Here is a 72089-nt window from a genome sequence, read left to right as displayed (position 1 = left end):
CATTACTGTAGCCATGGTAGATGCAAAAAGCACGGTCACTGACATGCGCAGGTCATCAGTCCAGCAGCCCGATGACCACGACTACACACATCGCATTGACTGGCCCGAAAGTCTTTCTGCTTTTGTCGGTGCCGTGGTGCCATATATAGCAGGCTTCATTGTGCGAAAAGTTAGTGCAACGACAACATGCGACAGTCCTGCACTCTGATGCGCTTGCGCCTTTAATTAAGCAGAAGAGCCGGGGTGGACTTGTTTCGCCGTCGCAAGACGTCATTGGCCTGTGTGAAGCAGTTGAGAAGGGGCTGCGACGGCTGCAGGCTGAATGTGATGCCATTACAACGATGCTGTCAAGGGCAAAACACCTTATCCTGGAAGTCCTGGGTGTGTCCTCAGAGAAAAAGTGGTTCCAGAAACTGGAGGAGCACATCCTCGACTTCGATCCGCTCGACAATCATATCTACAATTTTTGTGCAAAAAAATCGCTGAAGAGTACGTGAAAGTGAGGATACACCACATGACAAAGGAACGAAATCGGGAATTGATCAAGAATAAAGTCAGACCAGTTCTGTCAAGGGTGATTATCTTCAATCACCAGTAGGTTGCCTCTCACCATTATTTTTACTGTGCGTCTGATTATTAAGCTTTTTTTCCCTTAATATTTGTTCAGGTTAACTGCTTTCTACATGCCAGTTGGCTGCTGATGGATGAAAAATAAACGTTTACAACCCCAACCGCTTGCTTTCATTGTTTTGTAAACGCGAGCAACTTCATAGGCAGCGCGAAGAAGCACGAGCGCGGTTGCGCACTGCTGCTTTTTGCCACTGGCAAGATGGCCGCCAAGGCTTCACTCTCCCGCATAGGCGCGTATAGGCGGCTTCCACTCCAGCAAGTTTTATATATCCTCCTTGATTGCGCCGCCGCGTTGGCTGGGTGGTTATGACGCTCGGCTGCTCACCCGAAAGACTCGGTTTCGATCATAGTCGCGGAGGTCGCATTTCGGTGGAGGCGAAATTCTAGAGGCCCGTGTGCTGTGCGATGTCAGTGCACGTTAAAGAACCCCAGGTGTTCGAAATTTCCGGAGCCCTTCACTACGGCGTCCCTCATAGCCTGAGTCGCTTTGGGAGGTTAAAGCCTAACATACCAAACATATGTCATTGCTGCGAAGGCTCGTTGTTTTTGCTTAGTCAAGAGTTCGACGAAACATCGTCTGGTCAGGTGGAGGCATAATTAAAAAATATTGGGTCACTGACCAAGTCAAAGTTTAATTGAACATACAGACGTTTCGGAAACCCTACGACTTCCTTATTCACAATGGGGAAACCGTGCAAAAAGCATGCGTTCATATATTCTTCAAAATGGGTCGTAAGATTTTGCGTGATCAGATCGCAGATTCCATTATATCCGATTTAGTGTGCCGGGAGGGGTCTGAATCATCAAAGACTTTAGATACAAGCGTCTAGAAGTGATCCCTTCTCTGGCAAGCACATGTGTCCCGTCCCAATTGATGACGTGTCCAGTTTCTTGCACGTGTTCGGCCAAAGCGTTAGCAGTACTGCGTCCTCTTGCCACTTCATTTTTATGCTGCTCTATCCTTTTCCACCAGTTTCCGGATTCCCCGATATAATTGCGGTCGCAATCTGCACAAGGAATCTTGTTCACGACCCCAGAATATCTGTCAGGGGGAAGCGGGTCTTGCACATTGACAAGCTCGTGTCTAAGCTTGCTTGTTGCAACGTGGGCAACTTGCACGCCGTACTTTCCAGATACCCGACCAAGCGCTTCACTGATCTGTGGGATGTAAGGGATAGAGGCGCGTATTGCCTTAGAAGCATTGGAAACGTCAGAAGGTGGCGGTGTCTCCAAATTTCTTTATTGTGTTTGCCACAAAGCTTCTTGATTAGCCATTTCTCGTAAAATCCCTTTCGACAGTCCATAGCTCTTCCTTCAGGGATTGCTCGTTAGAGCTCGTGTTTATTGCTCTTTCAACTAAAGAGAAGACGACAGAGCGCTTGTGTGCCGTCGGGTGTACAGAATTGAAATCAAGATAACGGCCTGTGTGCGTACGCATTCTTTACACGCTGAAATCTATGCACGTGGGTTTTCGCGTCTCACGAGTGTCGAGAAAAAAGATGCAGCCATTCGCCTCCTCTTCTACAGTGAAATTGATGGAGGCCGAACCTAATAGTTCGGCCAGACTGTCAAAAAGGCTGTGCCTATGCTCTGCCTCTGCCCAATGCTGTGCCTTTCGCCTCTCTAATTAACCTTCTGATTACATTGGCTACTGTATAGATTTGTGAACAACTACTCGGCTACATTAACTGTTTTATCCATATTGCTAATGACATTGCCCTCTTTGTCTCTTAGAGCATACATCTCGTTTTTACCTATGCCTAGATTTCTCTGGACTGCTTTGAAGCTACCTCCGCTCTTTAGAGCATGCTCAATTTTCTCCATGTTAAACTTCCTTATGTCGGCTACCTTGCGCTTACCTATGAACTTCGATAGCTCTGCTAGTTCTGTTAGGTCTGTAGGGTTAGGCGCCCTCATGCTTAGAGTACACTGGCACCAAAAGGAGATTCTTTGAGTGGAGATATATCGTTTCGTTTCGTTTATTGGAGTTTAACGTCCCGAAGCAATTCAGACTATGAGGGACGCCGTAGTGAAGGGCTCCGGAAATTTCCACCACCTGGTGTTCTTTAACGTGCACTGACATCGCACAGCACACGGGCCTCTGGAGTTTCGCCTCCATCGATATTCGGCCGCCGCGGCCGGGATCGAACCCGCGTCTTGCGGGTCAGCAGCCGAGCGCCGTAACCACTGAGCCACCGTGGCGGGGCTGGAGATATATCAGCTCGTGAAAACTTTTCGTTCTGTGAACGTATGCTCAATATGCTGGTGCTTAATTGATAGAAAGAAATGGACAGCTCTAACAGATGGAACAGAAGAAAAATTTAAAGGTGCTTTAGCTTTGGTTAAACCGAGTGAAAAGCGGTAGCCTCGCGATGGTTTAGCCTGGAAAATACCAAACAAACGCTCTCTTGAACCTCGATCATGAATTATCTCTCGGCCAGAGTATATCTGCCTCTGGCTGCCGCCCCCCGGGATGTTGGATTCGGTCTGGTTTGGGGTTTAGCGTCCCAAAGTGACTTAGGCTGTGAGGGAACGCCGTAGAGGCGGGCTACGGGCCATCCGGGGTCTTTAAGGAAACGACTCGTTTAGGCTCCTCGGCGAGCACGAAGTCGATAGCGTGACCAAATTTTGGTTGACCATGATGTCCCCGGTTTCACATTGAATTTACCTTGAAATGAACTTGACCTTGATCCTTGACCTGTACAACTGCTTGACCACTACCTCACCACTGACTATCCACCGGTTCTCCAAAATTATAAGCTGAAAATTTCACCTTGGCTGAGCCTTGAAGGTCATCGGCAACGCACGGCGATCTAAGCCAGAGACCTCTAGTAGTGACGCTACCGCTTCTAAATGCACACACATGCGTCCTGTTTGCTGGCGCTGTTCAGTCGTTTCCATCAAAATGCACCAACCAGCCCGGCTAAGCCCTGTTCTTGGTGGTTCTGACTACTTGTTTGCAGAGTTTTCTATTGTGATCTGTGTTTCGTATACATTCACTTTGATATAGTGCCATGATATACAGATTTTGCCGGTTTAAAACTGCAGGACGCTTAAGTTTTGCTGTAAGGACGGGGACGCGACAGCGTGTTGCAGCGTTGCCAGTGAGTCCACCGAACGCCATTGCCCTTTCGGTGCGACACTTTGCCCGTTGGAAACACCATTGAACGCAACGCATTTCTGAAGAAAGGAAATGGCGCAGTAATTGTGTCACATCTCTGCGGGCATCCAAACCGCACCGTATAGCAAAGGAAGATGATGGGAATGAAAGAAGATAGAGAACGAGCTGGCGTAATGAAGTCAATGGAAATTGGATTTCAGGAAAGTTAGTGACGCAGTAACTATCTCACATATTTCGGTATAAGCACCATATTTCGGTATAAGCACCCGCAGACCCCCGATTATAGTTCACTGGCTCGAATTCGTGCTACAAGCTAGACTCTAACATAACGAGTGCGTTTATGCCGCACGAAAATCTTAATCGTATGACACCATCCGGAACACTCTGCGCAAAAGGTTGGCATGATACGATTTTTTGTATTAGGATAATATTTCGTATTTTTGTATTAAGATAATGTTAGCGTTCTTTCAAGCTCCTGATACACTGGTATACAGGGTGGCTATAGTTTTTCTAGGGAAATCACTCCCCCGTTCTTCAACAGATGTGTAGTTACATGATCCTTACCAGCTGCTTTCCCCTTTTGCATTGCTCCTAAGGCTTTCTTTACCTCCTCCTTCGGTACTGGCGAGACGTCCCATTATTGTGCGCTAGTGTCTGTGTCATTAACATTCTGATTGTATTGGTTACTGTATAGATTACTGCAGAACTCTTAGGCTAGTTTACTATCTGATCCATACAGCTAATGACATTTTTCTCTTTGTTTCTTAACGCATACATCTGAATTTTTTTCCTTTGGCTAGTTTCCCTTTCACTGTTTCTTCACTGCTTACGCTGATTTGCCTAGTTTCTGCTTGAATGCTTGATATTCTCCATAATAAACTTACAGATATCGGCTATCTTGCCCTTATTTACTAACGTTTATAGCCGTGCCAGTTCAATTCTGTGTATAGGATTAGGCGATTTGATGCTTTGGCGTTTCTGAACAAGATCTTTTATCTCCTGAAATAGCTTGCTGGTATCCTGTCTAACCGCATTGCCACCTACCTCTACGGCGCACTCCGTAAGGTTAGCTGTGGGGTTATCGTTCGTTGTTCCAACATTAAGGTCGCCTTCCGCAGTTAAAGCGGAATATCTGTTCTGCAGCAAAATCCTGAATAAGTCTTTTCATTTCCTTCTTGCCGCTAACTAGTTAATTGGTTCCCGCTTGACTAGCTTCGTTCGCTCCTTCTTCAAATTTCAGCTAATTTGAGAATCAGCGCTCTGTGCTCGCCAGAACACGTTTTTCCTAGGACGTCCCCATCCTACACGATGCCAGGGTGAACGCACTGTATGAAGTGTATTTTATTTTAGTCTTACCATTGGCGCTCTTCCACGTCCACTTCGTGTTCTTTCGTTTTCCGAAGAAGGTATTCATAATCCGTAAATTATTAAGGCGAAAGCCTTTAATGTCTCATCGTTGTAAGCAGCAGTTGTCGACAGAGAATGTCACGCTTTTCAGTTGGTCGAAACGGTCGTGACGTCACAGTGCGCCAATTTCAAACGGGGCCAATTGTACTTTGGCTAGTAACCATGCAACCAATTGAAGGGACCATATAGTGATGCTCCAAGTGGGACTGAGCTTAGTTAATTGCTTAATTACCCAATTAGCCTAATTAACTTCTCTATTCACGCCATATAAATAAATAAAACCTAGTAAGAAATTGGTCGAGCTCGGGAATCGAAGCCCGGTCTTTGGAGTGCGAGACGAGCATGCTATCCACTCCGCCATGCCAGCTTTTTTTTTTTATTTATTGCCTGACTTCGGCAAGAACCACAGTACACAAATACACTTACAGAGCGCAATGAGGAATAATTAACAACACTATCCGCCCGGGGGTGCGTGGCTTCATCATATTAAAACTCTTTAAGCGTCACCAAAGGCTCGACTCTTTCGAGCCACTCGGGAGCTTCAGGAGCAAGTTTCTGAACTTCAATATACTTATGCATGCACTCCCGAAAATAGATCCGTGCTGGCCGTGCATCAGGATCGCAATGATATCCTGCCATTCTGGAGCGCCAAATACAATGGAGGCCCATTAGCATAATGAGGTCGAATTGTGTCCCATCCTCACTCTCTACAGGCAAGTACCGAATACCATGAGCGTCGAGCGGAAATTCCTTTTTTAAAGTCCGTTGCAAGATGTCCCAAAAGTGTACCCCCTCCCAACAGTGCAAAAAAACGTGGTCTATTGTTTCTGGTTGTTTACAAATTAAACAATGTGATCCCCAAGGTAGAAATAACTGCTTCCTTTCCAAGAATTCCTTTACTGGTAGTGTTCCGGTATGTAATTTAAAGAAAAAAGTTTTTGCACTTGGCGGCACCTGCATCGCCTTCACACGCTTAAGTACGTCGCGTCCCTGGCCTCCATTGTATAAGGCCCTGTACATAGGTTGTGGAAGAACTACATCGCACAAATCTTTATACAACTTCTTCCTGCAAACAGAAGATAAATATTCATACGAAAATCGAACAGACAGGAATCGAACACTCGCGACAACCTCTCTAAAGCAACCAAAAATACGTCCCGAGAAACTTTCGGTTGTGACAACAAAGTCCGGCAGTGCATTTCCGAGCCTTAATTGGCACACAGTGCGCAAAAACGGATCGCTTACATCGCGCACAAAACAAAATCTGCTTACAATCTGCCGCAGAAATAAGTGTCCCAGACTCAGGCCGCCATCCTTCACCCGCCTAAACAAATTGGTCCGGCTGCAGCGTTCCCAGTCCGCAGCCCACACAAAAACGGCAAAGATCCGGTGCAGTCTCTGTACGTTCATCCTTGCACAATGCAACACTTGCATCACGTACCACAGCCTAGACATAAAAAACAGATTGCACACTGTGGCCCTTGCGAAAATTGAAAGGTGTCGCCCTTTCCACCTTTCCACCTTTTCACGCGTGGCTTGCGTCTGTGCTTTCCAGTACGAATCGCTATCACGATAACCGTCCAGTGGGACATGGCGCTTCTTTCGCAGTCTCATCGACCCCACTCAAACGAGAGGGGAGACGCAAAGACAGCTCCGGCGGGCTTTGCACGGGTACCAAGGTACGACGGCTCAACTCGCGGACACCCTGTGCGACAGATATCTCTGCCGCATAGAGGACCCAGTTGGGCCCGAGTACGAGTACGCGGGAAAGCCGAATCCCGACATTGATGCCCCTTTTGAGTTACACGACCTTAAGGCGGCTTTAGCTAAAATGCGGCGAGGTACGGCTCCGGGTCGGGATCGCATAACAGTCAATCTGTTGGCCAACCTCCCAGATTCGGCCTACCTCCACCTGCTAGGGTACATTAACCAGATTTGGGACGGGCGTCCACTCCCTCCCGAATGGAAGACCTCCTTGGTCACTTTCATCCCTAAGCCAGGCAAGCCAGTGAATACCGACAACCTGAGGCCCATCTCACTAACCTCTTGTGTGGGCAAGCTTATGGAGACGATGGTTAGGGATCGCCTCTCTCCACACATAGAGACCAAGGGCCTCTTTGCAGACACTATGTTCGGGTTCCGACCGCATATGTCTGCGCAGGACGTCCTCCTCCAGTTACACCGCTACATAATACGACCCACTGCCATGCGCCACAACGACAAGGCCATCCTTGCCCTTGATCTTAAGGGGGCCTTTGACAACGTTCGTCATAGCAGCATCTTGGCTAACTTGAGTACCACTGATTGTGGGCGCAAGGCATTCATATATGTAAGAGACTTTCTCTCCAAGCGTCAGGCCTTCCTCAAGATTGAGGATGACGAATACGGACCATACACGATGGGTACACGGGGTACACCCCAAGGGGCGGTCTTGTCGCCACTTCTTTTCAACATTGCCATGATGCAGCTTCCCCACCAATTGGCCCGGGTGGAAGGCATTCATCACGCACTATACGCGGACGACATAACAATTTGGACTACCGAAGGGAGCCTTGGGGAAATGGAGGACCGCCTTCAGCGGGCCGCCACCATAACCGATAGCTACGCTATCGGCTGTGGTCTCCAATGTGCTCCCGCAAAATCGGAACTTCTGCACATCAGATCCGATCCTAAGGACAACACGAGTTTGCAAATCTCTCTGACGGGAGGCCCCATCAAAGAGGTCGGGGAGCTCCGCATACTAGGTCTGTTCATCCATAACAGGCTCAGCCCGGAATCCACTATTGCCAAACTCAAGCGCGTAGGCGAACAGGTCGGACGCATGATCCATCGCGTTTCTAACAAGCGCGGCGGGTTGCGAGGCAGGGACGCGCTTCGGCTCGCCCATGCCTTCGTGACCAGCAGGATCCTCTACTCCGCTCCCTACCTTCGCACTACGAAACAACAAGAAATAAGAATCGACACCATCGTTAGAAAGGCTACAAAGCGAGCACTGGGCCTCCCAGTGGCCACCTCCAATGCTAAGTTGTCGGCGTTGGGGGTGATCAACTCCTACCAGGAGTTACGAGAGGCCCACCTCGTGAACCAATATACGCGACTCTCGCAGACGGCATCCGGGCGCCGCCTGCTAGACCGCTTGCACATCCAACACGAGTGCACTCCAGAGGAGACGTGTCGGATTCCGGAGCTATGGCGTCACAAGCTCTGGGTCCCTCCACTCCCGCGCAACATGGACACACATACACACGAAGGCAGACGAGAGGCGCGCGCTCGGGCCCTCGAACACCAACACGGATCCAAACAGGGTGTATACTACGTTGACGTGGCAGGGCCGTCGCCCAATGGATTCTACACGGCCGCAGTAGTTCACCAGGATCAATGCGTTAACGGGCTCTCCTTTCGAGCTCGAAATTCAGCACAGGCTGAGGAAGTAGCCATTGCGCTTGCCGCCTCGGACTTGAATTCGAAGGTAATCGTGACAGATTCGCGTCGAGCCTGTCAACACTACCTGGCTGGCGAGATTTCACCTTTAGCCTGGAGTATATTAAAGCGCGCAGTGAGGGAATCGGACCCTTCGCCCAAACGCATAGTTTGGACTCCAGGCCATCAGGGCGTTAGAGGTAATGAGGCTGCGGACGCGGCTGCCCGAGCGCTTACCTACCGGGCACCTCACCCAGGCTCTTCCGGCTCGGAGATTGTGCAACCGCTTCTGCGGTTCAGAGAAATTCTGGACGACTATTGCGAACGCCATCGTCTTTTCCCGGTCCCTGCTAAGGGCCTGAGTAAAGCTGATGAGCAAACTCTGAGGCGCTTGCAGACCAACACTCTGTTGTGTCCTGCAATAGTGAAACATTTCGACCCCAAAATTGATGGGCGCTGCCCTCACTGTGGGGAAGTTTCCGATACCTTCCACATGGTTTGGGCCTGTCAAAAGAATCCTTCCCTTCCCCCCAATCCTTCCCCTTCCCGAGAGGCATGGGAGGCAGCCCTGCTCAACTGCTCGGGGCTGGAGTCTCAAAGGGCTCTAGTCCAACGGGCGCGAGTAGCGGCCTCGTCCAGCGGGGTCCCGGACTAAGGACTCCACCTATGTAAAGGGCCATTTTTGGCCTGCAAACTCTCCTGTTGTTTATTAAAAAGTTTTCACCACCACCTAAGTACTTTACTGGGGTCGTCACCCAGGACACGTTTGCAAAATTGCCGGGCTTCGTTGGCCATTCTCCGTGCCAAAGCCCCAGGGACTTTGACCAATTCACTTTACTACCGGTGATCTTGGTGAATTCTTTGACGCATGCCACGGCCTCGGTTATACCTTCCCGGTTCACTGTGAACACCGCGACATCATCCGCATAAGCCATCAGCTTAACTTCTGCTGCCTGTAGCTGGAATCCTCGAATTTTTTCACTTTCCATGATATTCAAACACAACGCTTCAATGTAAATGCAGAATAGAAGAGGGCTAAGGGGACAACCCTGGCGCACCGAACGCTGCCAGCTCGATGGTTTGGAATGAACAAAGGCACGTCTAGTGAATACGATGTCTCCGCTCACTGCCATCCTCCTCCCTTCCCTTCCGGCGAGGTTTAGGTGTCCACCGAGATATGAGAGAGAAAAATACATTTCCTTTCCTCAAAAACCAATTTACCGACGAGCGAGGTGTAGAACCGAATGGGCGATGGCGTTCTATGTACTCCCTGGCAGCGTTGCAAGACGCTCTCGCGTTCCACTCTTAGAGGCGAAGCTTAACATCTTAACCACACATCAGTGACCACACTTTAGGTCAAAAAAGTGCACCCCCCCCCCCTGAATTTTGACGGGTGTCCACCGAGATATGTGAGACAGTTACTGCGTAATTTTCTTTCCTCAAATACAATTTTCATTTTCTTCATTACGGGCCATCTTCGTCTTTCTTCTTTCACTCCCACTTCCTCCGTTCCTCTACGGTGCGGTTCAGGCGTCCATCGAGATGACAGAGATTTACTGCGCCATTTCCTTTCCTCAAAAACCGTTGCGTTGAAACGGCAAGGCATCGCGCCCAACGGGTGGTGGCGTTCCGTGGACTCCCTGGCAGCGCTACAACACGCTGTCGCCTTCCACTCCTAAAGGCGAAGCTTAAGCTTCAGCTTAATTAGCAGTTAATAAGTATTCCGGCATTAATCAGTAATTTACCATTAATTAGTGATTTGTCATCACTTAGTAATTAGTACTCAATTACATGTGACGCCACCAGTGCCACAGAAGCACTGAAAGTGGTGCGGAAAACGCTTTCGCCTCTACGCACTTTAGACCGTTAAAGTGCCCCCTGAATTTTCATCTCTGTGAAATCTACTAATAACTCTTCCCTGCTAACTGTGGATCATAGGTCATAGTCCCCTACTGCCTGGTCTCCGGCCTGCTTCTTGCCTGTCTTCACGTTGAAGTCGTCCATTTGTACAGTGTACTGTGTTCTTACTTTATTCATTGCCGATTGCCCATCTTCACAGCAGCTTTTAGCAATCGGAGTGTCTAGCGTTCCGTCCAGACGGAACATTTGCTGCTGCTGCAGTTCCGTCCAGACGGAATATTTACTGCAGCTAGAGTTCCGTCCATACGATACACAGTTTTAGTTTCACGTACACAGAAGCTTCACGTAAGTAGAGCGCTTATGGGTCACCAGTGCACATGCGCAGAACGTGAAGTGTCTGCGTGGCTCGCACGGACGTACGTGAGATTCGAATCTCTGCGTTGCGGTCTTCACGTTGCTTGCGTACGTGGCGTTGGCAAGATGGCGGCGCCCTGCCCGCCCGCTTCACAACGATAACAGCTTCGTCGCTAATCCCTCGACGTGGTATCGTGCTGTAAGCTGCTGTATTTGCCGCCAGTTGGTCAATTCTTGCTCTCGCATGAAGTTTTAGGTGAGAACTAGCTCTTGTTTTCCAGATAGAAATCCGTTTCAGCAGCTCCTAAGCCTGACGGAGAAGCGTTTGTGGTAGTCATAGCAACTAGTGTGCCGACGGTCTCGCGAGACCACGCGAAGCTCAAAACCTCGCGGGATATCGCAATACTCTCGGCACAGTCAGCGGGAAAAGCAAAAGGGTGCACGTTGTGGCTCCACACGCAGACGTCGCCAACATGAGTGGGACACCAGTACGCCTTCGCTTCTCGAAAAGCTATGATTTAAATATGATGCGGGGCGTGAAGGAATGCAATCCCTTTGAAGATAACATGCAACATACAGTTCGGTGGAATGAAATCGCTCAACGTTTGTCAAAAGAAAGGGGGAAAGTGTTTACCGCCCGCACTGTGGCTCAATTGGCCTGGCTCCGCACCAAGCAGCTCGACTAAGCAAAATTAGTTTTCTTTATCTGTACTGGATGGCGCGGCACAACTTGCTAGCGCATTTTTAAGGTTCTATGGCAGATCTAGAGAGTTTGCGTCCCGTACGTGTAGCTAAAACTGTACGAAGCGACACGAGCGTACGCTACGTAGACTGCTCCCGCTTACGTGCGTGAAGGTTCTACGTACGTAAAACTAAAACTGTCTTATGTCCGTACTGTTCATACTATACAAAATGGGTTATTTCTACACACATAAAGCATTTCTTTGCCTCTGGAATAACCAGTTGACAAAGCTGTATCCAGATATTCTCCCTACGCGTGTATACGGCACGAAAATATCTGTCCGCGTACTGCGTTTAGTTACATAGTAAATTTCCACAGGTTCTTCTTCCTTCCTTGCACCAGAGGTGCCCCGCCAGAGACGGTTTTTTCCAACTCGAAGACTGAAGCTTGATCTTCGCACCGGAGGTGCCCCGTCAGAGACGGTCTTGTGATCAGTTGAGACGCAGGGGTAAAAAAGGCAATAACTGAAGTTTTATGTACAACAATTTACAATAGATACAAGTTCAGGCACTCGAGACAAATTAACGGGCAAAAAGACAAACAACAAAAAGGCGGAACTGGCTAATACTTGGGGAGGCCCCTACTCGGCGTAGCCGAAGATGCGTAGCATCTCACCTTAGCGCAGAACACCGCTTCCGGCTCCGGGGCCCGGTTTTAAAGCCTTAAAGGCCCGGCCCACATTTGGTAGCTCCCAATCATGTTGCACTGCTCACATGATTGGCTTACCGAGAACATGGCCAGCCCTCCAGCTTCCTTAGGGCAAAACGCCCTTTCCACAAACACAAACGCACGGTCGTGCCAGCACGTGCGGAGTCGAACATTCTCTCCGCTACAAAATAAAATAAAAACAAACACAAATATACATTCGTGCCAGCACGTGCGTGAATCGGTACCGCGGGGCAGGGGGGACACCCGTACTTCACGGCGCGTTCGCGAGTGGCCGCGTTCCAAGAAAGGAGACGCTTCGCTTTGAGCGCCCACAGCCGCGTTCCGATAACCCCGCGTACACTACCGATCACTTACATACATCCTCGAAGGTATGCAGGATCGAAGGATGCAGGATCGAAGGTATGCAGGATCGAAGGTATGCAGGATGCACTTCCGTGCATGCATGCAGGATCGGGAAAATGACACTGTTAGAAGCAGAGTGCAGAAACTCTTCACGAAGCGATTTGAAGCCCTGTCGCTATATGTGCTGCAAAATGACGTAGCGCGAAAAAGACTAACACCTACACAAACGGTCAACAAGCATTATGCAAACGCGCCAACAAACCCAAGCCAAAACTCGATCTATTGTCATTTCTTCCTGACTGCTTGGAAAATAAAATGATGCAGCAGAGTATCCTGTCACGCATTAGGCGGAACAGGATTGCTATTTTTTTAAATGGACATGCAAAAGTCTGCAAGCGAACTGGTTTCCAAATCCCTAACGCCAGCTTTAATTCCGTCTTGATATAACTTTTGTGGTTCCGTCTGGACGGAACCCCATCGCTACATGCAGTTCCGTCTGGACGGAACTTGAGCGCAAGTTGTAGTTCCGTCTAGACGAAACTCTAGCGCAAATTGTAGTTCCGTCTGGACGGAACTCTAGCCACAGCCTTTAGCAATATGGTCATCACGGCTGGATTTAGGCATGTAGGCGCGTTCCGCCTTCAGTTTGTACCTTTTATTAAGGTGAATTACGATAGCTACCACTCCCTCGTTAATAATATAATATTCCTATATTGTTGCCAGCTATATCCTGATCGATGAGGAATCCCGCACCTAGTTCTCGTCTGTCTGCTGATCCACGATAGCACAGTACGTGCCCACCCTTTAGTACTGTATACGCCTTATCTTTCCTCCTAACCTAACTAAGGATTATGACATCCCATTTAATACCCGCTACTTCCTCAAACAGGAATGCTAGGCTAGCCTCACTGGACAAATTTCTAGCGTAAAACGCTGCCAGGTTCTAGAGATTCTTAGCACCCTCCGCTCCGTCACAGGTCTAACCGCCGCCTTGATCAGTTCCTCCGCAGCTGCTGGCGACTGAGTGCCGATGGTTAATTGGTTTGTTCACAGAAGGTTGTGTCCAAGTACTATATCAGGGTAGCCGAATACAGTTTTGGTCTTCGGTTGTGGTATAGCAATTTCGGTCTTCGCAATGATATTAGACTGAGGTTAAGCTCTTATCGAGGTTAAACTGATCTGATCTCTTCGCGCCGTAGATGGAAGTTGATGATGACGACTATGGGCAATGCACAGCGCTAGATTGTGTTGCTGTTTAACGCGAGGTGTGATCGGCTACGGTGATAGCATAGTGCTGTCGAGCACCGGCCAGCGAAGGTGATCTGTTCGCGTCGCCGCGGGTTCGAATCCCAGTCGAGGTAATGTGCATTTTAAGGCCATAGTGTTAGAGGCCCCGTTACCCAGAAAATCCGGTGTCGGCGTTGTTGGCGTTGTGAGGGAAATATCACAAGAATGACTCTGGCATGCGGTGCCATGAGAGGAACCAAGCAGGCAGTGGGCCACCTAGGTCGCGTGACCTTGCGGTGTCATCACAGCTTGCCCACCGTGGCAGGTAAATGAATGATTGGCTGGTCGGGAAGAGCAACCTGAGTCGCTCAAGGCCTACGGCTAAGAGCACCTGCAATCACAAGGTAGTGGCGCATCGCGTAACCGTTGCAGCACTGCGTCAAGAGGAGTGTGAAGACTGACTCCCAGTGACCTATAGATGCAAAGTAGAGCACTGCGACGGAGCGGAGGGTGCTAACAACATCTGGCTCCCGAAGGTCGCCATGGGAAAAGAAACCTGGCAGCGTTTAACGCTAGAACCTTGTCCAGTGAGGCCAGCCTAATGTGTTCGCTAATTCACGATAGCACAGTACGTGCCCGCCGTTTTGTACTGTATACGCCTCATCTTTCCTCCTAAACACACTAAGCCTTACGAGATTCCGTTCAATACCCGCACCTTCTACATATATGGGAATCAACACATTACGGAATCGCCGAATACCCTTAAGGCGAAGATCAAGTGTCCCCTCCAATATTTATTCATAATTTATTCATGCATGCTATGCTCTTGGTACAAACCGACATACATCGCAAGATCTCGCTCGGGGTTTATTAATCGCAACAGTGCTTTCACACTAATAGTGAAAACGAAACGTCGACCCGTGCAGAGCTTTGTGCTGTGTGAGCATAAGGCCTCCACGCATAGTGTTATTTAGCAGCCTACAAGCATTACTACCTGCGTATGACACTTGCGGTCGTGGCCTTATGTGAAGTTTTGCAAGCTTTACGTTACTTCAAAACTGAGTACTTATTCACAAAAACTATAAATCAGTCATTGGCGTTGGTATGCATACATACAAGACGCCGGTATACCGGCGTCTTGCGAGACCGCGTACTTTCTAAAGTGTGAGCTACTTTTGAGTGACGTAAATCAAGGATACAGGGCTTTCTTCACTTTTTATATAGCCTTGTAGAGGCCCTCCACTCATAACCTGTTACAGAATTCATGGTTGTAATATAGAATATAGAGGATATAAATCTTTATAATTTAACCTTTTTGAATCCTTACGAGATATTCCAAATACGGGCTTAATATGGGTTTTGGCCGATGATGTTATTCATTTTGACTCTTTGAAAGAAAACCATCTGCATCGCGTATAAGTATAAAACATCGCGCTTGCTTCCTTTGTTCAGTCTGAGTGCGGTTATTTAACTTTTTCTTGCTTTAGTATGCGTCCACAGCTGCTGGCTTTTCATGTGTGAATGGTCCATAGCGGACAGCTGGGAAATGACATCCAGCGTTGCTTCTTTGCCTTTTCAATGCAGAATGTAACGGTTTAGGCATAATCTTACTCCCAGAAACCAAACGTCATGCAGGCAAATAATTATCTATACGGTATGCTCGCTCTGGGCAGTGCGAAATGCGTGCTGATATGTGCGTTGAGTCTGCCGATCATCACGATGTTGGCTGCTGCTAGTGAGGTGAGCATGTTCTTTTTCTTGCTTGTTGGTAGCAAAAGAAAACAACATATTCTTGGAAGAGACATCTTCACATGTAGAGCAGAGGAGAGTGTCTAAAACTAAGGGATGGACTTTTATTATCCCTAACGTAAGGAAACCGTCGCAGCAGCAATGACACGTCACTGCTAATGTATGTGGGCGTGTTGCTTGAAGCTGTGCCAAGGTTTTCCGTTCATTTTTGGTTATGGAGGCTTCAAGGTATGTCAGCAGGCGCTAAATGCTTTTTATTTTTATCATCGTCCTCTTCATCAAACTATTTACGCCAACCAGAGCACAAATTTTTCTCCAAATGCGGTCGTATTATCCCTGCTTTGCACAAGCTACGAGAACTGCCATCCCAGCAAACATCAAAATCTCACCTTCTACTTACAAGTTCCTACATTTTAGCAGACGGGTGAAAACTTGTGCGGGGAGTTTTTTGGTGGAGTGAAGGGCTTTTTCCTCATGATATACGTGCGTGTAGTATTAACTTCAGTTGATGGCACGAAATGTTGGACAAAATCTGCCTCTGCGTAAAAAATGCGGGCTTTTGCTCGGTTGCAGGCTGCTGATACAGAAATGCAGTGGAGTGCAACTGTTAGGTATTAAATTGCATATGCAGTTGAAATAATAGGTACGTTCTTCTTGATGTTAACATGAGAGCATGCACAACACAGTATGTTGAAGTTCGTAGTGTTCTCGGTAGCTATTTAAAACTCATTGAGTTTCTCGTCCATAACATCATCATCGTCAGCTTGACTACGCCCATTGCAGGGCAAAGGCCTCTCCCATGTCTCTTCGTAACAACCTGCACATTACTGGAGAGCTACGAACCATTATAAGCATCAAGAGGACGTGGAAGGAAACATCAAAAAACTTTTGCTTGAACAGCGTGTCCGCATTGACGTTACAGTGGGGGTGCTGAAATACCTGCAATGAATTCGAGCATCTTGCCTCCATGTCTGCTCTAAGCGACGTTGTAGCGCTCTATTCCTATTGGTTCTTTCACGTTGGCGCTGCTTTTCTTTGGCCTCCTCTTTTTCGTTTCTCCTTTGCTACACATTCAGGATTGCGCTATTCTAGCCCAGGAAACCTGCTCAAACTCTTGAAGCTTGCACGGCTGCCACGACGTGCTGCGTGGCCCTGAGCAGTGAAAATGATCGCAGGAGTTAGGAATGTTCGTGAGCTCCTATTGATTTTCAGTGCCTGTCAGGAATGTGTATTGCTGGGTAAGTTTCTTGGGGAACATTCCCTGTATCCTACTTGCTTCCCTTCCGCTGTCCGCTAGCGCTAGGTTTCCCAGACTGGCAGGAATAGTTGGTATGAGGGCAGGGAAAAAATCATCGGTCACATTGGCAGTGAGGAGGAAGAGTCGACCAGGATAATCACCATGAGCGCTCAGATTTCCTCGGGACTGCAGTTTTCTCAAAAGTCCCAACCTTCCTCATTCAGTTACGCGGTGTTCGCTACTAGCACCAACCAGATAACGCTAGTTGCTGAATGTCCTGCAAAGCTGGGCATGTTGCCGCACGAACTCGCCCCTTTTTTAGCAGGGTAATTTCTAGGATGCAGCGATGGCGTAGATGTAGAGCATCTGCCTCGCGTGCAAGAGGACCGGAGTTCGAAATCAGGCGCCGAGCAATTCTTCACTGCATTTAAATAAAAAAAAACTCCGCCTGTGGATAGAATTGCATAACTAGGCATGGGGTGTGGCCTGATCTCCGTGACCACAACCGGAAATGCGCTCCATGGACGAGGGAGGTACGCTTATCCCAGTGGATTGGAAGACGGCTCTCCTCACATTCATACCCAAACCAGGCAAACCTCTCAACACCGACAACCTCCGGCCCATATCTCTCACTTCTTGTGTGGTGAAGTTGATGGAGTCCATGGCACTGTCAAGCTACCTAGAAACGCACAACGCCCTTGCAGACACCATGTACCGGTTCCATTCACACCGGTCCGCACAAGATGTGCTGCTGCAACTTCATAGAGAGATTCTTGATCCTGTCGAGCACCCTAGCGACGACAAGGTAGTCTTCGCATTGGACATGAGGGGTGCTTTCGGCATTGTGACACATGATATCATCCTCTCTCACCTGTCCCAAGTGGACTGTGTGTGCAACACATTCCAGTACGTGAAGCGATTCCTCACAGATCGGCAATCATATATCCGACTCCAAAACAGTGAACATGGCCAGTATCAGCTTGGTACGTGAGGGACTCCACACGGCGAAGTCCTATCGCCTCTTCTCTTCAATCTCGCCAAGATAAAGCTCCCTACTCTACTGGGTGAGGTCCCCAGTGTGCAGCATGCCGTGTACAAGAACGACATCACCATCTGGGCAACACACGGATCGGTTGGAGAAATCGAGGCCTACCTGCAGCAAGCGGCGTCTATTGTGGACGATTATGCACGCCGCTGCGGCCTTGAGTGCTCCCTGAGCTAATCGGATTTCGTGTACATACGTCCCAATCCAAAGTGCGCAGCCAAAATTGCCCCCTCTCCCTTCTTATTGGCCAGAAACCTGAACCCGAAAAAATCAGACTATTGGGACTCTACATACAAAGGAACCGCGAGATTGACACCACGCTGAAGAAGCTGTGCAAGGTGGGGGATCAGGTGGGCCGTACGGTCCGCCGGGTATCAAACGGGGGGGGGAGGGCTTGAGATGCAAACACACCCTGCGGCTGGCCAATGCATTCGTAACCAGCCAAATCCTGTATTCGGCACCGTACCTCCACCTGCTCGAATGTGATGAGAACGCTGTCGAAGTGATTCTCCAACAAATCTATAACAGAGCTCTCGACCTCACCATTGCAACATCCAGCCAACGTCTCCTCGGCCTGGGGGTGACGAACACTTTGGGGAGCTTCGCGAGGCTCATCTCAACAATCAAACTTGCGGTTAAGCAAAACATGTGCAGGTAGCCGCCTTCTGACCCGCCTCTACATCAGTTACACAACCCAACAGGAGAAGCGGGTGTCCCTGCCCGATGCCTGGCGCTTCGCCCTGCAGGTTCGCCCCCACGCATCTTCCCCTCCTCAAATCCAAGAGCAAGCAAGCGATAGTTTTGTTAGAAGGCTTTGACATAAAGAAAAAAGCAGCCCTATGCACTCGTGGTGTTCGTCTCTCGTCTCTTGTGTCCTCGTCTTTTGCTGCGCTACAGTGTATTGGAATTATGTATCAACAAGCCCAAAATCCACTCTAGTGTGCTACGCACAAGCCATGCTGCAAAAAACTTGTACACGGCAGGGTTTGGCTTTCTGTCCACACAGGAGAATGCGTGGAGATAAGTGACAGCAACGATAAGGCAGAGCAAGCATGAAAGTAGGCGCAGCTAGATTCTATGAGTACGTATGCTTCACTTTCGGAATAAACAGCTGGAATTTGGCGCCTGTCCTTCGTCTCCTCGTATTTTTCTGCGTGTACATGTAGCGCCGTGTCTTTTTCAAAAATGCAAAACCAACTATAGCAACATACGTGACTGAATGGCATATGGAATCATAAAATTATCTGCCTAGATTTGCTCACTTGTGAAAATACTTTTGCGGAACGTGTTGCTCGAGTAGAAGTTAAAGATTTCGGAAGGCTTGACGATGCATCCATGGTAGGCTGGTAGGCTCGAGGACCACTTCAATTAATACTTTCAATCGGTGTTCTCAAGGTTTAGGTTTATGTGGGTTTAACATCCAAAAGTGGTTCAGGCTATGGGGGGGGGGGGGGGGGGGGACGCCGCAGTGAAGGACTCCGGAAATTTCGATCACCTGTGGTTCTATTTAACGTGCACTGACCTCGCATAGTACGCGGGCCTCTAGCATTTTTCCTTCATCGAAATGTGACCACCGCGTCCAGGGTCGAACCTGCGTCTTTCGGGTCAGCAGCCGAGCACCATAACCACTCAGCCACCGCGGCGGCTGCGTGTTCCAAGGAGCACGAGACAAAGCGGCACACACAATGAAGCATATTCTCGAGAAAGTTCTATCGATGCTATCCGTTTTACTCGGAGCGGCAAGTTTCAGCGGCTGTTACAATTACGCGAAAAGAAAGCCATGGGCATGGTGTGGTGTCGAGTATCCTTTATTTATTTATTTATTTATTTATTTATTTATTTATTTATTCAACTAAACTACGAATTATGAGTGCCGTATTATGTGAGAGGGTTAACACAACTGGGGTGAGAAACAGAAGCAAATAGAAGATGGTTATTTTAACATCGTTACACAGCATTTAGCAACCAACCAGAAAATAGAACTAAATTGAAGAATACACTTCAGAACACACTTCAGAACAAAATGCTCGTTGTTTTTTCTTTCAAAATGACATAACCTTATACGTGAACAATGTTGTCTGGAATAATATACTAATAAATGATTCCACGGGGCAGGGCTGATGAGTTGAATTCTGTGGTCCTTCCCGAGGGGCGTTTAAAACTGAGGTGATTATGCAATTGGTGAGATGTGCAGGCCGGTTGTGTAAGAGGTAGTGGGAAGGAATGATGCCTGTAAACAATTTTATGGAAGAGGCAGGTAAGTGCTATTGTTCTGCGGGATTCTAAGGATGGAAGGAATAACGAAGACTTAATGTTATTTGTACTGTAATGTAGGAACAGCGACGCCATAATGTTACTTGTGCTGCAATGCAGCGATCAATCGAGCGGCACGGTTTCGTACGCGCCCTAGTGAATGAATCCAGTATTGTTGTTGCGCTGACCAAATGGAAGACGCGTATTCAAATTGAGGGCAGACAGTTGTTTGATATGCAAGCTCATCAGACGTCGCAGATCAACAGACATCGCTATCAGCGCGTACGCGACATAATCGAGGCATACCATACTAGGAAATGTTAGAATCTGTGTATCAGCGAGCCCTCTGTTACCATGGCAGACTATGAAAGCGATTTCTCAGCCTCCGCATTGCATTGACATCCTTTTCGATAACAAATGGTTTTTGCTGAGCTGACTCTTCCATAGCGATGAGTGGCGCCTGCTGCTTACAATTCCTTTTTTCCCTCTTGGGCTTCCATGAAGGGCTTGGTTTATGTTTTTGTGTTTTGAAAGTGACTTGTATGAATTGCGTGTTGCGAGTATAAGCGCTTTTCTCCGTCGTTCCCTTTCCGTCCCTCGCGTTCCTTTTCGCTGTTGTTACATCATGAGCGAGCTGCCATGTAGAAGAAGATGGGCCTCTGAGGTTACGTTTTAAATAACCTAATGTGCGGTCGGTTAGCTTTGGCAATAATTTTCTCTATTTGGGTTGCCATGGGAGATTAGGTAAAAAGTAGACTCCAAGATACTTGTATGAGACGAAAGAGTGACGGGATTGTGGTTAAGCGAGCAAGTGAAAAGATAATAAGATCGTTTAAAGCTAAATGCCATGAAATGGCATTTGTCAGTGTTAAAGGACATTTGCCGTGATGCGCACCAGTTATTAATGTGGTGTAGATCTTCTTGAAGGGCGATGTGATCATTAACAGAGTGGATTTTGCGACAAATAACGCCATCTTCAGCAAATAATCTGAGTGTCGATGTAATGCCTAACGGTAGGTCATTGATGCAAATCAAAAACAGTAACAGGCCTATTAGACGACCTTGCGGCACGCCTGATGTTACATCAACTGAAGGGGATGAATGGTTATCAAAAAAAGTTAATTGTTTAAAAATGATAAAAAGTTTCTTATCCAAGAAATTGTTAAAGAATTCGAGGCGAAAGGGTGAGAGTTTTGATATTAAACAGCAGTGTGGAACGCGGTCGAAGGGTTTAGCATAGTCGAGGAATACAATAGAATCTTTATTCAACATCTCAAGGATGTTTGAAGTACAGGCAAAAAGCCTGATGAAGGCTTGACTGGGCCAGTACCCGCAATACATGGCAAACAGGGGCAGCACATGGAAAAAATGAAAGAACACAAATACTACATGCGTATTTAAAAAAATACAATCTGCAGCTACTGCTGCAGCGCAGAAAAAGAAAAGACCGTGTAAAGCAAACTACTAAGCTACAGTGAAACATACACCAGTCCAAGATGTGCGTACATCAATAGATAAGACACACAAGTAATGAATTGTTCACATAACATATAGAAATGTGTACAAATTTAGACTTGCGTCTAAGATGGCCGAAAAACAGCAGGTATAAATATGAAAGCAAAAGTAAAGGCAAAAAAAAGGGTTTAAAGAATAAGAAAAGCATGTTGGCATTCTTGTTCTATATAAATTTCTTTCGTAAGTTTTTCAGTGAAATAGGTTATATATCTATGTTTTCATTCTTGCAGAAATCATTTAACATTGTCGGCAGTATGAATTCCACACTTGATTTCCTTAACCAGTACGGCATTTGCTCACATTGGAGTGTAGGAGTGTGTTTTTCTATACCTTCGCTTGAATTTCCGCCACAACCTCTCTGTACTCGGCTGCAGCTGGTGCGACTCTCCTCCGAGCTTACTCGAGCTTCCGCTCGTTGGCTGCAGCTGGCGCTGTGCTCTTCACTCAAGTTCACTCGAGATTCTTTGAGCGAAATCAAGGATTCTCACGCAGCTAGGCCAGGGTTTTTTGCTGACTAGGCAATTAGTGCTAGCATACTAAAAATGACTCTGTGGGCGGTGGGAGTTAGCGAAGAGAGACATCACGGGAGAAACGGCACTGTGCCTCTTCTCCCACGTTGTATCGCTTAGCTATGTCGCATTAACAAGCCGAATGAGCCATCGACGCGAGCTGCCCGTCTTGTTTTTCGATTGTTTTCATCGTTTCTTTCAAACATTTGCATTTTTGCTTGCTCTGAAGAATATCGTTCCAGGCATGACGCAGCAGTACAGGTGTTATTTGGGAGATTAAAAGAGGCATGAAGTCGAGGATTTCCTTACTAATTTCCAGTTTCTCGCGTTTACCTAAATACTCGTAGTGGTGCATCGAAGATAACGTTTCCGCGTAGAGTACATTTTTGTTTCGATTTATTTCACCTTCAGTTTCCCTGAGTTTTTTTTTTTGCACTGAACTGTTGAAACTGAATCATTTTTCAGCCCATCGACAGCGAAATTAACCCTGAAGGTGAGTGGTCTACCTCGCTTCCGGCATCGCTGACGAGCTCATATGTTGGTATTTATGATGGCCTCTTACAACTTTCTTGTACTCCTGAGTACTAATATAACATAAAATTTCTCTTTAGTTCTCTTATCACTGTCGCTGAAATGAGAAACAGTAAAATTGTTTTCCTACAAATCTCGAACTAGAATGATTGCGACAACACAGTTTTCTCGCATGACAAATTTATCAAATATCATAAACCTTTAAAGAAGCTGTGAAGCCTCATCGCTCGCGGGCGGCACGCATTGTTAATTGTCCTAAAAGTTTTAAATTGCCTATAGCTCAGTGAAATACAACTACCGCGGCGGCGGCTCTAAGGGGTGCTGAGTGGATAGGTAACACCACCGCGGTGAAAAAAAATTAACGAACGAAAGAAATTGAAAGAGAACACTCCATTGAGTTAAATAGATTGTTCTGCTGATAGCCTTCAAATTCTTCAGCCAGAGCGCTTAACGGTAGAACGCATTAACGAGATGGGTACAAAGCCTTATGACAAAAAAATTAAAGAATCATGGTGTTTAATGGCGAGGGAAATCCTGTTCAGACACGAAGAAGAGAGCATTATTTCCGCATTTCCGAATTAGTTACCGGCTATTTGTGCTCAATCTTCTATATTTCTACGTAAATTGCGTTAAAACAGATTGTGAATTCCGCCATCGAAGAACCGCTGAAAATGTGAGGTGGTCTCAGAGTGCATGAATATATTTACGCAGAACCTGACGCAACTGTTGAGCTACATAAACAAAAAAACTTGCACTGCACAATTACATTTTACTCTGCCGGCTAAGTCTTCCTGCAAGCTGAAAGAATGACAACCAATTTTCAAAAGCATTTAACCCATAGTCGCATATTCATGCGGTTTGACGAGTCATATTCAGAAGGGTGTCTTGGCCTGTAGCGGCTATGAACGCTTGAGATAGTACAATAGTGAAAGATTGGTTCATTGGGGTTTAACGTCCGAAAACAACTCAGGCTACGAGGGACGCCGAAGTGGAGGGCTCCGGAAATCGCGACCACCTGGGGTTCTTTAACGTGCACTGACATCGCACAGCACACGGTTCTCTAGAATTTCACCTTTATCTAAATTCGGCCGCCGCAGCCGGGATGGAACCCGCGCCTTTCGGGTCAGCAGCCGACCGCCGTAACCACTGATTCACCGCGGCGGGGAAATTGTGATAGAGGATTCTGAGAGTGAGAGGAAAGATTTTTAACAACGTTATGCTATAAATAAAACCGCTCTCTCATTTTCATGTGAGTAATTGAAAAAAATTGATTGCTCATCACGCCTTGTATTTATTTTTCCTAGCTTATGTCCTCACAAATGCGTTTCTTTGTAATTTTAGCAGTTAGAGACTAATCGCGTACATGATATGTTGTGCTGCGCCCACACAATGCATCATCCACCGCCACCGTCCTCAAGCCTCCCACATGTGGCGTTTGCACCATTGGAGCTGCAGAAACAGCTCTACTCGGTGTGTGTGAACAAGGTGTTTTAAAAATATTATATTTTAAAGAAAAGAAGATTACATGTGGTTTCTATATTTTGAGTAGTGAGACGGCGTGTGCGACAGACATTTCTTAAGCAAAACTGTATTTGCTCACATATAGAGGTAGTTAAGTTAGCTGTGGTCTGTGGCAAAGAGAGATCGTCGACGAGCACTAAGTTCACACTAAAGGGCAAAATGACGAGGGCGTGGATGATCCTTTTTCTGTTTCCAACTGTAGCAACATGTCAAAAGAAATTCCTAAGGTCATTGATGACTTGAACCGTGAGATTAGGGCGGAGATTCGCAGCGTAAAAGAAAGCGTGAAGTTTTGTAGCGACACATGCGATGAAACTCGTGCTATCGGCTCGGAACAAAGCCCTTCGCAAAAGGATAGGCGAGTTGATAAAGTGCAACGAAAGTTTGAGGACAGAAAAGCACAGGCTGACACTACGAATTGAACTAGAACAGTACGGTAGAATTAATAATCTGGAGCTAACGGGTGTCGCACCTGAGGAGGAACCTGTCGATGTAGTAGCAAAATATTTCTGAATTCATGGATGAGCCATTCACCACTTCTGATATTGACACATGCCACAGCGTTCCCACAAGGAACTCGAATGAATTCAAGATTGTTGTCCGGTTTTTAAGGCGAGATAAGCTACATGCTTTTCTAAGAAGCAGACGATTGCGAACAAGGACCTTGGCTACTCGGAAGGAGGATCTGTCTATGTCAATGAGCACCTAATCCCGGCTAACAAAAGATTCTTGCGCGGAAAGATGAAACAAGTGACGTCATCAGGATAGCTGAGCAGGTAGATCTTGATAAAATGACGCGCTAGAGCTTTTTCAATCCTAATATGCTAACTGGCTAGGAACGTCCAGGGTTTATCATTGTCCCTGTCTTCTATATGACTCTTGGCCATTCAAAGAAAAATTTAATTTGCAAAGACAAGCGTTTTTTGCCTCCATTTTCAGGCTGTGGTCGGGTCGCACCCAGACGAAGAATTGCTGGTGGTACACCAATAACGAAGCTTGACGCTCCGTGGATTGTAAGTGACTGGTGCAGCAGTCTGTGCTTCTAAAGCACCACATTTTATCTTGTACAAAAGGACATAGTAAATTCGCAAAGTTCTCAGACGGTGTGCACAGTAAACTCATTGAAAGGAAAAGCCTTCTATTCGCACCTTGCTTCTAACTACACTCATGTTCGAACGGCTCTGAGGAGAAGAATAGGTTTGGTTCCAGTACGGAAATAAATGGTCTCACTGGCAGCCTTATTATAGAAAGGAGTTAGGGGTGAAGGGCGAAAGTAACAGCGAGGAATTTCCCACACAGACGGTAGGGCGTAGACGCTTGCGTCTAACTTAACTATGTTCTGATCTGCATATTACGCAGTAGTCGGAATATGCAAACGCTGTAAATATCTTACCTAAATCAGATCTACTGGGAGTTATATTCACTGCTTCTGCTTGCTGAAATACAATGCCATTTCGTGGCCCTCAGGGTGGACACTCACTTCAAGCGGTGACTCGGTCACTAAACTGCAAGTTTTAAAATTAAATGAAAGGTGAAGACCTTACTCTCGCGCCGCACTGTAGATTCGCATTAGCAATTAGTAGAAACTGAATTTAATGATAATATTTGGAGTAAGTCAAAAGCTTTATTGGCCGTTTTATGTATGGCAGCCAAGTGCAACATGTTTTCGCTCGAATGCAATGCGTGAGTTTCGGGCTGTTTGTTGGCGCGTCTTCGCCAGGTGGGTGGCAGAATGAATTATAAAAGGTTTTAAAACAACCATACCAGGAACTTACGCAGCTGCTGTGCTAACGTAAGCCAGAGAAGTGATTTTGTTTTGTTATAAGACCGATATATGTGTATAAATTTGTGCTATATATCTTGAGTGCTGTCTGTACGTTCCGAGGGTTTGGGACTACCTAACCGAAGGTGTCGGTCAGCGTTAAGCGTCAGCGGTTATAGCGACACTGGAAAACGCAGTCAGGCCAGAGCTCCTGCATTATTTTAGTGCGAAGCACTACTTCGCAAGGTCAAACCCAACCTAGAATCCTGGGGCGTTCCTGATTTGAAGGGTGCATAAAGGAAATAAATATTGCCTTGACTGGATTTGGAACCTGCGGCGGCGCGAAAAGATTAGCTTCCCTTGGACCTGCATGAGAGCACCATGCCGCAGCCGATCACCCCTGGTATTAAACTGCAACACTCTCGCGCTATGCATGGCGCATTGTCTCTTCATTAACATGCATCTGCCGCGCGAAAGGATCACGGAAAAGGCGTTCCATATTTATTTACGGAAGCCCAGTAGGCGCGGCTAGTGAGCTGGTGGAGCGGTCCGTCGACGCTGCTGGGCTGGCCGGCTGCCGAATGTGCTCCCTCCTGCGCGAGCGACGTCGCGCCCCAAGCTTCATCCTCGTGATCAGCGCCGCTAGCGATACCAGCGCCGCTGCAGGTACTCTCCCTAGAGCGATGCACGATAAAGAAAAATAAAACGAAGATAGTGTCGTACAAGCCCCTCAGAGGGAGCACAACATTTCCAGGGAAAGGCGAGAGTCGGAGATCGGGGTGGGGATGCTGGCTGTGCGTTCAGGCCTCGGGAAGGCGGACAGGGCAGAAGGCCGGTGGCCAAGCAATGGTCTTGGGGCAGTAGGAAGAAATCAGAATGTAGGGACCCAATATGCAGTGGCGAAGGGCGCACTGGTAAGGCGGAAAATGGTGCGCGGAAAGAATCACTGCTCGGGCAGAGGGTGTTAGGAGACAGGAAATATGCTGTTGTGCGGAGGTTGCAGGTAAAAGAGGTGGAGTTGAGATGGACTAAGGAACAGAGCGCAGGCCACGAGAGGCAGAACCCGAACGACAACGTGGAAGCGTCTGGACTTGCAGGAGGCCAGTGTGCGGAACTGCGCGAAGCTACTCTTAAGCAGAGTACACGTGTTGTTATTCCCCCGTGTACCTACAGCCTTCCCCCCAACCCATCACGGGTGCAGGAGGTCTCTCTGAGGCGCCTGCGGGTCGGAGTGGCCCTTACGCCTGCAGTTCGCAACCAGTGGCAAAGTGACAAGATTCCTGTGCCGCAAAAATGCCCTCACTGCGAAGCACCCGCTTCCGACGCCAATGTCCACTACCTACTGTGGACATGCCCAGGAACTTCGCTGGTGCGCGCTCGTGTTCTTCAAGAGGCAGGCCTGTCTTCTAGCATTGGCTCCAATTTGCTCGTGTGGCTAACGAAAAACATTTACGCCCGAAGCTTATGTGACTTTTTACACGCAACCGGCCTTCATGCTTTTTTGTAACGTACTATGCCGTTCATCCCTAACATCACGTTTTATGCCGTGTGGCACACTCAGCGCCTCAAATAAATAAAAATTATGGCTGAGGCTTAGCTAAGGTTAAGCCTAGTCAGATGCGAAGCATATTGGTGGCTAGGCTTGGTAATACATGGCTTTCCTTGGTTGAATACTTGGTCATTTTAATACAACCACTAGAAGCCTTCGTCGTGGGGGAAGCCAACGGCATGGCTACAGCGGAACGCCGACTAACCCCGAGACGCGCGTTGGGTGAGCGCCTGGATTGCCACGGAAGCCGCGTCTGCCTGCCCGGTGGAGCGAGCTTTTCACCTACACCGAGTGTGAACGCGCGTTCGAAATGCGCGGGAATGCCGCTCGAGGACATTCCGGCGTCTGTACGACGGTGTCACGTGGCGTGACGGCTAGGGGTCCCACGGCGACGGCGCGAGGTGGAGGCCGCCTCTCTCATCCGATGTCACGTGGTGTGACGTCACGGTGTCACGTGGTGTGACGTCACGTCGTAACGTGGTGTTACGTCACGGTGTCACGTGGTGTGACGTCACGGTTTCACGTGGTGTGACGTCTAGGGGTCCCACGCCGCCGGCGTGAGTGGTAGCTCTAGCAATATGCTTCGCATAAAATAACTACGCGAATGCTGCCGCTCAGGTGTTTAAGCGCCGGGAAGGCGGATGTCGGTCCGAGGGAATAAGCGCGCTGGGTGTCGAGTTCTCAAAGGGCCTGTGCACCTGAATTCACAACAGAGTTGGTTGAACTGGGGGTGGACGCAGCACTCCTGGCATAGGTAGGGCTCTGGTGCCCGCCAACGGCATGATCGGCGCCAAGGTATTCGGAGATAAGTGGTGAAACGGAAAAGTTTGAGTAGACGCGGTGGCGGATGGCGCGTGGAGCATTCGCGAAGGCACTAGTAGAGGAGACGATTGAAGGGGCAAGTCGAGCAAGCTTGGTAGACCGCGGCGTAGGAGGAGGCAGATGGTTGAGAAGGTTGGCAAAACACCGACGCGTCCTCGCGCGGTGCTTACCGAACCGTGGGCTATTTCTGATGGCGATGGTGAGGAGCGGCTCCGGCGCACAAGCTAGCGGAAGAAAAGCCGAAGAAGCACGTCTGATAAGAAGTTCGGTCAGAGGTGTTGAGTTGAGTGGCGCCGCAGCCTCTGAGCCCGGAACAGGAGCGCAGGGAGGGAGTTCCAAGCCAAAGTACGCCGCCAGGCACTTCTTGAAGTCTGCGTAAATGTTTGGGCCAGGAGGCGGCAACCAAAGTTTTGCCAGGAGAGTGGGTAGGAGTTCGCGGTTGTTGTGCTCATAGCGCAGAAGCTGGCTGGACACGTGGTTGGCGTGCGAATGGAGCAGCGTCTGCCACAACTGAGTCAGTGTAATAGAACACAGGCAGCCGATGAAGGAAGGAGCCTGGTATGGCTGGAGGAGCTCACCGGATGCGGTGGGAGGTGCGTACGTGCGTCGGGTTCTGTCAGGAAGTCAGGCCCTGGTGGAATGGAAGCGGCCGAAAGAGGTAGTCGCGGACAGCGGGCGTGCAGCGGCAAGTCCATGCGGATCGCAAGACCAGCAGGAGCGTGAAGCCGGTGAATGCGGCGCTGCTTGCGCCTAGGATGTCGTCCGGAGTCACCAGATGTGGAAGGTTATCAGCATCTGGGCCCGGCCCGGTAACAGCGGCTAGTCAGCAGGCGGAGCGAGTCGTCGGTGCTTCTGTCCTGGTCGGTTGCCGAATGTGTTCTCTTCTGCGTAAGCGAGGTGGTGTTCCAAGCTTCATATTCGTCAACAGCGCGCTGGCGATACCAGCGCAGCTGCAATAAGATGAGTAAAACCTCCATCAGAGCCAGAGCTTAACATTAGTCTAATATCGTCGCCAGACAGTACTGATTACCCAGCAAAACCATGAGCAAAAACAGGCTAAATACATGCTTTACTATGTCCAATCGGTTTAAGTACGTTAAAACCTTGCTACGTGTCTGTGTATATGTGTAAGCACTTTTGTACTACACGAGGGCAAGTCGTCCTCTTACAAAGGTTTTAGCACTCTCTGCATTTACCGTTCGCTTCAATAGTTACCTCCTTACCGGGAAGAGTCCTTGTCCTTTCATTGATAGACGGTGCATCGAGACAAATGCATGCCAGTGCAATGCTAAATTTGATGTTTGTGAGAGGGCCCAGGAGTTTCCTGGATTTCTTTTTCTTTAATTGCGAACAAGTAACTGGAGTGCTTATTCTGCTTCATATTTGAATAGGTTTCAGGCGCAAAAAACAGACAAGACACATAGGAAGGTAACACGACAAAGCGGCATCGTCCTGTTACCTTCCTATGTGTCTTGTCGTTTTTTTGGGCCTGAAACCTATTCAAATATGAACAAAAACCAACTAGCCCAGCAGCAAGTGCTCTTAGATTATTCTGCTTGTAAAAAAATATAGCTGCATTCAGTCTAAAAGCAACTTGCGCCACTTGGAACAGCGGACAATCGTCGCAAAGGGTGATATAAATATGCGGTGACAGGAAATAACTTTTAGCCCTATCTTTTTTGGGTGGGCACCTTGCCAGGCTTAATCAGTGTCGCGTATTATTGAACGAGTTCGATCGTAGTGCCGTTTAGCCGACGAGAAGCCTTGCACCTTTTTGCCCGTTTTGCACAGGTGTTCTTGCAAGCCATTCATGCCCAAGGAACCCAGGGCAGCGTCATCACTTGCGGCGGCAGCATAATAACCCGGAACGTCGTGCTAACTGCCGCTCATTGCCTGCAGTACCCGTAAGTCATCGCGTCTTGAAAACAGCGCATGCGAAAAACATCTAACGGGGCAGAACCATTGCAAAGGCTGATTTTCCACAAAGAAGCGTTTTAAGGCATTTAAAAAATATACTAAGGAACCTTGTGTGGAAACGAGCTTCGACCCAGGTATTGATATGTATCGATACCTGTGCTCAAAGAAGGCTCAGAAGTGCATAATAATAGGAAAGAGCGAGCTAAGTACTTGCGTTGTACATTTCGCTTTAATGACTGGAATAAATCAAGCATGGCAGGGGTCTGGATGTCTTCATGTTCACCTTCTCTTCGGAATATCTTGCAAATTCCCGCCTGCCGAAATGACGTGCCTGCCACCTGAAAGGCTTGTTCGATGGAAAATTTCTTCGCGCGAATAGATAATTCTTAAAGGAGCGAGGTAGTCCCTTCCCTTCGTTTACGGCCAAAGTAACAACAAAAGCCCCCGAAGCGCCGTCAGGGTCATATGCATATGAGTCGAGTCTGGATGCGTGAGTCCAGCTCCTCGCTATCCTGAAATGCACGATACTAGAGCACAGTCCTAGGTTTGTGCTTTCGGTAGCTACTACTGAGCCTGCGTTTAGGCATCTTCGAGCTGATCTCGCTCCTCGGCTTCACCTCAACGTGCAATGCCGCTGCCTTGTGCGCGTTATCGCCTGTGACCTCAGCGCTAGCTCCAGTGTTGGTAGCATCAAATTTCTCAATATCACCGTCCCTGTTTAACATCGCAATCCGAAATAGCTCGTAAATGCCGGTGTGCAGTTTTGGACTGGCGGAGTCGTGTATAAATACTCTTTCCGCCGTCGTCTTCGAAATAACGATGACTTTTCCTTGAATATCTTACCTCCGTTATTCTGCTACTGTTGTTACGGTGACGGTATCGGTGTTTTGCGATGACGCCTGTCCCCTTCCTTGTGCTTTCTATTCCACTGTGGCTTCTGCTCATTTAGCTCACGTCCCCAAGACTCCTGTTCTCCGACATCCTCCTGCAGGACATATTGTTTACTTCGAAAATGCAAAAAGCACTCTTATAACTCTTATCGAAAACAACAACATGCCCCGCGTAAAATGTTATAATTAGTTACCTTAGTACGCTTCGAGAGAATGGTCATATATTTACAGAATTTATCTCACTAACAAGAACCGCAGAAAACCTTGCGGAAGACTTTAATCAATTCCTTTTTTTTAATATAAGTCCCACTCTTGCAAAACTACTTACAATTCACGAATACCCTGGGCTCCCAGCTCTTGTACTTCATTCTTTTGTTTATGATGATATTGCTCCTAATTAAATCACTTCTACTGTTAATACGATGACTGGAGGAAGAACAACAGGCGAGATAAGATCCCCTTTCGCCTTTAAACAGCATATTGTGGAAGTGAGTGTGCACGCAGCAAAATAATTTAATGCATCATTCTACACAGCCACATATCCAGAAACTTCCAAATAGCGTAAGGGTCTTTGGTAATTTTTGTTTTATGGAAATCAGTGAGCAGTGAAATATAGATTGTGTCCAGTTCTCTGGAAGCACAAGCTCGGCATGGTACCTGGCCAAGTGTCATTCATACTAAACAGGCGAAATCCCTGGAGGAATTCCACTTTCTTCGCACCGAACTGCAAGCCAAGACAAGTGTGCACGAGAGCGGTAAAAAAATGTTACCGATTTTCGACGCCACACGAACCGAAACTCTTTCATAAATGTCATTGTGCACTTTGCCATGCTGATATCAAGTCAGAGCCGCAATTCGCAGTCTGCTAACCGCACGTCGAGCAGTGTTTTATCAATCGTCGCTTCACTGATGTGATTAACGGCGATGTCGAAGATTCAGAAGAGCAGCGGCTGACAAAGGATGCGGCTCCGTCAATGCTAACACATTAGAATGGCTACCTCACAAAGAGAATTACTGCTAAGAGAAAGAGGGAAACTTCGTCCGCATGCCGACCCACCAACAATCTCTAAAATAAAAGTGTTTTAGAAGAAATTATGAAGCCCAATGTGTGAGATATCTTAGTGTTTGTGTCGCAGTTGTGTGGGCGAATCATATGTTCACTGCACCTATCACAGCAAGAAAGCATCTACTAAAGCGCTGAGCTTCGGCCTTGTGTTAGTGTCGTCTTTTCTAGGTTTTTTCCCGATTCGTTAAGTCAGCGGATTTCTAACTACATGTATTTATATGATCTAAACCCATTCGAAGCTTCTGTTTGCATGCGAACTAATCAAGAATAGACGTTTGTTTGTCATTATACCCGAAAAAAAATCATAACCGCAACACTCTATTTTCTTCTATTCCAGAGATGTACCAATACAGTGGGTGAGGATTTTCTACAACACTACGAATGGAGCTCAGGGCCCGCTACTTTACGCGGAGAGCAAGGCGGCGCATGCATCATACACATCAGACATCGGCCTTGGCTACGACATTGCTCTGTTAAAGGTACATTTTGTAAGGTGTACAGACCTCAGCATAACTCCAGCCTCCCTAACAGGTGTTCGACGCGGGCTCTATTGTGAAAGCAATTTGTTTTTGCGCAGATTTGAAGCGATTATTTCTGCCATTAGAGTCCTAATGCTCTGGTACCCACCAAAAGGGCACCTACCGCCTTGCTTAACAAAGAGCAACGCAACAGAAGACAGACTCGAAGACACGAAACAGTCAATTTTCTTGTTGCAGGAATGTACGCATTAATTAATGCCCATAGCCTTATCAACAAGCAACAAACTCATTACTTTGTTACACATAAAAAGGCTGACAATTTCGGGCTTGCCATGACATTTGGTTATCGCCTGGGAAATGCCAATCTCGACTCAGTTTTTCTAAAGCGAAAGCTTCGCTACGGGACCTCCTGTTTCGATCGCATCGTGCCTAATTTTCACCTTCAAATGACCTTGAGCTTTAAAACCAAACTAAAAGCCCTTAACTCTCCCCCTGGGACAGTGGACTCCTTACTGGCGCTGAGTGGCGCTTTAAGCTATGAAATCTATGGAGCGGGGGCTTGGAAATCAAATGAAAGACGCATAACTGCCCTCTTGGCACCGATGACACATCACTTGTGCTTTAAGCTATGTGGCGGTAGTGACAGATGTGCGCTGCATGCGTCGGCATTGACAACGTTGTGCCAGAAACGCGGCCCTGAAACCATAGACAGTTACTGCGTAATTTCCTTTCCTAAAATACAATTTTCATTTTCTTCATTACGGCCCCTCTTTTTCTTTCTTTTTTCACTCCCACTTCCTCTCTTCCTCTACAAACGGATGATGGGTGTCCACCGAGATATGTGAGACAGTTCTGTGTAATTTCCTTTCCTGAAATAGAGCTTTCATTTTCTTCATTACGGCCGCTCTTTCTCTTCCTTCCTTCACTGCCACTTAGTCACTTCCTGTAAGGCGCGGTTCAGGTGTCCACCGAGATGACAGAGAATTTCGGCGCCAGCGCCGAACAGGTGGTGGTGTTCGTGGACTCCCTGGCAGCGCCGATTCTTGCTTTTTGTCGCCCTTATGTCTAATCTACCCTGCCGCACTGATGTCCTTTTGTTTTTGTGCTTTCTTCACCTGACTGTTTTTGTTTTGTTAGAAAGTATGCAGATATTGGGTAGCAACAGCTGGCAGAAGATAGGGGTGCGTGGAGAGATATGATTAATACCTTTGTCTTGCAGTGGACGCAGTCAGGCTGCTGGTGCTGTTGACTATGATGATTTGTTTACTCAAGGACAGTAAAATATGATCTCTGTGTACAACCTTATTTCATTAACTGTGGAGAAAAGCGGTTACGCGCTTGGGTTCTGCCCTTATACAATATGTGCTCTCACTCATGAATAAACACTTCGAAAACTACGCCCATGGTTTAGATTTAGGTTATTTCTCAGCATTCCTACCTAATCTCCGCATTCCTAACTTTTAGTAAAAACAACCCCATTAGCACGCAAAAATCACTAGAGCCTGTTCTTGGTTAGACTCAATGGTTTTTCTCTCGGATCAAAACCGCCACCATAGACAGTTCTTTTTGCATGACTGGAGGAGCGTGTTTTAGCTGCTTTAAAACACTGCATATAGGTAAAGAAAATGACACCATAGATGTTTCTTTCAGCTCTAGCAATGCTTAGATATGTTGTTTTATCGGAAGAGATTGTACCTAAACTCAAAGAGGGATGAAAGTGACTGTGAACAAAAGCTTCATCACTATTCGACGTTCTCAACCCTTACAATTTTTTTATAGGGGTTTAATGTCCCAAAGCGACTCAGGCTAAGAGGGACGGCCCTTGCAAAAATGACTTTTCTGCGTCATGAACAAGAGAAGAACAAAGAGGGGACACAAGCACTAACTCACAATCGAAATTTTACTGCAAGGAAGCACCTTATGTAAGGTGAAGTTTCAAAGGGAAAGAAGGGTGACATGGATGAGAAGGTGAGCAAGTGCAACCATCTGGGAACGCAGAAACAGGCAGGCAGCCAAAAATCACAAAAGAAAAAGAACAGCTACATGATAGCTGAATCTAAAAATTTCAACTTGGTGGCAAAAAGAGATGAAGATTAGGTTCTGACACTCCTAGAGCCAAATTTCTTTATGTAAAAAGCCTCCACACTAAGACGTGCAGTTTTATCGGTGCTCTTGCAAAGAACCCTCGTCTCATTTAACCGCGCCTCGTTACCGTAGCAGGTCATTAAGTGAACAACCAAATGACCGTACTTATCTTTCAAATCTGATAAATTTCGGACATGGTCGCCCAAACGCTCTTTAATGCAGTGGTCAGTCTGGCGGACATGAAGTTTCGCACACGTCAAGGGGACAGCGTAGAAACAGAGTATCGTGCTTCATTTGGCAACCCCTCTTTTCTGACTCGTAGGATTCTGGGTCACATTTCCAGCTTGTTAGGAGACGAAAAGACGACAGAAGGTTAGCGGATCGGGCTAGTTGGTGCAGATTTGGCATTTTTCGAAGCGCCGTAATTGTGCTCCATTGTTAAATCAGTGCCACATCATCGGACGTAGTCGTGATCAACTAACCCGAGAGATTATAGAAGCATAGAACATAGCATCACTGGCTAGCACTTGTGTAAGCTCGCCGTCTATTTCATTGTCAAAAAAAGAACTTGCCTTCCTCAGGGTATTAACGTAATCGTATACTGATGTTCTCGGTTCGGTTAGTCTCGGTAGCTATACTGTGTAATCTCGCAAGTGCAGTTTACTGCCGGGTCATAAAAACGTTCGAGAACTGTTTAAAGCACTTGCGGTTTTAGGAAATAAACAGTTGGAAGTAGCGCTCGTCCTTGTCTGTTCCCTCTGCGTCCTGGTTGTTTTAGCGCTTCGAAAAATGTCAAAAGACGACACTCACGTCATACCTGTTGGCCATTGTCCTCAAATTGTGCGAGGTTTTGTGTTCGCAAGGCACAACTAGCGGCTTCTGTGTCCTGCGGCGATCCTCTCCGGTATATCTTCGTGTTCCGTGCTTAAGTTTTTCAGGGAGGATCTCGCAAACACCAACCAGCGCAGAGCAGAGGAACCCAGTCGGGGAAGTCGTCTTATCTGATTTTGAAAGCTATCTTCTAACTGGTGTGAGCACGATATGTTCAGAGAAGACTTTCAGCAAAGCAGAAATCTGGGCGAGTTGGTTAAGGGCGAGAGGGAGTTAAGGTATCTGAACTCCCACGTGCCTTCCAGAAAACGTCTGTGTGCTTGATAAGTGTTTCTATATATACCCCTTCTTTTCTGCAATAAAAACTAGTTGATAGTCAGCGCTTGTTGGTGTTACTCTATCGTCTCGTTTTTCCCGTTCTTGTTGCGCTGTGATAAATATCAGAGAAGACTCCAGGCAATGCGACGCTATTGATCTTCTTGCGGTCTTGGAGTGCATAGAATCGTGAGGCAAAAGATCTTTTTTTTGCACGCGGGTAATTACCCCAGAAAACGTGTTTTGCAAGGAAGGTTAGACTTAAGTATAAAAACTACAAACCCATTAGTGGCGGGTAGTTCATGGGTAAAAGTGAGCCCAATTCCATTTTTGTCAAAAGCATTTAAAACTTCACCTACTGTAGAGGGATAGGCGAAGGAGGTCTACTTTTTTAAGAGCACTAAATTTCGTCCACATACCTAAAAAGCTTTAAACCCCCCCCCCCCCCCCTCAAAACGTTTCTCTAATGATCGGTCAACCTTTGTTAAGAAAATGCCGCAAAGGATAGGGCCACGCAGGACCCTATGCACACACCGTTGCGCTGCGAAAAAGGCAGGTTGTCAAAATGTATACAAGTACAACTTAGGTAAAATTCAAATAAAGTATAAAATTATCAGCCGAAAATCCTGAACAATTCTGGGAAGACGTACACGTCTCCGTTTGCTTCTCTGCATTCCATTATCAGATTTGAAAGATAAGTACGCACATTTGGTTGCTCACGTAATGACCTGCTACGGTAACGAGGCGCGGTTAAATGAGACGAGAGTTCTTGGCAAGAGCACAGATAAAACTGCACGTCTTAGTCTGGAGGCTTTTTACATAAAGAAATTTGGCTGTAGGTGTGTTAGCAATCCATCTTTATTTCTTTTGGCTTCCTACCTGAAAGTTTTAGATTCAGCTATCAAGTACCTGTTCTTTTTCTTTTGTGATTTTTGGCTGCCTGCCTGTTTCTTCGTTCCCAGATGGTTGCCTTTGTTCACCTCCTCATCCATGTCACCCTTCTTTCCCCTTGAAACTTCACTTTTATAAGGTGCTTCCTGGCTTCAATAAAATTTCAATGGAGAGTTAGCGCTTGTGTGTCGTCTTTGTTCTTCTCTTGTAGTGTGCATGGTCTGGCGCTAGTTTTACTTTAATTCAAGTATGCACCAACTAGCCCGAAAAGAGTTGTTAATTGGAGTTTTAGTTGATGCCTTGTTGAGCTCTTGTTGAATTAATTTGAAACCAACCCATGCATGTTGAGCCTACTCAACATCTGCTAAACAAAATTTCGGTGGGCAGTACTCAACATAGTGTACATTGAACAATTTAAGTTCATTTTCAGCTTGAAAAGGTTTTGCACAGCATAAAAATTGTAAATTTAGGCCCATAGGTGCATTAGTTGAGACGTGGAAATGGACATCGTTTAGAAAGTGTTTGATAGAGCAAATAGACTCCTGCATTGCATATTTCGATAGATAAGGTGTACGATCTCACAAAATTCTATATGTTGCGGTATTTATAAGCGCTGTGGAGTATGGCAGTGTTCTGTGCTAACATGTGATCTCATGTAACTGTTAATAATGAGCGAGATTTTTCAGTAGAGGGAATGTCTCGTTTCTTGCATATGTAGCTCTCGGTTTTCGAAATTCGATGGAAGCCCACACATTGTAATGGCAAGCCTTGAGTACTTTAATTTTAGTAAAGCTAAGAATGCGCGAATAGAACGAGGACAAGAGGTAAAGAAACGATTACAACGACAAGTGCTCACAGCCGTACTGTTCGATTCCTTCACTCTTCTCCATGTTCTACACGCCCAGTCTTACCTTTCCTCAAAATGAACCCACTAGCTCGAAAGAACATTCTACTCTAGCTTTAATTATGTTTTAGGATTTTCTTTCGCACGCTATGTGAGCCGCAAATTACTAGCTGATAATGATGATGATGTCTTCTATGGTCGCCAGGGAAATCAAGCAGACCACGCATGCTCTGCTTGCACGATTTCTCTTGGCATCTTCTGCATCATCACCTTACAGAATAGCAAGTGAACAAAGCCAGCAGGCTGTTAACCATGGTCATGGCGATTTCAACAAAATTTTTGTTGAACGCAGTCAACACATTAATTGTTGAGTAATTTCTGTTGAACTTGTGTTGAATTGTGTCTCATGGCAGTCGTGTCTGAGCCTAACTAAATAAAATTAGTTCGACATGTGTCATGCAAAGCGAGCATTATCACATTATGCATATTAAGAACGCATACAGCACTAGTTAAGGCTCTCGTAAACCACCCAAAGTCATTTTCTTGCAAAGAAAAAAGTGCTACTGGTGCAATATGCTCTCTCAGGCAAACCTACTTCGGAGGATTCGTATGTGCAGTCATAAAAAGGGCGTTTAATTAGCAGTTTATTTCTGTTCTTTATGAATAAGTCAAGGTCTTCAACTCAAAGAACCTCGCGTGTGAACTTGATTACTTCTGCTACATATAAAATAAATAAATAGTATTAATAATAATTGATATAACTTTACTGATTGGCAGACCACTACCTTTGCATCTCCGCACACCCCTGTGCAGGATTATACCTACTTTTGCCGTCGCTACAGGACTGCATCGGTCTCGCTATTTTTCAGTATATTTGTGCTTTATATTCTACGGCTCAAGTGTTTCAGTATATTTTGAAAGAAATACCTGTTATTTAAGTAAATAAGCAATGCCTGTTCTCTACAGACGACAGAAATGATGCCAATCGACCGCTTCGTTCGACCGATATGCTTACCTGCAAAATACATAGAAGTAGGAAACAAGAAAGTCATCGCTGCAGGATACGGGGCTACCGACATGAGTAAGAAACGGCTCATATGTTTTTTTCACATCACGGTTTTCGGTCAGTCCGTCTAAGCGCATATAGTAGTTCCTTTTGGTTTCAATCCAGACAGACAATCAGCCTACTGGGTGGGTACTGTCACAAATGCATGATATCAGTTGCTTCAAAAAATGTCATGAATCCTGAAACCTAACAGCGCGAAGACAACGACAGCAGGAAGAAAAGAGTGAACTCTTTGGCCTGGGCTTTTTCATGATTTGAAGTACGCCACGAGCTTTGTATTTACCCAGGCGACGGATAACTCCCAACTGTGCGTAAATGAGTGGATGCTGAATTGCGTGCCAGGTACGTGTGCAGGAAAGGTTCAGTGCCTGCTTGATATTGATTTCTGCAGCATTTTGCAGACGTAGAATTCAACTTTACTGCATAGAATATACCGTATCCAGAGGCCGCATCTTCACGGAGGGTCCGCACTCTTCGGTCATCATCCACATCGTGACAGCTCTGCTCTCCACGATCGGCTAATCCTGGCCGGCGTGAGCTGGCCGAGATGCGAACACAAATATGCCACGGGCGTCTGAATGGTAGCAGGAGTTGTCGGTTGCGCCCAAGAAGTGCAACTGACCCAAGCGAATCAACAGTGTGGTGCGCTGCACGCCAGTAAACGCACTGCACGTTCAGCACCACCTCTTTACCGTTTCCGCTCTGCGCCATCGCTGACGTTAACTTAACATTCGCTGTGCAACTCCTTAGCGGGGCAGGGTTCTTGAAGAAAGAAGAAATAGCGCACTTTTCCTATTCCTTGCATACGCACGTTTAGTAGTTTCCAGTGAGCAATGTTTCAGTGGATATGGCATCACGCCTGGCGGCCTGAGCGCCGGTGTTGCGTAAATCACTGGCTGTCCCCGTAACACAATTCCTTGATTGGTCGAGGAGGTCGTGACGTCATCAGTAGTGCCAAGTTTAAAAATCAGAGGACTAGAATGTTCGAATACGTTCTACGGGATTATCACGCGGGATTATAGTATTCCGAAACGCTTTTCCACCTTATTCAATCCGCTACTACGTACTAATATACATTAATTCAGCTTAATATAATTTCTTGGGTGGACGTATTTCTAATGTTAGCGGAGTCCTTTTGTAATATTTGGAAATGGGCCAACTTTCAAACGCTTTCGCATTTTCTTCAAGAATGTTATTAAGAAGGACTCCAGATTTTAGAATGACAACTATGGTACGAGTGGCACAACTTATGAGCAGCACGAGAGTATGTTGAATAATATATGATATTAGCTTTCTTAGCCGCATCGTCGTATGTGCAACGCTCACTGGATACATGCTCCGGCAATTCCGCGCTTAATGACCTCGGCGTGCTGCCCTTCCATCTCGGTTGCATGGAGACCGATGTAGGCCGTTTAAGCTCAGCACAGGCGCGAAGTGAGCAGCAAAGAGCCGCTAGCTGAGGATGCCGTTTCTCGCTATTGCCCGAAAACATGCAAGGCGGCCGGTGCGTGCACAACGACGGTCAAAATTTTAGAGCGCATGATTTCTGCACGTTTTTGGGCTGATTGTTGTGCATCGCCAGCGGTTCGAACATATTTAAGGTAAGGTGAGCTCCCTTCCGCACCACGCGGAGGGTTGAGACTTTCGCGAACATTACCCAAGCATTGCTAAATAGCTTACAAGTCAAGCCATTGGACTCCTCACTTTACTGAAAGTCTGCATGTCATGTAGCGTCACATAAAAACTTTAATTCTAATGCGGAGATAATCCTCTCACCAACACCGTATTCTTCATTGGCACAGGATACAGTCAGGTAGCGCCCGACTAACCTTAGAATAACAACTGTAGTACTGCGTCTGCGAAAAATCCCTAGCCTGCCTATAAACAAAGTGGCCAATGCAGAGATTCTGCGCAGTTTGCACCTTAGGCCCTAAAGAAGCATGCTGTTATTTATTTTGATGCTGCGTTGACACTGTAGTAGTATATGTATTTTAGAATTTATGTATTTTTGAGCCTTTGTGCCCTGGAACCTACTGGAGAGTCAAAAGAAGTCACAGAATAAAAAATTAGACTGAGGACAAGACCCGCGTCCTTGACTCTACCTGGCACGTTTCTTTCTGCCCTTTACTACTCCTCTTCCGGTATCGCCACCGAAAGCCCTGCCCGCGCTGGTGGTAGTGGTTTATTTAAAAAATAAAAGTGAAGCAAAAGAGTGTTGCCGGCAGCGGCAATTGCTATCTAATATCTTAAGCACCCGAGCTGCAGCCGGCGGAAACGAAAGGGAAAGGGAGAGGGTAGTGAGGAGAAGTATAGAGGGGAGCGACAGCAAGAAAGGACAGGGGAGAGCTTTGTACACTATTTACAAAACACAAAAGTAATCAAGTTCGCGCCGCTCGCGCGCTAATGTCCAATTCTTTTCATCTCCCTCTAGAGACGCGTGCAGCTCGGATTCCCTCCGAGCCTGAACCCGCTTTGGGCTGCAACTTGCCGCAAGGTGTTGGGAGCAAACAGGCTTCCAGTAAAAATGGCGAAGGAGGACAGCAGGCGCCATAAACAATGGGGGGCGCCTTGCTTCGCGCTTTCCGCGGGATGTTACGTAGGTTGAACGCCTAATGCCTAAAAATTACTTTCAAATTGGAAAACAGCAAACAATCTGGCAGCGCCTCGAGAAGCAATAAGCAGCAATCTTATTTCAAGTCTCTTCCTTGCGCTTGAGCTCTGTCGGCAAGGAAAGGCGAGCAATGAAGGCCAACGGGTGCTGTCGGAGCGAATGTTTTGCGCAGCTATGTTCCGCCATTTACATGACGCAAGCAGCAGTCTCTGAAACCAACCTGAGGAGCAACGCGGCAACACTGGACGGAATAAAGGCAGGCGACAACACAGGGTGGCACTGAAAACTGAACATTTGCTCAAGAATAGCAGAGCTTATATGGATCATACAGCGTGCGGAAAAAAGGTTGTGAAAGAAATGAATGCTACATAGCTTTTCAAGAACTTAAAATATCTTGATCACCTCGATTAGAGATCAAGTGGGGATGCAAAACGTACACATCCTTGTTTGTTGAGCTGAAAGCAGAGCATTCTCCTGAAAAATCATAACGGCAAGAAACGAACGTACCAGCGCGGTTTTTAATGAGTTTGAGCCTTCCTGCAAGATACGACACACTGTAGAAGCATACGCAAGTACTGGATGTAAATTTGCAATGTAAGGCTGTTCTACTTGCACTGGGGCTTACGAAAATAACGTCTGGCAAGCTTAAATGTTCTGGATGATTTTAACAAGAAATATATAAATGTTCATTCCGCGTCAAGTTTTCTGAAAAAGAACTGAATGTATTTATAATGTTCTGCAATTTCAAGAGCTAGTTCATCCAAATTATACAGCGATCTCACTGCAGTCTCTTACGGGTGAATGATACAAGTAGACATTTCGCACTGTTCAAAAATATGTCCCTTTTTCGGTACCTGTCATGAGTCATGATCAGGTCATTTTCTTAAACTGGTGACGCCTTGCTCCTTTTGCACATTTCTGTAAACAACAAAGCCATCGGCATACACTCGCACTTTGCATTCAAAGCCGTCTACCGTATAGCTTATGTAAACGTAATAAATAAATATTTTGGTAAAACAGAAACCTTGAGGACACCCTCGGAACGAACATATGTGAAGCGCTATAACAAATTTTTTCCTGCGCTACCTGTGAGTGGAATGTATGGTGGATTTGCACGGTGCAGATCTATGTGCTTTAACGACGCCAGCATCACATGATGCGTCGCCTAGCGTTCAAGCCCCCACCCTTCACGAGCGGGAAAGTGCGAAGGTCAGGAGCAGTCCTGAAATGTTGTAGTTTATATTCACATGTAGTGCAAGGCGGTTAGCCTGCATATAAGTGTACTGTAACGTTTTCCAGAGTAAAAAATGGCTGAGGCTTAACTTGGTTAAGCCTGGAGAATGCGAAGCATCATCGTGTCGCGTATTTTGGAGGCGCACAACCACAGCGACGGCGCGAGGTGGGCCCCCGTTTCTCTACTGTCGTGACGTCATCGTGTCACGTGGTGTGACGTCATGTATCACGTGATTTGGAGGCGCATAACCACAATGAAGGGCTGAAGTGGTAGCTAAAGTAGTATGCTTCGCATAAAAACATCTTCCGATTCTGCTGAGCTGGGCGGGTGGCAGAAGATGCATCTTGGAGAATTCAGGGCAACAAAGGGACGAGTACGAAGGAAGCTCTCGTCTGTGCCTTCTTCGTTTGTAGTCGTCTCTTTGTTGCGCTGAATTTTGAGAGATAATAGTCTATCTGTTCACATAATTAATGCCGAGAAACCCAATGTCGAGTTCTACACGTTCTTCTGATGGCATATAGTTGCGGTTGCGAGAATTCTTTGCATGCTGGTTGGCGCGTTACTGAAATTGATTTTTGACCGCTGCAAGACAGCACAGGAAGGAACGAACTTGACAGGACAGGGTCACGGTTACTGTTATTTTGCACCCAGGCCGATCAACAGGTGAGTTTGCGAAGAAACACTGCGCAAGTTCCATACCTGCTAATTTCGCAACGTTTCCTTCGCTTCGTGTTCATTATGTCGCTCATAACAGCGCTTTTGCCTCGAGTCATATTATTTGATCCTTCTTACGATATGTCGTTGAGCATGGCTTGTCAAAGTAGTCAGTCATCTTGACGTGGCAGCTGTTCGAGATTTTTTTTAAAATGTGGTGAGGTTATTGCAGAATAAACAATTTTACAAGAGACACGACAGTTTGCCGGCCGCAAATTGATTTCTCGCAGCCCCTTTATGATTATAAGTGCCATAATAATCAGAGGTGAACACAAAAGTGTAGAAAACATCGATGGGTTGGGATAAAAATGCAAAACAAACATTTCAAGTTGCTTCTCTTCGGCCACTGACCCTGCTGTCTACTACTCGGGCGCAATGATAACTGAGCGTAAAACCAATGTTTCTGTCTAATGCGCCCCAATGCGCTTCCATGTTTTGCCCTTTCTGCCCTTATTTGCGCGCGCCCAGCGCAATCACGAGGGAATGTGCTGAATGAATGCATCGTGGCTTGTCGTTCCAGCCGAAACGGTCAAAGGTGCTCTCATGTACGCAAGACTCAACGCTCTGAAGAACTCGGACTGCAACTACCAGCTGGCTCACCACCCGCCATTCGGTCGCAACACCAAAAACACGCTCTGCACAATGGGCTACGGAAAGGATATTTGTCTTGTGAGTAACAGTGATTTGGAAATAGAAGCGTTGTGCGGTATCCATGGGAATATGTGCCTGAAATTGTTTTTTTTTTTCTGTAGCATCAACCAGAAAAAAAAAAGGCCCGTGAACACGGTAACGCGAACCACCTTTGCAGGTTCCGGTGTTCGACAGTTTCTCCCATAAGGGCGCAGCGCCGTTTGCGGATCCTTTTGCGAACGCACGTTCGCGAGGAAGCCGTGTACCAGGCCAGAGGACGCTTAATTAGAGAAAAAATAGCGCCAAACCAAACCATGCATACCACAAGAAAGGAACGAGGACGAGACACCAGCGCTTGTGTCTTGTCCTCGTTCCTTTCTTGTGGTATGCATGGTTTGGCGCTATTTTTTTCTCCAATTCAGTAGGCATCAACTAGCTCAAAAAGAAGTGTTAATCAGAGGACGGTTGTACAGGTTTCTTGAAGAATCTGTATTCACTCCTCAGTTCTTCGCTTTGCGTTCAAGTTCCCCTCACGGAATAGCAGGTGACATTCAGCATGTGATGAAAGTATCAGTGGACTACGTTTTCGCTGGATCCCTGCTCAGCCCCTAAGTGTAAAAACAAATTGCGGAAATATGGAAATCGGTGAAAACTAGTTCTGCGTCCCGCTTTACTGAACACAAGGCAAGTTATTTCTTACCCGGGTGTACACAATTCACTGCAAACTGTCGGAAGAGCTGCAAACTGCAACATTAAAAGAGTATGATTTGCAAACTCACACCCCAGAAATTATGGAATCAATTTCTTGTCCAAATATGCACATGACGCAAGAAATGCGCCAAAATGGGATTATTACTGGCGGCAAAAGTTGGTGGCGCGCTTATGGTACCACGCTCACTGTTATGAGCAACATTATTTTACTGCTCTAGCTGTTTTATACTGTTATTTTCCATTTATACTAGCCTCACGAAACAGGCCGGGCAATAAAAAGAGAAAGGGGCATATATCATGTTAAATAGATGTTAAATAGGAGACAACAAAAAGAGCCAACACAGAGACACATACAATTGTTTCAATCATAAACGTTTATACGAGTGAAACAGCGAATATTCGGAACATCTAAATACGCCATGTCTATAGCAAAATCGTGATCTGAGCTAGTTGGTACATCTTCACTACTTCACCAGAGCTGGGACGAGGAAGAAAGACAGAGAAGAAAGGACAGGGACAAGCGCTACTAACAACTGGAAGTTTATTTGAAAAAAAAAAACACAGATTATATGCTCACAACCGACAACCTAAAGCGCCTGCGCTTCCTGCAGGAAAGCACACAAGAGAGAATTAGGAATCCAGATACGAAATTTCACACTCGTGGATGGTTACAGATGGTGTGCTAACGCACGTGTCGCTGTTCTTGTGAATGAGATAGGCTTCACACAACTCCCTAGTCAACTGATCTTGATGTCTAAACTTAATCTTAGCTCTGTTAAGCAGTGGAAAGCATGCTTTTTTATTAGACACCTTGGACACACCGGGTTGCGTATTCGCCAACTGCAGCCTGTACAGCCACGAGGCTTGAAACCACGGTGAATTGATCACGGTGACTGAAGATTGTCACAACGGCTTACCTAAGAGGGATAATAAATCCTCTTAAATGGCGTTATATGCCACTAAGCATCACGATTTGCGATGTAAAAGGGAAAAAATGGAAAGAAATGAAATTAAAAAAACAATAAAATTACAGTACAGAGAGGGGAGTCGAACGGCCGACCTTCCATACGCAACACGTGCCTCTAATCCACTGCGCCATAGCGGCGATGTCAAGCCGTTGTTCTGAATGAATATTTATAACCAGCCTTAATGTGCCTTCTACCTGCCGGTGGGCGGCGCTGTCATTGCTGGCTGTACCGGCTGCATTTGGCGAACACGCCACCGGGTTAGTTCAGATGACAATATCTGTAATGAAGGGATAGATTTGATGAAGAAGCACCATTAAAAGATGTTTTATGCTGGCGTAAGCGTGTATTTATGCATTTTCCGGTTTGCCCAATGTAATTCTTGCCGAATTTAAAAGGTATGTCATAGACCACTCCCTATGCACATGCCAAGTGGAACATGAATCACCTTTTGTGCCATGTGTCGAAGGAGTGGTCTATGACATAATCTGAACGGAAAAACACGACATTGAAACAGGACACAGAAAGATGAGGACAGGATGTCCTCATCTTTCTGTGTCCTGTTTCAACGCTACGTTTTTTCGTTCAAATTATGCATAACCAACTGGCCCCACAGCGTACTCTCTTAAACTTCAGTCTATGACATACCTTTTAAATTCGGAAAGAATTACATTGGGCAAACGGGGCCTCTAAGCGTGGTCGATTAGTCAACAGCAGAGCAGTGTGTATGCACAAAGTAAGTGGCCTTGCCATGAAAAAAAAAAAGTTGATTTTTGCGCGAAGCAGCAAGAAAAGAATAGATGTAATGAAATAAAAATCGATGAAATAAAAATCGCGGGATTTCCAAACAAATGGACCGATCATTACAGCAGTCAGTAATCTGAATTTTGACCCGAGGTCTACATGCGCCAACTCGACCGCTGTAAGGTGGCGCGTTAAGCTGTCAGCTCCCTCCGGGATCTTCCTGCAGCAGCCAGCCTGCGGCTCCTCCGCCCTCACAGTGGCAGGCACTCTCTGCTACTGCGTGCCAACCCGGCACCTGCCAGTCGCCCACAAACGCCACCTGTCAGGTCGAGCGTTGCGTCGGCAACTCCGACGCCGACGAAATGGAGCACAGAAATGGGCGCCCAAGTGCGGCGCTCTGCAAGAATCCAATGAGGCAGTGCACGTTCGTTGGCGTCGTGAGTTCGTTTCTTTCTTTGTCCTCGCTATACCAAACTTACTGCAACAACGCTTAAGCATGAACCAAGTTGACCAGTTTAATAGCATACATGTTAGACAACGCAGCAAATGAAGATGCGGCCTGTTAGTGCAGGGCTGTGCATCTTTGTAGTGGCGCACGCAGCGACTGATGTTGCTTTACGGCATTCGTACGATTTCTTTTAGCGAAGAGCGCAGACAGGGCGTTATGAGGTTAGGTGGGATCAACGTGACTATTAGTCCGAAAATAATATATCAGGTGGGAAAAATGGAAACGTGTAGCACCGTACAGGAGGGGCCATGCAATGGTGTCATTAATTTCTTGAACAACTATTCGTTCGCAGGGAGATTCCGGAGGGCCACTCACCGTAAACAGCAGAGGTCGTGCGGTGCAGGTTGGCGTGGCTTCCAGCTCGTACGACTGCAGCGGGTCGGAAGGACCCAGCACGTTCGTCCGTGTCTCAACGCATGTCTCCTGGATCCGCGATCAGCTGGAACACCCCGAAAAGTGGGAGAAGCTGAACGTTGTTCCTCTGCATATATTAAAATAGCAATCATGGTATCTGCAGGAATAAATTACAGAACTGATAAAGGTACAGAATATTTACATCCATCCTTCGAACCATTTCCATGAGTTTATTCGCACTGTAATGGCCTATATTGCACCGTAAGGGTTAGGCGGACTCCACAGTGCAAAACAAAGGACAGACGAGATATAGGTAAATGGGACAGGCGCTGTGTGCTTTGTGCTTGTGAGCGGAAAAGTCCACCAAGCAGATTCGAGCGTCCTGCGAGGTGGAGCCCTGGAGGATCAAGAAAACTATCCCAGGGCAAGCATGTCAGTAGAAAGAATAAAAATGGTTCTAATTAAAATTAACCAGTTACTATCATTCAGAGAACTGTGCTGCCGATGGTCAATGCGCGGTCCCGGCGGGGGAAGTTGCTGTCCGTCGCCAGAGAGGCGGCAGGGCCGAGTATTGCCGCAGGCCTGATCTCTCAGCGGCAGTAAATCGGGTGCGGAGCTATCGCAGCAGTGGCTTCGATGAGGCACCAGCCTGTGCATTTCAGGGAGGAGACGGCCGCCCAGGTCCGGACACTACGGCACAGCAAGGGAGGTACCTTCTCACGGCAGCAGGCCTTGACCACGGTACGGAAGGTACGAAACGTGTGTAGGACCGTCAGGATCCCCGGGCTGGCAACACCTGCCTGTGCCCAGCACGGCGCCCACTCTCCGAGGCAGCAAGAGGCAGGCGGGAGATAAGAGACGGCAGGCCTCTCCTGCTTGCGCTGAACGGAGCGAAGGCGGCTTCCTGAGGCCGGGTCACCCGGGTTTATAGAAGCCGTTCAGCTGCAGCCTCGCCTGTTGGTCGCTCGTGCTCGACTCCTCGCGCCATTCGCGCCACGCTCCGTGTCTCCCTTCTTCTTTTCCTCTTTTCCGAGCGAGTGTGAAGCGGCTGCTAGAGCTGCAGGAGCGCTTGTCTTTTCACAAATATGCACCCCCTTTGAGGTTTTCTTTTTTTTTTTTAGAAAAAAAAACTTTTGCAAGAAGCACTATTCGGAGCACTGCACCACACAACACTGAACTTCCTCACGCAAACCACCGATCACTGGTTGTTGGCAGCGCTTCCCGCGCACAGAACATAAATGAGCAGACACAACGAAAGGCCGCCGCGGTGGCTCAGTGGCTATGGTGCTCGGCTGCTGACCAAAAAGACGCGGGTTCGATCCCGGCCGCGGCGGCTGGAATTTCTTTGGAGGAGAAATTCTAGAGGCCCGTGGACTGTGCGATGTCAGTGCACGTTAAAGAACCCCAGGTGGTCGAAATTTCCGGAGCCCTCCACTACGGCGTCTCTCATAGCCTTAGTCGCTTTGGGACGTTAAACCCCATAAACGTAAACCAACCAACAACCAAAGGGAGTTCACACACAAAGATTGGTAACCGGAACAGTCAAAAGAACGTTACGACGACAGAGTTCACACAGGGTCAGGACCGGCCTAAATAATCGTCACCAACATTATCACAGCCTTTGATGTGTTCAACCCGGAAAGAATATTCGACTAATACCAGGCTCCACCGGAACACGCGGTTTAGTGTCTGCGACAAGTACTGAAGGGGCTGGTGGTCTGTCTGAATAGTAGAAGTGCGACCATACACGAAAATGTGAAATTTGCAGACCGTCCACACTAGTGCCAAATAGTCCCGTTCAATAGCGGAACAGTATGTCTCGCGCTGAAGAATCTGCCTGCTGGCATATGATACAGGATGAAGGGTGCCGTTTAGTTCTCACCAAAGAACTGCACCTAAACCCTTCCCAGAGGCATCGGTACGGAGAATGAACTCCTTTGCAAGATCAGGCGCCCGAACAACAGGTCGGGATGCGAGAGCTTGTTTCAGGGTTTCGAATGCCTTTTCTCGCTCGGGAGTACAATGCACATGGTATTTTTTCATTCATTCATCTGTTTATTGGTCTTTGTTGCTTTAAAAATGTACGCAAACACTGCTCGGACCCATAGCCAACGGTTAGTAACGGGTCCAATAGAAAAAAAGTATTCAAGCATGCAGGCAACAATGTACCAAAATAAAGACAGTAAGTTAGTATAAAGAAGGCTATACATCACTCTCAACACTTGTAAGAGCATCAACAAAAGAAACACATATATTACAGATTATATAAACTAAAAACTTACAGATCAAACAAAACGCGTAGAACTTACACAAAAATTAAGGCATCACAAAAAGCTACACTGTAAAAACATTTGCACCCTTAGGGGTGCATTTCCCTGTCTATAACTCACACCCTTGCACCCTCCCAAAAGGGTGCAAAGTATGCTCGTCGCACCCATAGCAAGGGTGGGATCGTTACAGTTGCACCCTTATTTTTTGGTGACGTAAGAGGGTGCAAAGTATGCTTGTCGCACCCTTTTACCGACTGCTTTAAAGTTTCACAGGTTTTTATTGCTTTAAAAGGCGCTGATAAATTTATTTTTCCTGGTGCACTCTTGAATAGAAGCTTAACATTTCGTACGAAAAGCTGCCGACGACCTGTCTAACTTAGCACTGACGTTACCGCATCTCCAACTATAATTATACACAGATGTGTGTCTCACGGCGTTTCTGAACCTACTTGCTGTGCAAGGATGCGCGCCGCAACAACCGCGTCCGCCGAAGCGAAGACGCCGGCTGAAACAACAGATACCCTTCCGTTCAAACTTTTTCTAAGTTTATATGTGCCCTTTCAGCGACCCCCTATTTGGAGTCAGTGACGCTTAGCACTTCAGCTAAAATAATTCAGTCAATTATCACATTCTGGGGACACAGACTCAGTCATAGCTGCTCCCATCAAGGTTGCAGCTGTCTTTTAACGGAAAACTTGAATTGCTCGCATCATTTTAAAAACACGCTTGATTGAACTACTGGAATGTTGTTCGACAAGTCAAAGAATACCGTAACTGTACACCCTTACGCACTCTTGCACCCGAAGGGGCTACAACACCCTTGCACCCGTGCAGTTTTGAAGGGTCCATGGGTGCATTAAAGGTGCTAACGTTCTGAGCGCACCCTTTTCACAAAAAAAATAAGAAAAAATGATGGTGTGGAAAGGGTGCAGTCATGAGCGCTGCACATTTAAGGGTGCAAATTTTTTTACTGTGCAGGGGAAAATAGCTGTTAAGTATTTACAAAGCATCTCAAAGGGTTGTGCTCTTTTGTAGCTCCATGAAAATACACTGAACTTCATTGTTGTCAACTGGGGTGAGGAAGACAATATGTGGGTTGTTCAGCTGAAGAGATTCCATCGTTTCCGTGTTACACCGCGACCGCTTGTTAGCGAGGAAGGAATCATTAAAAGCATTAGCTGGGCCAAACTTAGTTCAACGTGATTCACCGTTAAATTATCAGGCGCTTTCTTCGTATTTGAAGGGTTAATGATGTTGGAAAAATGTTTCTACGTAATACCAGTACGACCACTACACTCAATGATAATAGCTGAGTACTTGTCCCTAGCAGTTCTAAACTCACTATTTAATTTGTTTCAATAAGCTTTGTACTGTGTCCAATGGTCACGTTCTCTCGTTTTAATGAATCTCCAATAAAGTTTGTTTCTTGCCTCAATAAAATGCAGCAATGGCAATGAAATCCACGGTTTTGTAATTTTACGTTTTCTTGCCTTCGTGTATTGGAAGCTATTCTTATACACTACCTTGGACTTGCCTAAAAATGTGTCATAGGTGTTATTAGGGCACATTATGGAAAGAATATTAACCCATGACTGATTAACCCATGACTTTCATGCGCCAAAATGTTGAAAGGTACAGAGTTTAGCATATCTGAGGACTACTGCCCAAACACCGTCAAGGCCAGGAAGCATCTTGTCAAATTCTGCAAAGTACAAGACGAAAAAAAATTCAAACTTCGACAAGACAAGCTAATCATCGGGAAGAAAACATACACGTTTGATCACAGTACTTAGAAGGTAGTGCCACACGCTTTAAACTCGTAGAAGCCAATCGTCCCCGCTCTAGCCCTTCCAACACTTCCTTTTTATACAATAATATTAGAAGCCTCCTGCCTAAACTTGATGCTCTTCGTAATCTGATTCACACCACAGAGTTTAACCTCATTATTCTCACAGAAACATGGTTAAACTCTTCAATTGCCGACTCGGAGATCCTTTCATTCTCTTCCGATTTAAATGTTTTTCGCCGTGACAGAACTAACAAAAGGGGAGGTGGCGTTCTAATTGCTGCCCAGAGAAGCCTTCAATGCATCGAAATTAAAACTTCATCCGGACTGGAAATAATATTCGTTCTCAGCAACTCCTGTTATCCCCCCTTAGTAATCGGCGCTTGTTATCGTCCCCCAGACGCAAGTAGGTCTTTTGTCGCTGAATTTCACGAGGTGCTTTTTTCCGTTACCGCAACCTATCATCAATCGCCCATTCTGATTTTCGGTAACTTTAACTTCCCTTCCATTAACTGGTCAAACCCCGCCTCAACCCTATCCAAAAACAATGCTGAAAGCGACATCGTAAACACATGCTTAACTTTGGACTAACACAAGTAGTTTCACAGCCGACGCGGTCTGGCATAAATTCATCCAATACGTTAGACCTGATACTTACAACTCAATCTGACAAGCTTTCCCCAATCACATACTTGCCTGGTCTTAGCGATCATTCTGTTGTTCATGGTTCCTTATACTGTAACTTACTGCATCCATCGAAAATAACAAAAACAATAACACTGTATGAGAAAGGCAATTATTCTGCAATTAAAACAGCACTTGAAGAATTTTCCATTTGGCTTCTTCGTGACTTTTCGATACGCTCCGTAGAACCTAACTGGTTGCTGTTAAAGAATAAAATACGTGACCTGGTACTAACATACATACCCACTATCACTGTAACAGAAAAACAGTTATCACCATGGTTCAATCATGCGCTCAAACGCCTCAATAATAAAAAGAAAAGACTTTTTCGCTCTGCTAAACGAACTAACACGCAGTGCACCTGGCAAAAGTATTACGCTGCAGAAAAGGAATTCGAATCACAAGCTAACAAAACAAAGCGCCATTTTTATTCTGAAATTCTTCCGAACATGATAAAAACTAATCCTAAAAAATTCTGGAATACGATTAACCCAAAGCGCTCTCAGCCATTAAAACTGTACGACAGCCAGAATTGTCCGATTCTAGACAGTCAAGCAGCCGAAGAGATTAACACCGAATTTTGCTCTGTTTTCACAAAAGAACGTGATCATAATTTAGCAGATTTTCCCCAGTGCCACCATTCATTCATGTCCGACATCACTTTTAATGCCTCCGGTATAGCCAAAATAATTGAATCACTAAAGCTAACATCCTCATCCGGAGTTGATGGTATCAACACTAAACTACCAAAAATCACAAAAACTGTTGTAAGTGTGATCCTATGCAATATTTTTCAGCAGTCATTGTCATCAGGAGTGGTGCCGGAAGACTGGAAAGTGGGCAAAATAGTTCCAGTCCCGAAAAAAGTTCCTTCACATTTATGTTCCAGTTATCGTCCCATTTCACTAACAAGTGTTTGTTCCAAGGTAATGGAACACGCCCTGTACTCTCACATAGTAAAATTTTTAATATATATTAATTTTTTCAATCCTAGACAACATGGCTTTCGCAAGGGCCTTTCATGTGATACACAGTTAGCTTCATTCATAAATGACATAAGCTCTAACCTAGACCTGAACATACCTGTAGACGCGCTGTTCTTAGATTTCGAAAAGGCATTCGATAAAGTTCCCCATCAGAGACTACTACTTAACCTCTCAAGATTGTGCATTAACCCCCTTGTATTAGATTGGATTTCTAATTTCCTTACGAACCGAAAGCAATTTGTGTACGCTAAAAACCGCTCCTCGTCTTTTTCTCCAGTCCTCTACGGAGTCCCCCAAGGTACTGTACTCGGACCATTGCTGTTTCTAATTTATATTAATGCCCTTCCTAGTAACATATCCTCTAACATCCGCCTTTTTGCAGACGACTGCGTACTTTATCGCCCCATCCACACCTCCTCTGACTCTAGAATTTTACAGGATGACCTTAAACGAATTGAAACTTGGTGCGACAAATGGTTAATGTGCCTAAACACTAATAACACGTCTTTGCTTTCCTTTCACCGTCGGAAAGACTATCAGGCGTCAAGTTACACCATTTGTGGTTCGGTAATCTCATCTGTCCACTCTTACAAATACCTTGGCGTCACCCTTTCAGATACACTAACCTGGTCAGAGCATATAATGAACATTACTAACGAAGCCAATGGCACTCTTGGTTGCCTCCGTCGAAACTTGCGCCTAGCCTCTGCATCCGTGAAAACACTTACTTATCTTACATTTATCAGACCTAAAATAGAATACGCATGCTCAGTCTGGGATCCCCATCAAGCTAATCTTTCTAACACCCTTGAAGCTCTACAAAATCGCGCTGCAAGGTTTATTTTCTCAGACTACTCCTATCATTCCAGTGTCAGTGCACTCAAATCACGGGCTAATCTTACTAATCTTGAAAAGCGACGCTGCATCTTCAGGCTGTGCCTTTTTCACAAGTTCTAGCATACGCCACTCAATGTTTCAGCAATCTTACCACTTCATCGACAGTCAAGCCGCACCAGCCATCCTAAAGCCGTCTATCCGCCCCCAGCACAGACCACAGCCCATCTTCGTTCGTTTTTTGTTCAGACCGCTCGGGACTGGAACAAACTGCCTGTCGACGTTGTGCACCACTCCGACCCATATTCCTTCAAGACTGCCATCGAACCACTCTTCACTTGAACATTATGCCCATCCCTCATGTAATACCCCACACCAAGGGGCAATTGAGGTACTAATAATAAATAATTAAATTTTCTACCGCTCTCTGGAAATTCTGAAGTCAATCCTCAATGTTCATTTGCCGTAGCAAAACTGACATTCGAGAGAGTTAGTACAACATATTGGAAAATTTCCAGCGCACACAAGACAGGGACAAAGAAGAGAACACCACAAGCGCTGATTTATCACTGAGGACCGGAGCAACTTTAGAGCCTATACACATACCAATTGTTTGGAGAAACAACCGCCCATTCGAGTCAACAAAGGTAGAAGCAAGATAAGACGACAATAACTCTGAGAAAGACGCCAACGAAATCCCTCAGGAACTTACAAAGCTTTCTTGATCATTATCTTCAGTAATCGAATCACTAACAAATTTCAACAACCTGTCATGCTGGAGGGAATAGAAAAGATCCTTGACATCAATGTTAAAGGCAGACACTCCGTTTGGGTTGTGATGCCTGAGATAATCAACAACGGCCAAAGTATGCGGCGTCTGATACGGGCCCCTCAAGGCAAGACCCTTCAGGTGCTTTAGTAGGAAGCTTGAGACAGCATGTTGCCAAGTCTACCGTTCAGTGACAATAGCACGGAATGGAATGTCATCCTTATGTGTTTTGGCCTCATCAGACGACCTCTTTATATCACGCTTTTCTTTAAACATGTAGATTCTCGCATGGTCATTGATGTCACAGCAGATTACATGTCTTTAAATGTGCTCTGTATCAAAACTTGTGGTAAAAGAAATCTATTAATGTTTCCGTGGTAGTAGTAATGCGAGTGGACTCTGTCATTACATTTGAGCAGCCGTTCCAATCAAGAACAATTTCGAAATTGCTCCTATTAGCATTACTACACAACATATGAATGTTAAAATCGCCGCTCCCATGCAATGTTATACCTCTTATCATTAGTGAACTGAAATAGCGAATCCAAACATTCACTGAAAGCATTCTCATCCCTGCCAGGAGGGCGGTAAAAACAAAAGAAAGTAGAGTTGCAGGGAACTGTCAAAACTTCACAACACTCAGTTTTGGAGCTTAGTTCGAGCCCTGGTTCATATTTCATAGATTGAGTCCCGAGTAGGAACACGCCACCTCCTTTCCGCTCCTTTTCACGGTTTAGGAAAAATGTTTCATATGAGGGAAGCGTAAACAGAGTCATTCACATACCACATCTCAGATACCATAACGACATCAAAGTCGGAACTGAAACTTGCCAGCAGTGTGGAAAAGTCGCCAAATTTGTTGCAAAGAGATGGCGCATTAATGTGAAAACATTTCAAAGGGGCATTGCACGCCGAGTCAATTCCGAGGTGCGTTTTCATTTCTATGGGAAGGACTGGAGCAGGAATGTTTGTGCTAGTCGAAGTTATCATCAGTTGCCACCCACCTGTCCTTGTTAGGAGTCTTCCTAGATACTAGGCTTTATCAGATACTAGTCATGCGTTGTAGTTTGCGTATGATCGTTGACATTTAGGTTTGCCTAGCAAGAGTTTTGCCATTGCTAGTCCAAACAAATTTCTAATTTGCTGCCTTCTTACAGGAAACGGCCGCAGCGAAAAACTGCTTATTCTTTTGAGTCAGGTGTTCATTAACGAATTCTGAGTTGTCTGGTACATTAATTCCAAAGATTTCTTCGTCAGGCGTCTCTTCCGTGCCTTTCAAAAGATTGCATTACGCTTTGACCGACGGGTGAACCGGATGATGATAGTTTTCTCTTCGGATGCACTTACCACTATATGACATGTGTCAGTATCCTCATCTGTTAGCTTCTCGTCCTTTTCCTGAGCAATGACTTTACCTTCAGGGACTTCGTCAATGGTTTCAGGTATTTCATTGATTTCCAGGTAGTTTTCTTTCTCGTATTGTTCTAGCTCGTCCATTCGTCCGTGTAAGGCACGATTTTTTTTCTTCGAGTTCTATGTTTTTGTGAGTGAGTTGTTTCATGTCATATTTGAATTCTCTTATGTCGTCCGAATTTCTATCACAATGTCACAGATATCGCAACTAAACTTGATACCTTCCTTAAGCGAGCGCATTTCAAGACGCGTTTCTCTTCGAAATTTGTCAAGTTTCTTGCCCAAGTCCTTGCTATCTTTCGTCGTCAGATAAGCAGTACAAAACAAAAAATGAAGAAGAAGTGCAAAAAATGGCACTGTTGAGCAGCGGCACACACAGTATATAGGAAAAAAGTAAGTAAAAATAGGTCAATACAAAAATGTGCTCATCTCAAAAAGAAGGAATACGCCTTTAGGTACGTGTGCCCACAGGTGCATCGCTGCCGCACAGAGCGAGCTGATGGCGCGCCCCGCCTTTTATGAGAGCAGCAGGGACCAGCAGATGCGCAGTGGTCGTTGTGCGCAGCAGAGCTGTAGATGCAGTAGATGGCCCGTGATGACAACAGCCTGGTCCAGATAGGCGTTGTTGGGCTCTCAGCTGAAGTACGGGATGGCCCGTACTGTGTGCACCGGTGCACCGCCGCCGAACTGTAGATGTGCAGTCGTCGAACAAAACGCAAAAACAGCGATCGGTTTGACACAAACCACACGGAAAGAGGGAAACGACGTGCGCAAGCTCCAACTGCGTTCATTGAAGACCGCATAATGCAATAGGTATATAGCCCGAAGAAGGTGAAGGCATATGCATTTCTGATATGAAAAAAAAAACAACACAGCAAAGAAGAAAACCACGTATTACCCCGTATTATCTGTGTGGTGTTCGTTTTTACTTTTTTGCCATATCGAAAATGCGCATGCGTTCACCTTCCTCGGGCAATATGTATGCAAAACCTGGCCTTCTATCAACAAAGCTATAGTCAGCGCTGCCCGTACAGGTCGTCTTTGTGCGTGGTTTGTTAAATTTAGCTCGGTTTTTACGTTTTTTTCTGGTGATTTCACGTGAACTTCACGAAGTCGCAAGAAGCATGATTATTTTATCCAAAGAAGGCTTAAGCTCTCGCATATTGTCACGTAGTTGTGACTGCAAGCCGGCGAACAGGAAAACAGCGAGAATTGCTTCTAAACGAAAATCTTTATTTGGGTTGACTTCCGCCCGCAAAGAACTTAATCACTGGGCGGCGGCGTAGAAACAAGCGTGCTCGGCGGTCGTCGAACAGTATGCCAGCCGCTCTCCGCCGCGATATTTTTAATGCTGATAGAGAACTTTCGAGATAGAGCTTGAAAAGTTACTTGAACACTCTGGAACAACGCAGAGTCGGCTCCGCCTGGATGCGATCAATCGAGATAAATCTAGGCACGCCTTGCATAACAAAAAAAAAACGATAAAGCGGCGTGCTGGCAGCTTTGTGGAATGAACGAACACTACAAACATTCGCGCCATTACTCCCCGCTGAAAAAAGCATCGACCCGATGCTTTGTACATAATGCGGCCACAAACAACTCAAACGCATTGTGTAAAAATAAATGCCAAGGGTGTAAGCACGACGTGATTTAGCGCGCGTAATAGGGCTTTTGACTGACGACATGGACAACTTGTGGTCGTACGCGGCGTCGCTAGGATACAGTCATTTCGTCAGGCACGACTTGATAGTCCAGTTCACCTAGCCGACGAAGAACCTTGTACGGGCCGAAATAGCGGCGCAAAAGTTTTTCACTCAATCCGCGGCGGCGAATGGGCGTCCAAACGCAGACTCGGTCTCCTGGCTTATATACCGCATTGCGTCTTCGTAGGTTATAGCGTCTGGTGTCGGTCCGCTGCTGGTCTTTGATCCTTAATCGGGCAAGTCTTCGGGCTTCTTATGCGCGTTGAAGGCAGGCGGCGACGTCGACGTTATCTTCTTCGGTAACATTGGGCAGCATGGCGTCTAGCGTGGTCGTGGCCTCCCTGCCATGGACGAGCCTAAAAGGAGTCATTTGGGTGGTCTCCTGCACTGCGGTGTTGTATGCGAATACGATGTAACGCAGGATATCGTCCCAGGTCTTGTGTTCGGCGTCCACATACATGGCAAGCATATCGGCGATGGTTTTGTTCAGGCGCTCGGTCAGTCCGTTGGTCTGAAGTTGGTGTGCAGTTGTCCTCCGGTGGCTGCTTTGGCTGTAACGCAGAATGGCGGGCGTCAGTTCCGCCGTGAATGCTGTTGCTCTGTCCGTGATGAGCACACTGGGGGCGCCGTGTCGCAGAAGAATGCACTCCACGAAAAATTTTGCGACCTCTGCTGCTGTTCCGTTCGATAGGGCTTTTGTCTCGGCGTAGCGGGTAAGGTAGTCAGTCGCTATAAAAATCCACGTGTTTCCAGATGACTTCGGGAAAGGACCAAGTAAGTCCCTCCCGATCTTGATAACGCGCGCTGTCCCTGCGGGGGAGGATCAGCAGGGCAGCCGAAAAGGATGTGGGAGAGTGTGGCGTGAGGGTCGCCGCACAGGGTGCATGCAGGGGAGGTGCCACAGTAGAGAGATAGCAGCTGAGGGGATGAGAGAGAGCGGGTCTGGAGGCGTCTCCAGAGGATCTGTTGGGAATGGGTAAGGGAGGGGTGTGGAGGAGGGTAAGTCCGACGGTCCAAGCTGGGCATTTGCGTGAGCTCTGCAAAGGTACGTTCCGACGAAGAGTGGGACCGTGCGGTGGTCCAGGGACCCAAGGGGGGTCAACACACTTGCCATGATAAAGTTTTTCTCTCTCTCTCCCGATCTGCTGAAAGAGGTTTTCTCCGCAGGTTTTCACATAATGCGCGACATCGGCAGACACACGTGGCCAGTCATACTTGTCTTGCATGCGGCGGAGGGTACGAGAAAACCCGAGTTGTCCAGCTGCCGGTCGTCGTGTAAAGCGTGAAGAACTTCTTCCCGCAGACTTGCAGGCACAACAAGGAGGTAGGCTGTTTTGTTCGCTGCAAAGTTCTTCTTCACGAGGATATCATTCTGTAGACAGAACGTAGGCAATCCTTTCTTGAACGAGGCGAGGGGTGAAGAAAACTTGCCTTCCAAGTACTCGATGAGGCGTTTTAGGTCGGGGTCCGAGTGTTGCTGTTGTGAAAAAGAGCTGGAGCTGATGGCTCCATGGACACCTTCCCAGGAAGGTGTCCTCGTCGTCCGGCGGCGGTGCATCTACAGGGGGTCGTGACAGGCTGTCGGCGTCAGAGTGCTTGCGTCCGGACTTGTAAACGACGGTGACGTCAAACTCCTGGAGGCGCAGGCTCCATCGAGCTAGGCGACCGGAGGTCTCCTTCAAGCTGGTAAGCCAGCAGAGCGCGTGGTGATCGCTGACCACCTTGAATGGTCGTCCGTACAGGTAAGTGCGGAATTTCGACGTACACCAGATGATGGCAAGGCACTCCTTCGCGGTTGTCGAATAAATAGCCTCGGCTTCGGAAAGGGAACGGCTGGCCTATGCGATTACCTTCTCCACTCCATCAGTTTTCCGAACGAGGACAGCACCTTGGCCCACACAACTTGCGTTGGTATGAATTTCAGTCTCGGCGTTTTGGTCAAAGTGCGGGAAGATCGGTGGAGACTGAAAACGGCGGTGAAGTTCTTTGAAGACTTCCACTTGCGGCATTTCCCATTTAATTGGCACATCTGCGTTTGTCAGTTGGGTCAGCGGCTCGGCGACGCGCGAAAAGTTCTTGACAAAACGTCGGCAGTACGCGCACAGTCCGAGGAATCTGCGCACTGCTTTCTTATCGGCCGGTGGCGGAAACATTACGATAGCAGCTGTTTTTTGCGGGTCTGGGCGTACTCCCTCCTTGCTAACGAGGTGGCCTAGAAACTGCAGCCCTTCATAGGCAAAGTGGCACTTCTCTGCTTTCAAGGTTAGCCCGGACGATTTGATGGCGTCTAGTACTGTTCGAAGCCTTTTCAGGTGCTCCTCAAAGTTCGAAGCGAATACAACGACGTCATCTAAATATACCACACAAATCTGCGACTTCTGGCCTGCCAGCACTGTATCGAAACTCGCTGAAGTGTCGCTGGTGCGGAACAGAGACCAAACGGTATCACCTTGAACTCGAAGAGGCCATCTGGAGTGATGAATGCGCTCTTCTCGCGATCTCTCTCGTCGACCTCAATTTGCCAGTAGCCGCTCTTGAGGTCGATCGATGAGAAATACCTGGCGCTGCAGAGCCGGTCCACTGTGTCGTCCAGGCGGGGGAGGGAGTAGACGTCCTTTATTGTGCCAACAACCGGTGCGGCCCAGGCGCTCTTTGAAGCTTGGATGACGTCGTCGCGAAGCATTTCTTTCAACAGGTCCCGGATAGCTTGTCCTTTTCTCAGCGACACTCGGTAGGGAGCCGCCGCGGTGGCTCAGTGGCTATGGTGCTCGGCTGCTGGCCCGAAAGACGCGGGTTCGATCCCGACCGCGGCGGCTAAATTTCTTTGGAGGAGAAATTCGAGGCCCGTGTGCTGTGTGATGTCAGTGCACGTTAAAGAACCCCAGGTGGTCGAAATTTCCGGAGCCCACCACTACGGCGTCTCTCATAGCCTTAGTCGCTTTCGGACGTTAAACCCCATAAAAAAAACAAACAAACAAACAAACAGACACTCGGTAGGGGATTTGGCAGCAGAGGTCAGGCCTGCTGGTCGGTTATAATACAATGCTTGTCATTCGGCTTTTGTCGGACCTTCGGCGATGATGAGAAACAGTCGCTATAGCTTCGAAGGAGATTGCGGATCTGGTCTTGTGTGTAGCGGGGCGGGGCTGGGTTTATGTCGAAAGTGGGCGAGTTCTCTTGGTCAGGGGCGAATTTTCTTCGGATGGGTTGGAGAGGGCGAAGAAGTCTCGTACTTCGGATATTTCGTCGAGGAAAGCAATCACCGTTCCTCTTTTAACGTGCCGGTATTCTTCGCTGAAGTTAGTCAGCAGTACTTCGGCTTGTCCTTCGCAGAAATATGCGATGCCTCTTGCGATGCCGATTCCTCGATCGAGGAGCAACTGCAAGTTTCCCTTGATAATGGCTTCAGTGTCATATGGCTTCCGTGGCGCCTACGGTGACGATGAATGACGCTTGAGCGGGGTGGGACATTCACTTGTTCCTCCAGGACACTAAGCGCAACATGATGCTGCGGAGTTCTCATCGACGGGACGGCTTCATTCGTGGAAAGTGTGATCAGCATGGATCGCAGGTCGATTATCGCCTGATGCTCATTAAGAAAATCCATGTCCAAGATCACTTCGCGGGAACACTGCCGTAGCCCTAGGAAGGTCGCGTGATAGGTACGTCTCTTGAGACTTCTTCGCGCTGTGCATCGTCCTGATGGCGTAATGAGCTAGCGGGCCGTCCCAAGCGGTCGTTACTTCCCTCAGCTGCGCAGCGAATGGTCCATTGATCACCTAATAATCGGCTCCTGTGTCCACAAGAGCGGTTACTTTCCGGACGTCGATAACGACTTCTAAATCCTGGCTCTGGCGTTGCACGTCGTCCTCGGCGTGGAGTCACGGCTTCGTCGGGTATGTGAATCGTGGGTGGGGCTTGTGGTCGAAACTTTTCATCATGGCGGTTCGTGCCGTGGTCGAGGTTGTTGCTTGCGTCGTCGGCGTAGTAGGTGCGTCGCCTTGGTACGGCGTGGTCGCTGGAGGATCATCATCGTTTCCTCGGCAAGCAACCTGATATCCACAAGTTGCTTTGTTTAGTTTCCTCTACGGGGGCTAGGGACTTTCCTTGGACAGCCGCGGCGTAGCTGCTGCCCGGTGATGCAAAACGTGCGGTGGACGGTGACGGGGAGCGGGAAAGACGGCTTGACGATACGTACTCCCCTCTGCGCAGGTAGTCGTCGATTTTCCGTGGTCGCTGTCCGGGGAGCGGTCTTGGGGAGTCGATGGCGAAACCTCGCAGGCCGATACGTCTGTGCGGGCAGTGGCGAAGTACGTTCCCGGCATGACCCCAATGGAAGCAATCTAAAACATTTGACATGGCTTCTGCCTGGAGGGACTTCGCAACCACAAGATAATCATCAACGTACCTAAAAATGCGTATGAAACCACCTGCCAATTCATTCGCCACTTCCTTGTCGACATGACTGAAGAAAATGCTCCTGAGCACTGGGCTACTTTTGATTCTATACACACGCCAGACTTTTAAAAGACTGTTTGGTTTTCCCAAGCAACGTACGCATTCTTGAGATCGAAGGTGAGGAGTTCCAGAAAGGATGCGGTAGAAGTCCCGAATCTATCTTGAAAAGCATGCTCGTGATTTTGATGCTCAATGGATTGCTGTACATATTGCAGGAGAGGCACATGCGGTAGGGAAAAGAATAGATCTTCCACATCTACGCTAAAACCGGAACAGTCCTCCAGGGTTGCCATTCAGTTAAAAGTTAACATTTTCCTCTGAGTTAGGAACCAGGAACGGGTCATTGACATGCAGTGTTGAAAAGCGTTTGTTACGTGGAAACAAGAAACTGCCAAGAGCGGTGCTCGGAAACTGTTGCCCTGAACGGCATCTCCGGCTTATGTGTCTTGGCCGGAAAGAAAAATTCTAGAACCCCTAGCTCAGCATCTTTCAGCTTCTTTGTTAGCCGTTCTAAATTGAGCTTAAGCCGTCTGCCTTCTGTTTAGAACATGCCGGTTTTACCTTGGCGGTCCTGTAATTCTTCATCACTGTACTGGGGGGATTTCTGGCCATAAAGGTCTTCCGATGAGGCAACAAAAAAACCTTCGTTGTTCGATTGCACCGCTTAAAGCTGCCTATCACACAGATAGTTTACCAAGGAACGAAACCAGTTACTCTGTCCTTTAGTGGTCTCACTATGACCTAAAACATCTACGCACTCAGAAACAAATTTTGAGCGGTCATCTAGTGCTGCCCTAAACGATGCACTGCGACCAAAACAAAGCTTTTCAACAGTCTTCATACCGGCTTCCAAGCAAAACTTTGGTCCTAGGCGTAGGTGCTTCTCCTGGGGAGGTTCCACGGTGATGTCTCCAAGGACCAAAAGTTTACCTTTAGCTTGCTGCCGCTTGGCTGTTTTTGGAAACTAAGAGCGCACAATTTTAAAAGTAACCAAGTGGCAGCAAGCTGAAGGTAAACGTTTGGTGCTTGGAGACATCACCGTGGAACCTCACCAGGGGAAGACCCTACGCCAAGGACAAAAGTTTTCTTTGGAAAGCGGTATGTAAACTGTTGAAAAGCTTGTTTTTGCTCGCAGTGTATCGCTAGGGCAGGAGTAGATGACCGCTCAAAATGTGTTTGTGAGTGCGTAGATGTTGTAGGCCTTAGTGAGCCTACTAAAGGACAGAGTAACCGGTTTCGTTCCTTGGTAAACTATCTGTGTGATACGCAGCTTCGAGCGGCGCAATCGGACAAAAAATTTTTTTTTGTTGTCTTATCGAAAGCGCTTTATGGCCAGAAAGCCCGCCAGTACAGTGATGAAGAATTTGAGGACCGCCAAGGTAAAACCGGCACGTTCTAAACAGAAGGCAGACGCTCTGCTGCTTAAGTTTAGTTTAGAAGGGCTAGCAAAGAAGCTGAAAGATCCTGAGCTAGGGTTTCTAGAATTCTTTGTGGCCAAGACACATAAGCCGGAGATTCCGTTCAGGGCAACAGTTTCCGAGCACCGCTCTTGGTAGTTGGTTGTTTCCACGCACCTGAAACAACGCCTTTCAACACTGCATGCGAATAACCCGTTCCTGGTTCCTAATTCAGTGAAATTGTTAACTTTCTACTCACTGACAACCCTGGAGGCTGCTCTGGTTTTAGCGTAGATGTGGAAGATCTGTTCTTTTCGCTACCGCATGCGCCTCTCCTGCAATAAGTACAGCAATCCACTGAAGGTCAAGTCACGAGCATGCTTTTCGAGATAGATGCGGAATTTCTACCGCATCCTATCTGGAATTCCTCACCTTCTATCTGAAGAATACATACGTTGCTTGGCAAAACCAAATAGTCTTGTAAAAGTTTGGCGTGTGTATAGGATCAAAAGTAGCCCGGTGCGCAGCAGCATTTTTTTTAGTCATCTCAACAAGGAAGTTGTGAATTAATTGGCAGGTAGTTTCATGCGTATTTTTAGGTACGTTGATCTTGCGGTTGTGAAGTCCCTTCAGGCAGAAACCGAGTCAAATGTTTTAGATTCGTTTCTAAAGAACGGGTCCGGACTAAAATTTACGCATGAAATTCCTCAGCGTAACGCCTTGCAATATTTGGACTTACTGTTGGTCTTTGAAAAAGACGAGGTGTGCTGACAATACTGACCTCGGAGTGAGAAGCCCCTGTTGAGCTATAGCTCTTGCCACTAAAAACTAGTAAAAAACGGGATAGTACTCGGTGCATGAGTATGGCGGTAAAGAAATCCTGTTCTCATAAAATGAGGACTAGCCTCTGCGCCCAGGTACACCGCTGTAAGCAGGCCGGTTTCCCGGACTCAGTTCTTGTGTCGTGTGCGGGAAAGATCCTGAAAAAATTGAAAACCCCCGAACGTGACTCTGAGCAGCGCTCCAGTCTAGATGATAGAACAAAATATATAGCTGTAATGCCATATCTCCATTTCCTTTCGCACGGATTTAAGAAAGTGGGGGCCAAGTATGGTGTCAACCTTGTGTTCTCGGCTTCTAATGAGGTAGGCAAGATTGGGGCAGCTGTTCAAAGGAAGAGAGATGGAATTGGCAAGAAAACAGGTTGTAAAATTCACCCTGAAGACACAAAGAGAATTTTATTGGAGCCAAGGATGCGTAGACAAGTTCGTTTCGTGTAAGGTTGCTGTAGTCTACCAGATTCCTCTTTCCTGTGGCCGTACTTACATTGGCCAGACAGGCCGTTGCTCAATGCACGGCTTTTGGAGCCCCAAAATTCTCTGGGAAAGTGTTCAACAAACTTGGCGAAGCATTTTCTCGAGTGTACGTGTACCCCGTTTCTCGTTGACACCGAAGTCTTATTCATCCATAATGATCGTAGCAAAAGGGAAGTAGCAGAGGCATTTCATATCTTGAGAAAAGAAAACAGCTGTGTCAGCCAGCCTTCAGTAGCATTGTCGTCTAAGGAAATGAAGTTGCTAAACAGTGCTAAGCACCGATAATCAAACGTGCGAATAGGAGGCATTTTATTACCTGACAAGCGTATTTTTGACAAAGCTCATGCCCGCGCTTTCTTGACGCTTACTTTAAAAAGCACCTTGTTTTTTTCTCCAATAAACGGAGCTGCAAGTTCAGCGCCGTGTGTGTATTCTGTCCGTTCTTGTCCTGTGTCTATCGGCTATTTTATTGCAAGATGCAGAACCAACTCGCCCAAACTGCCATTTTACTACAGTTGCTATGACATGCCCACCACTAGCACGCAAATCATGATATCCATGCCGAATATGTGAGGCATGTTATAAAAGAAAACAGAAGGCGCACGGCAATGGCTTGCAAATGTCAGTGTTTCGTGGAATGTGTACACAACATGCAGTGCACCCGGAGCCCGATGGTCCGCATTTATGCAGTAATACTGTACTTTGAAGGCTCGTTAACACATAGTTGGTGCATATACATCAGGGTGATCAGCAGAATTAGAACAAGGTGAAACGAAGATACGAGCAGGTTTGGACGAAGCTTTATCCACGTGTATCTGAAAGTTTCATTGCCCTCGGTCTACGAAGTCTGCCTCAACTACCCTTGAAGTTTAAATATCGAAATGTGACCCCAGTGTGAAAGACGCGCTCTATGTGTGAGCGTGTTTTCTGTCTCTGACAGTGTTTTTTTTTGCGCAGTTTAATCATGAGTGAAAGGCGAAGAAGCCGTAAAGACTTTGCAGAAAAATTTTGAAATCCCCCAGTGCCGCAAGAATTGTTTCACAAGAGGCAATATGCTTATCTCGGGAGGAACGTGTCTTTAATACCATAATAGATGTGCGCAAGATACAGACCTAAACATCGAGCACAGCGCACCACCAGAAATGAAAACCGTGTGCTCAATTTGACAATGGATATAAAAGACACCAAGCGGCGTCTTCTCTTCCTCGTCAGAGACGAAAGATGCAACAAGGCTGCGCAGAAAAGGACATCAATGGTACCTTACGCCAAAACAGGCTTTTTAACCCTACACAGTCCCGCATATAGATAAAAATCGAGCACAACTGCAAACAGCAAAAACATGGCGTATAATACGCATGCACTTGATAGCGGGCAAAAAATTTACGCTGTAGTACAACAGAAGCAAGCCATTTAAAACCAAAGTTCCGAGAGATCCCGATCCACGGAAGGAAAACGGATGCTCTCTTGCATTGCAGAATAATTTTTGCGCCGCTAAAGAAAAGGTTCTTCAACGCTTCGGTTCACCCTTGCGCCGCGGGCGGTTCGGCACATCTTCTTGCGTGTCCTGTGGCGGCAGGGCCAAGGAGGTGGGCCTCTGGGGCGGTGGTGTCGGAGACCTATGCGGCGATCGTTCTTCGGTCGGTGGCGCCAAAGCGTGCGATGTCGAGGGCCTCGAGGGGCCTGGCGTGGACGTGGGCGTCGCAGACAGATCTTCACTAGAAGCTATGGGTGGCTCCGTTCGTATGCCTGCTGCATGAAGTGTTTCGTCCGGCAACTTCTCGTAAACCTCACCGCGATTTTCGAATCCGGTTCCGACGATACGGGTTATGAATGCCTCAAGCTCACGATTGGTGCAAGTGTCAAGCTCCAGCCTTGGTATTAATTCCGGACTTTCAGGAGGTTCGAGGTTGGACTCCTCGACCAGAGTGCTCTGATCTTGCGCCCACTGGGCCGTTCTGGCTGCGACTTTCGTTGGCGATGCATCCGAGGCTGGTGGTAGTTTTGGACCGAGGCCAAAAAACTTCTCTACGGCCCTCTTCAATGGCGACTGCCTTCGAGCTTTGCGTTTTTCGGGACTAGCCGGAAACTTGAAAGGGCTTCCCTTCTGCGCAGCATGGACATGGCCAGGGCCTTGATCTTTGCTTGTGCCAGGTTTGGGTTCTTCCTCCATTATCTCAGCATCAGGGTCGCGTTCTTCGGCCATGACATCTTGGCATACCTTTTGTTCGGCATAGACGTGGCTGGGGCCTGGTATAGCGAGGTCTTCGTCTTTCCATGTGCCAGGGTCTGGACGCTTCTCCAAGACCTCAGCTTGAGGGTCGCGTTCCTCGGGCATCGCCTCTTCGCATCCCTTTTCTGCCGCATCGAAATGGCTGCGGCCTGGGCCTGGCATACTGAGGTCTTCGTCTTTACTTATGCCGGGTTCTGGACTTTCCCCCAAGACCTCAGCTTCCGGGTCGCCTTCCTCGGCCACCGCCTCCTGGTCGGAATCTTCTTGAAGGTCTTTTGCAAACTTCTCTTCAGACATCGCGGATTGTTGGTGCCTCCTGTTCGAGATCCTGGATACTGCAGAAGTCCTTCCACCAGATGCTGCTTCTGCTACTTTATGCCGAGCTTTACAAAGCGGCGTACCTGTCAGCGAGTCAGCAGCCTGTCGCACATAGCAAGCACGCTTAAATGTGTTGCGTTGACGAAGTCCGCTCCCTTTATGCGCTTTTCTCGCCTTTTTTTTTCACTTGCGCCCATTGGCCCCTTAAGAAATTGCGTAGCTCGCTATCGCACGTACGTCACTCAAAAATGAAGTTGTATGTTTCACATTTGTAGATAAACTCTTCATGAACACGCACAAGTATATTCTTTTGGCGCTTTATTTTAATATTTTTGAATATTACTGTACTTTCCTCTTATCACGATAGACAGGAAAAAAATGTAACAGACTCACGTGCATCCACATGATCGACAGGCGCGACAAAGTTAGTGCGTCCTTTGTTATCGATGGCGCATGTTGCATGCGAAGGAAACGCAAAAATATCCCGCAGTTTCACAGTGGCAACCAAACCACTGCGTTACTCGCACGGATAGTCGCGCATGTTACTTGAAAACAGTTTAAGTTGCGCCTTTTTGTAACTATTGCTTTATTTACTTAAACACACTGCAGTAGAGGCTTCTTACAGGGCCTGGGACACAAGGCAGCAGCCTGATTACAGGGACTGTTCACAAGATAGAAAAAATTATATTGTGTATGGAAAACAAATCAGCGTGTAAAGGCAACAATGAAATACAACTGTAACGTTTGGCGAACCAGCAACACAGAGTGAGCAGAAGTCAGGCGCAGCAACTTATACGATAAGCGAATAAGTTTCGAAATAATACTTTTAACAAATGAGCCCGTTCTTTTGCACATCGAATAAATGCATAAAAAATGTTTTGAGCTCATGCAAAATGCAATACATGAGCGAACACAAATTAATCATTAAGAAATTCTTCACGGCCAGACAAATAATCGCTAAGGGATCAAATTTTCACAAGGTGATCGGTCAGCTTATTCCCCTTCTCCGTCAGATCGGCGAAGAAATACCAAAACGTGTCACTGTTAAATCGATATTTTTGGAGAGATCTAGAGTGTTTGAGTCTTGTGGGTCAGCTTTTATACGGAAATAGATATCTTAGCGGCATCTACTCGAAGAGTGCTACTGATCAAAAGATAAACACAAGGTACAGCAATTTCGCTTATTGATGATTGTTGGAAGACCAGCTTTCATAATGAGCTATGTCGGTGAGTCACAAGGACTACACTTATTGCATACAACCCTTAATGACTTTCGGTGAACACTTTCTGGCTTGGCTTGGCTTTTCTTTGTAGAGAGTAATCATGCGATAATAGCGTACTCTAGCATAGAACGCGTAAATATCACGTATGATAGCAGTTTCGTCTCCATGTAGCGAATCTGAGGGCGCGTCTGTGAGTCTGTAGCTTAGAAAGTGCCTTAAGTGTAATATATGTTACAGCTCAGAAGGCAAAATTATGCCCAGATATTTGCCTTCTGATAAACTGGTAAGTTCGGCATGCTTTACATTATACGCAAAAAAGTTTGGCTCTTTGTTTCTAGGTTTAGGCTTGAATTATGGGGTTTAACTTCCCAAATCGACTCACGCTATAGGGAACGCCGTAGTGGAGAGCTCAGGATAATTGCCACCACCAGGGGCACTTCAACGTACAGCGACATCTTCACTTCACTTCACTTCATTCAGCTTAAATACCCCCTTCAGGGGGTATTACATACAGGGTGGGCTAATATATTCAGCAATAATAAATACATGTCATTGCAGTACGATGCAAGTGGATACAGCTGATAAGAATGAAGATGGGCACGTGATGGCGGCAACATCGGCGGGGAGGGCATTCCAGTCCGGCAGGGAGGGCATTCGCATATGAGTATGCAGAATGAACGAAGCGAATGGCGCGGTTTTGAACTGATTAAAATGCATTTGTTAGGTATATTTGGTGTGGATTCCAGATCGGACTGGCGTAGTCCCGTTTAGGTCTAATAAGGGTTTTGTAAGCTAGAAGTTTCACGTGCTGCGGTGCATGACGAAGATGACGTTTCAAGAATCCTAGAGATCTGTTAGCAGATAATATGATTGTTGAGGTAGACGGGCAAAGTACACGGGTCTCTACACTTCGCCTCTATTGAAATGCGACCTCCGCGGCAAGATCTAACCCGCGTCGTTCTAGTTACTAGTCGAGCACCGTAACCAATGAGCCACCTCGTGTGGCAGTTCCTGTCTTTCTGGTTGCAGTCATGCAAACGGTTTATTCATTGTTCAGTACCATCCTACATTTTTTACATCATTCTGATATTTGCTGTACTGCCTTTGCAACCTCAACTTGGTAATTATGGCTTCCAGTACTTTTTAAATGACTCAGTCAGCAGCGAACATTCTGGCAATATCAATACATATCATGGCAATATCAATACTAAAAACGAGATAAAGAATTGGTGCGACCACAGTATCCTGAGGCGCGCCCAGAGAGCACCGCAGCATGCTATGAGGACTGTCCTTCGATGTATAAAAAACGGTGTTAGATTGATTACCTTGTATACAGCGAGTTGCATGTCCAAAGCTGATGTATTCAAGTAGTCCAGAGTGAAGTTTATAACAGGCTACCCGGTGCAATGCCTTCGAGAAATCATGAAAAATAATAACTGCTTCTCCGCGTTAATCAATGGTAGAAGTGAGGTCACGGACTGTTCCTAACAACCAAGTCACTGCGGAGAGCCCTTTCCTAGGACCATGTTGATTCTCATTAAGCAGACAACTACTTTCAACAAATCTTAGTGCATGTTTTATATTGGCGTCTTCCAAACTTTTTCAGGCAGCCAAATTGAGCGCAATGAGTTATTTGGACGGTATTGTTATGTCTAGAGACTTAAAAACAGGAGTGACTGGGAGAATTCCTGTTTTCCAAGCAATTTATGGACTTCTAGCGGTTTTTTAAATATCAGCACAAAATACTTGAACAGCCACGGTGGGTATCTTTTGAATAAGGCGTTTGGTCTTTTAACGGGACGATTATATTTTTGGCGTTCGTGTTAAATTAATAACGAGTGAAACCGCGTTATGATGGGGATGCCCTCCAGTCTAGGTGCATTAAAAACGCAGACTCTCGCTCGGCGTAGAAAGAGAAGTTTATTTTTTTCTAATGTGAACAAAAATACAATGAACAACTGCTGAACTCAATGCTCTGATCAGTCAAGCACATGCGCAGTGACGCAGCACTGAGCACGTCAGTAAGGCAGTAAGAAAGCCGACACTCGAGCGCCGCGCAGGACGATGAAATATGTCGACCATTTGCGCAAGAACTCATCCTCACTCATTGACAGTGCGTCCACGCATGCTTGCTCAAAGAGGCGCGTGCGGAGGCGCTGCAACTTTGGAAACATTGCTCTTTGCGGACGCCCATTTAAGGAAGCCGCTCCACGCTGCCACCACAAAACGAACATGCCGACACACAAGAGCATATTTGTAAACAGTTCGCGTGAACTAGTGCGCGCTTCGAGGCGGGTTAAAAACATCCGTGACACCAGTACCCAAAAGGTGCGCGCCACTACACAGTCGAACATAGCGTGCCGCAACGTTTCTAAAAGACCGCATTGTGGGCATCGGGCGGAGGGCGCCACGCCCCACGCCGCAAGGCGGTCTCTTGTGGGCAAGACCCGCCAGCCTCGCAGCCAGCCGAAGTCCCTGACATCTGCAGGAAGCGCAGCTTAAAAAAGCTTAAAAAAGCGCAGCCATGGCAGTGGCGACAGCAAGCCTTCCCTGAGCAAGGTATGATGCTGGGCGCCTTATATCGAAAAGAAGGAGGACGGAGTGTTGTGCATGCGCACGAGAAACCCGTGGCACTCGCCCGAAGATGGCAGGCGCTTTTCTAATCATCAACCACACGGGGGGAAAACCGGAAGATTGAAGAATTGGAGAAGCTGCCTAAAAAAGCACAAAAAACACAAATTAACAAGGTGACGCGTATCTAAAACACGACTCAAAAAGATGCCGATGAAGTAATCGCTTGGCGACCCCTCCGTGTGACGCCAAACGTGGTCGTCTCGACCAAGGCGGTGTATTTAGGGGAATTTCAGGATACCAAATGGCCCCGTCAAAATTCCTAGTAATATTTAGTGCTTATTCACGACAGGGAATGCCACAGTGACTGTCTTCCCTGAAAGCAGCCAGCGCAGCTCTGCCAGTGCACCCTCATTTACGTGACGAAGACAGTTGGCAAGGCCAGCCGAAAATGACTTTTCTACTCTTCTCGCGATGAAGGCGGTCGTTGAGGATGTTCAAGAACTTGCAGGGCAAAATGCTAAACACATTAAAGACCTCACGCAAAGAATTGATGATAGTGAGGACAGAGCACGTCGCTGCAACCTTTTGTTTTGCGGCCATGACGACAGCACGGGTGAAACGTGGGCACAATCGGAGGAAATTGTTCTAAGGTACTGCAGTACTGATCTAGGTATCATTTTGCAGCCTAGAGATATCGAGCGCGCACATAGAATTGGCACCAGTCAACCAAGCAAAAAATGACCGATTATTGTCAAATTCGCGCACTTCAAAGATAGAGACAAAGTGCTGTCATGTGCTGGAAAACTAAAGGGAAAGAACTTCAGCATATCTGAAGACTTTTCACCCAGCACTCGGTTTGCACGAAAACAGCTCATTGCATTCGGCAAAGGCCAACCCGCTAAATAGAAACTTAAGTATAAAAAATTAGAAATTGACGAAAAAGCATATATTTTCGACCAGGTGAGCCAAAATGTCATTTTACGACCTGCATAGCTACGAGCTAAAGCA

At 46.9% G+C, this 72089-nt stretch overlaps 1 protein-coding gene across 1 annotated transcript; it reads left to right on the top strand.

Moving 5' to 3' along the window:
• The first annotated feature begins 17269 nt into the window (after positions 1-17269).
• On the top strand, positions 17270-47265 carry LOC149326817 (trypsin alpha-like). The gene is made up of 9 exons (XM_089564682.1): positions 17270-17291; positions 18458-18549; positions 22546-22573; positions 25072-25145; positions 30057-30169; positions 32476-32617; positions 38550-38664; positions 43729-43877; positions 47059-47265. The coding sequence occupies exons 1-9, from the start codon at positions 17270-17272 to the stop codon at positions 47263-47265; spliced, it is 942 nt and encodes a 313-aa protein (XP_089420808.1).
• Positions 47266-72089: the final 24824 nt, after the last annotated feature.

The sequence above is a fragment of the Amblyomma mixtum genome, chromosome 10 (genome assembly GCF_055824585.1).
Source record: "Amblyomma mixtum isolate Tamu chromosome 10, ASM5582458v1, whole genome shotgun sequence".
Lineage (NCBI taxonomy): Eukaryota > Metazoa > Arthropoda > Arachnida > Ixodida > Ixodidae > Amblyomma > Amblyomma mixtum.
The sequence above is the reverse complement of the archived record's forward strand: the minus strand, read 5'-3'. Positions and strand labels throughout refer to the sequence as shown.

Excerpts from the sequence above, each read along its gene's own strand:
- LOC149326817 (XM_089564682.1), top strand. The coding sequence starts at position 17,270 with ATGCGCTCCATGGACGAGGGAG. Across the intron at positions 25,146-30,056 it reads AGCTTGACGCTCCGTGGATT|GTGTTCTTGCAAGCCATTCA; the intron begins GTAAGTGACTGG and ends CGTTTTGCACAG. Across the intron at positions 38,665-43,728 it reads ATACGGGGCTACCGACATGA|CCGAAACGGTCAAAGGTGCT; the intron begins GTAAGAAACGGC and ends TTGTCGTTCCAG.